The sequence below is a fragment of the Tiliqua scincoides genome, chromosome 13 (genome assembly GCF_035046505.1).
Source record: "Tiliqua scincoides isolate rTilSci1 chromosome 13, rTilSci1.hap2, whole genome shotgun sequence".
NCBI classification, from domain to species: Eukaryota; Metazoa; Chordata; class Lepidosauria; order Squamata; family Scincidae; genus Tiliqua; species Tiliqua scincoides.
This window is the reverse complement of record NC_089833.1, coordinates 7,654,441-7,726,529: the sequence shown is the minus strand read 5'-3', so window position 1 is coordinate 7,726,529 and position 72,089 is coordinate 7,654,441. Positions and strand designations below refer to the sequence as shown.

The following is a 72,089-nucleotide window of genomic DNA, read 5'->3' as shown; positions in this document are numbered from 1 at the left end:
GGGAGACCGCCTGGGAATACCAGGTGCTGTAGGCTTATACCATGATCTCGGAAGCTAAGCAGGGTCAGGCCTGGTTAGTACTTGGATGGGAGACCGCCTGGGAATACCGGGTGCTGTAGGCTTATACCATGATCTCTGAAGCTAAGCAAAGTCAGGCCTGGTTAGTAGTTGGATGGGAGACTGCCTGGGAATACCGGGTGCTGTAGGCTTATACCATGATCTCGGAAGCTAAGCAGGGTCAGGCCTGGTTAGTACTTGGATGGGAGACCGCCTGGGAATACCGGGTGCTGTAGGCTTATACCATGATCTCGGAAGCTAAGCAGGGTCAGGCCTGGTTAGTAGTTGGATGGGAGACCGCCTGGGAATACCAGGTGCTGTAGGCTTATACCATGATCTCGGAAGCTAAGCAGGGTCAGGCCTGGTTAGTACTTGGATGGGAGACCGCCTGGGAATACCGGGTGCTGTAGGCTTATACCATGATCTCGGAAGCTAAGCATGGTCAGGCCTGGTTAGTACTTGGATAGGAGACCGCCTGGGAATACCGGGTGCTGTAGGCTTATACCATAGTCTTTCGAGACTGAAGGTTGCCAACCATTTCCCTATTTCTTTTCTTTTTTAAAATCATGCTGTACATATTTTGCTTGTTAAAATCTTTTAAAATTTTTTTTAAAAAAACAAGAGTTAGAAAAAGATAAACCATTCTCAGTTTGTATTTGTTTTACAGAGCTGCACTGCAAGCAAGAGATTTAACGTTATTCAGCAGGAAAACTGTTTTTTTTGACGAACCACTGTTAAAAGTTAGCCTCTGAAGCAAAGAGTTAAACACGCAGTGAATCCAAACTGAAATAGAACTCGGTTTCTTAACACGTTAGCTTCCTGATCTCTAAAGAACTCGGCAATAGATCTTGCAGACATCACTGGGTATATTTGGTACAAGACTGACTCATAGGTTCTGTTGTATCTTGTTGCCCTATTCTGTGCCCATCGCAGAAAAAAGTGCAAAATTCAATTACAGGTTAAGTATCCTTTATCCAGACTTCTTGGGATGGGAAGGTGTCTGGATTTTGGAACAATTGCATAAATATAGTGAGAAATCCTTCCTCTTGCTCTTTTCACTGTTACCCATATGGGTGCCTATTGGCCTCTTTGATATTTTTTCAACCATGTCTGTACAGGTACACACCACAAAGCAGGGAATAGAACTTACAGCCTGTACTGCACTAGACATGGGAATGACCACATGACCTTCTAGTGTTCACACTACAAAAAGTTGTGGGTTTTTTTGGAAGTCTTGGGAAAGAAGTCTGGATTTCAGAATAGTTTGGATTTCAGATGCCTAGATAAGCGGTAATCTACCTGTATCAGGGCAGAATGCCAGCTTTTAAAAAACACCCTAAGATTATAGTCCTCATTGTCGCAATGGCAGGTTTGAAACACGTCTGTGGATAATGCTGGGCAAAATGGAAAAGGTAGCCAAATAGGATTTCCAGGAGTTCAGTGCACTATTGTAGTGTGTCTGTGCTGTTTCACCATCACCAGCAGGTGAATTACGCAACTATAAGCACAGTTGCTTAATTAGAGAGAGTGACCAGGTTCCTGGGCACCAAACAAACCACCATGCCAGAGAGATAGGGATTCAACCTGGTTCCCTTCCAGAAGTGACTCTTTCTGCAGCTCTTTCTTTCAACTCACAGCTTGCTTCCCTCCTATGAGTATTCACCTATATCCTTCAGCACATTAACCTTTGATCCTGTTTGACCCTGAATCCTGTCCACATTCTCCTTCTGTATATCTCCGGGAACCAGTGCAGTGTAGCTATTAGGAGTGCTTGACTTGGCTGTGGAAAGTCTTCATTCAAATTGTCTGGGCAAATGGGCAGGAGGTCTGGTCTAGAGGGTAGAGCCTCCGTCTGCCTGAAGATAACATCCACAAGGTTGCCAGTTCGAGGCCATCGGCACCGTGCGACCTTGGAGCAGCTGACAAGCTAAAGCCGAGCAATTCCATCTGCTCTGAGTGTGGGAGGACGGAGGCCAGAATGTGAAGCCAGATCAGAATGAAACACCTGAATGTAGTGGTTCTTAAAAGAAAGAACCTTCTTTCAATTGTAAAAATCCCTATTTAATAAAGGATTTAAACAAGCCTGCCTATGTAAACCGCCTTGAATAAAGTCCAAGAAAGGCGGTATATAAATACCTGTTGTTGTTGTTGTTATTATTATTATAATTGTTATTATTATTATTGTCACTTGTATAAAGTCCACCAGGTACCCCCTAGAACAGCCATACTCACTCAGACCAACCTTCTCTACAGGGTTGCTGTGAGGATAAAAGAGGATAATCCCACTCTATGGTATTTTTAAAAAGTTAGAATTTTAAAAGAGTGATCAATTCTGGTTCTGGTAAAGATGGACAATGGATTCTTTTTTATTTAACAGAAGTCAGATTCAAGGTTGGCTCAACTATGAGGCCAACTGAGGCAGTCACTTCAGACAGCAAGTTGTGTGAGGTATCTACGCACCTGCCCCCAAGGCTCTGTCTCCAACTCCTGCATTGGAAAAAGGGAAGCAGAGCAGAAGGGAAGTGTGCAGGAGAGGACAGGGATGGGCTAGAGCATCTCTGACACTCTAGCCTACCACTCTCCTTTCCACTTCCAGTCTTACACCTCTTCCTTTTCTAATTAAGAGAGTGAGAAGAGCAGAGGTTGGCCATCATCAGGTAAGGGAGGGAGACGGCATTCGGCACTTTGCCTCAAGCTCCAGGAGGTCTTGGGACCTGTCCTCCCACAAAGGCATCCAGATGGATAGCAAATGGGATGGAGTCCTTGTTGCCACTGGACCCTGGAACTGAAGGCTCAGTGGAAGATGGCAATGTAATCCTAGTAAGGACCGAGGATGAGCTGCCTGGGAAAGCCGTTTAAGCCTCTAAAGAGCTGTGATGGAAAAGTCTAACAGCAGGCACTGCATAAGAACAGTTGGTAGAGCTAAAATAAATCCCCACAAAGAATTGTGTGCCGTCTGTTGCTAGGAAGAACCATCGGCCAACAAAACAGGGCCGTGTACCTGCATCGTCTCGAAGTCAGGGAATCGGGGAAGCCCAAGAGAGCGCCTATGCAGCCTCGGTGCCATCAGTGATTGGGGAGCAGAAAAGACAGACCCTGTTTTGGAAACCTTTTATTTTTGCCATAAAGGTCATGCCAATACTTCCTCCAGTCCACCTTTTGTGACACCCCCCCCCCAAGAACAAAACAAGCATGTTTATACATGACATGCACCCCTCATACTCAAAGTCTCTGAAAAGCAATCAGTAACACAGGCCTTCACACATTTTACACACTCACTTTACACACACTCTTAAATGTTAGACCTATTTTTGGGTATTTTGGGGGTGCTGAATCAAAAAATGGCGTCAGTTCTTGAATCAGCTTATAAAGTGGCTATGCTGTACCCCCCAAACTAGAGCCAATTGGGCAAAACCAATGCCACTTTGGGATTCAGCACCCCCAAAATATCCTAAATTTGTTCAGACACCCTTGGCAACAAAAAAAGTGGGGTTTTTTTTTTGGGGGGGGGGTAGACCTATGTAATTCCTTCATCATAATACAGATCAATTCAGCGTACCAGCTAACAGATGAAGCTGCAAATCAGCCAGCAACTCACTAGGTGGGGTCCTAGGCAAGGCACTTCTCAGCCTCAGTTTTCCCTGCCTGCAATATGGGGATAATACTACTATGTACATGGTACTTTACATATCTAGACTGCAAGCCCCTCAGGGCAGAACCTGGCTTTTCACACTGTGTAAAGCACATAATTTTGGAACGCCACATTCCACCCCCCCCTCGAGTGGCACAAAAAAGCACCAAACAAAAGCAGATCTAGGCCACAATCCACCAGGTAGGCCTCTTGTGCAAACCGCGGTGAAACGAACAGGGCCTCTGCTGTCAAATAGTAGCTCACGTCAACACAGCATGTACAGGAGAACCTGCCAAGACATTGCATCCCTTTGGATCTTCAGCCCCAGGCACCAAAATGTCTAGGGCAAGCTCTAGCTATTTAGATGATGTCCTACACCGATTATATCTGGTTGCTCAGTGTCGAGCCTCCTCGGGACATTTCAGAGCTTTTTCTCATTGCCATTCCAACTGAAACAGCTGCTCCTTCAAGGTTCCTGTTTTTAAGAAGTGTTAAGAAGAGAGAGACTGCCAGGAGCAAGAGATCTCATGTTGGAAGCCACATCCATTTAAAACAATGCTTAAAAAAAATAATCAGACAACGCCGAGAATTTCTCCAGATAAAGGGCAACCTAGATTCTGGAGCAGTGGACACAGCCTGGATGAAGGCACAAGCCTTCAAATGCACAAGAATCAAAATCAGAAAAAAAAAATAAATCAAAAAGTTTCCCCTTCAGATATATGTTAACAAGCATTTTTTAAATGCACTACAAATACCAGAGGCTCCAGGAAGGACCAGAGGTGCTGAAAGGTTGCCCTGTTCAACCTTCTCCTAGAAATGTCAGCTGCTGTGCTGGAGAGGTGTGTATTTGGGCTAGGGAGGCAATTAACCCTTCCCACCCAGGCCATTTGCCCAATTTAAATCACACTCTCTGCACTATTTGTCACAGAGAAGGAACTTCCCAGGTATGATATCCAGTGTTGCAAGACTGAATCGCATGTAGCTCAGCCCTCACTTCAGTGGAAAGCTCATGTCTAGCCTGACAGTACTAGATTTGGAAGGACCTACACGATCACTGAGCCCAACCCATTGTCAATGCAGGCTTGAGAAGCCTTGCCCAAATGCAACTCCCCATAGAAGAAGATTCCCGGCCTGCACATAGAAGGCAAGCATGTCAGGGTGAAAGTGGTTTTGTTTTCCCCTTTCCCCTCACACACTAGCTCAGTGATTTTCAACCTTTTTCAACTCATGGCACACTGACAAGGCACTGAAATTGTCAAGGCACACCATCAGGTTTTTGACAATTGACAAGGCACCCCATGCGGCCAATTGGGGGGGAGGGGCTCACATCCCCCATTGGCCCTCCTAATAACTGACCTTCCCCCAAATTCCCGTGGCACACCAGTGTGCCATGGCACAGTAGTTGAAAATGGCTGCACGAGCTCTTTATGGGTCCTGGAGGAAGCATTCCATCACAAGAGCTGCCTTCAGACTGATGTGGTATAACCATATTCCTTCTATGAGAGTTCGGTCAAAGCAGTAACTGAGACTTACTCCAGTTTCTGCTAGGATATGGGGCATTGATCACTGGCATTGTCTGTTTCACGTACACCCCAGTGCTATGGGAGGCAGTTCTCACTAAGATCATGGCACGTAGGGGCAGGGGGAACACTTTCACAACCCAAAAACGACTATCTGCAATAAACAGCTTAGGTGGACGCTGCACAGACTTGGAGCCTTAGCGAGTGCGGACTTGCCTGATCCCAGGACAGAAGACCATCGGGTGACAACCATGCAGGAGCAAGAACATCATCAGTAAAAAAGGAGGAGGGGAGTTTCCATGGCAAAATGTGATTTGCATTGAGATCCATCACCCTGCCCAGCCCATCAAAATCTCCCCTGTGGTCTACAACCCCTTGAGCTCAAAATCCTTCATAAGAATGGAAACTGTGGCCAGAGAGAAGAGTCTCTTAGCAAAACGGCAGCCTCCCTCCCTGCTTGCTTGCGTCCCCCCCCCATGCATTTCACATGCAATCCTCAGATGCCTCACACCCATGCCACAGAGATCAAAAGCAAGAGCGCACGAACAAGGGGGCTGACAGCGACTTTTTTGTGTCGAAGGGCAGCAGACTGAGCTGGAAAAGGGAGGCCCACCAAACACAGGAAGTTATTGCCTCTGGTGTTTGATCCAAGAGCACACTGGTGACCTCTGCCATGACCCTTTGACCCAAGACTCAAGATGCTTGTCCTCCTAAGAGGAGCAACAGCACCACAACAAGAGGAGAGTCTTGCACACACGTAGGCTCCAGGCACAGGCTGGCTTTGGGATGGCCCAGTTCAAAAGACACAAACCGAGGAGGCCGCGGCCAGATGTGCAGGCTGCTCCCACATCTCCTTCTCCTCCTCTCTTCCCCACAAAACCCAGCAGTACAAAACACACAATGGGACGTCTTTGTGCTGCAGGATTCCCCACTCTGCTCTGCTCTGCTCTTCATTGGCTGCTGCTTGGAGGGGCAGGAACACTCCAAAATACAATGACCTTACGTCATGGGTATTGGCCCGTCATGCATATCATTGGGCACTACCCAGGGGAGTGGAAGAACCAAAACGCAGGGATGCTCTTTTCAGCATCCGTCATTCACCTGCTTCCATTTTGTGCTCCAACCTTTGGAAGCAAAAGCTTTTTTGTTGTTGTTTTTAACCAAGTTGCAAAGTACTTGGCAGGTCTGAACGAGTCTATGCCAATTCTTTCGGTTAGCCTGCTTCAGGTGGACTACAGCCTATCAGTTTTGGAAATGAACCAGGTCCACTCAAAAATAAGGTAGTGATTTTGCACACTTGGGAAGGTTCTCCACTTATGCAGAAGTGTACTGTATAGGTTTGCAAATTTTTTTTTTTAAATGTAAAGGCTAGAAGCCCAATTCTATGCCTGTTACTGGCTTTAGCCCCTGACAACCTAGCAGTTCGAAAGCATGTAAATGCAAGTAGATAAATAGGTACCACTTTGGTGGGAAGATAACAGCGTTTCCATGCGCTCCGGCGTTTAGTCATGCTGGCCACATGGCCACGGAAGATGTCTTCAAACAACGCTGGTTCCTTCGGCTTGGAGACAGAGATGAGCACCGCCCCCTAGAGTCGGCTATGACTGTGAAGGGGAAACCTTTACCTTTATTTTACCTTTATGTTCAATGCACACTACCCAACCTGCAATTCGTCAGCTCACGCCATCCATCGCCTGTTACCTAAATCCGTGTTAATTCATAAGTTCCGGCCCTAGGGAACCAAATTATTGTTTTGGTAGGTAAAGATACCATTTACAGAGCAAGCCAACACAAAAGAAAGCCCTGCTGCATTCAATGGGACTTGGGGAGGCCCACAACCCCCTCCATGGGCCTCCCCAGTGCTGAAAAATCACTTACTTACATGTGTGCATAGGATCGTAGCCTAAAAAAAAAGAATTAGTTGAAAAACAGCATATGTTTTCAATACTAATTGTCTTTGTATTTATAGCCTTCTAGACTTGTCTCTACCAATTCCAAGATACTCCCCATTGTAGATGCCACAAGACAGCAACAATAAGTTAAATTTGATACTGACCTTTACTGAAGGTCATATTCTGTCCACAGATCACATCCACTGTTGCAGAGGTTGCCCAACTTTCTGGCAAAGAGGCCACATTAGAGAATGCAAATTGTAGAGGGGGGACCATAATGCGGACTTGTTATAACAACCACCGTAACTTTGATTCCAGCTCTGCAAAAATACATATATATTTTGCATTCCATCCTAAAAGTGGTGCCTAGCTCTGACCCACTGCTGCTCTTAAAGTTCTCTTTAAGATGCATTGAAGCTTCAGAGAATAAGATAAGTACATCCAGGCAAAGCAAAATAAAAATGCAACAGCTTTTAAGCAGATTCCTTTCCACAATAATCAACCAAACCAGTGTTTCTCAAACTGTGGGTCGCAAGTCAATTTCAGGTGGGTCTCCATTTCAATATTTTATTTTTAATATATTAGACTTGATGCTACCATGGTATGCGACTACATTTGGGGAAATGTGACAGGCCTGTACTTTTAACAGACTACTTCTTGTTGGCATCCTTCAGTCTCGGAAGACTATGGTGTCACGCTCTGAATGGTGGTTCTGGAACAGAGTGTCCTCTCCAGTGCGCAAAGCCTGGGTAAAGTAGGTATGGAGGATAGGCTGTTACCCATGCAGCAAATCCCCCCTCTCCACGACGCTGAAATGGTCCAATGGAAAGGCAGAGGCCAATACGGTTGGTTCCAGCGGCATTGCAGGAGTTGCCAGAACATGACTGTGTTCAGCCATGAACTGCCTCAGGGACTCCGGCTCCGGATTTTGCCTCGAGGTTGACTCCTGAAGCCTTTTCCATAACTGGATGTAGCCCCAAGGCAGTGGAGGTTTGGGATCAGAGTTTTCCTTCTCTCAGATGAGCTGCCTTCACAGACTGACGAGTCCCATCTACCCGGTGGCTGTTTAGTCGCCTTTTACGACAAGTACAGCCAAACTGAGGGCCTATTCTTATCCCCAGCCCCCAGGTACTACTACAGACTACTATGTATATTCTTTTAACAGTGATAGTCAATGGGACTTACTGCTGGGTAAGTGTGGGTAGGATTGCTAAAAATTTCCCTGCTTGGTGATGTCACTTCCGGTCATGACATCACTTCTGGTGGGTCCTGACAGATTCTCATTCTAAAAAGTGGGTCCCAGTGCTAAATGTGTGAGAACCACTGCCCCAAACTGATAGGAGATGGGTGTTTACACACTTCCTAGAGATGCCGATTCTCCATTTGCCTGTTAATTTAGATAAAAACATTAAAAAACCTATTTACCAGATAGCCAAAGTCCGGTAGTGAATAGCACAGTGTCTTTGTGTTACATTTATTTACAATTGTTAACCATTGCCATGGTTAACAATTGTACAGTGGTGAGAATTAATGTCAGAATGAGGACTGAGCATGGCTGGATTTGACTGTTTCACTGCAACGTGGGAGAATGTTCTTTGAAGAACAACAGTGAAGTTTCGCCTCCAACCTCTGTTCCCCTCCCCTTACTACATGTAAGGACATCCTACATGGAAACAAAATGTGCTCTCAAGAGGTCATCTGCTCCCACTGTTTGTTTCCCAACCCCACCTGAAATCACACAGCTCCTTGGACTAGGCTCCTTGGTGACAGACTGTACTGGGCATTTCCTGAGCCAACCAGGGGAGCATTAATGCACTTGTTTTCTTACTCTTTCCCCTGTTTTAGGTTACATATGCAGGGCAGGAGGGCCCATCTATAAGACGTAACTCCTCCGAGTTTCCTCTGTGCTTTCTCACCACCTGCCACCTACACTGTGAAGAAAAGTCTGCTTGCTTTAAACAAGATGGAACTCAGCCCTATAGGAACCAGACAGGCAGAGTCTCTCTTGTCCACCCATGCTTTGGGGAAAGGAACTGCTCCTCCTTTCCAGAAACAAAAGTCCAATGCATGCAAACTTTGTTTTATCAGCAATTCTTGGATTCTTGCCACTTTTGAAACATCAGGCAGTACAGAGCAAGAGAGAACGGAATCTTTTCTGCATTATATGCTTCAAAAACAGGAGGAAAAATCTCAAGAAGCCGCACTATACTGAAGTCCTAGCCCACTGGTCCATATATCTGGGTGTGGATGGCCAACAGACGGACAGCAACATGCCAGGGTCTCAGATAGGAAGCTTTTTTTAAAACCTTCCCTTCAGGGAGATGGTAAACCTGGACTCTTCGGCAGGCAAAACACGCACCCATCTCTACCAAGCTCCTGCATACCTCAGGTACCCTACGTTTAGTGAGTTGTAACTAAATCCTATCCATTTCAGCGGGTGCCATGGCTCCAATGAACCCTAGGTATTTCATTGATTAGTTTAAGGGTTAACCAAGAGACACGCTATTCGGTTTTTATCTGTTTTAAAGAGGACACATAATAAAAATAGGAAATATTAGAAATTAGCAAAGAGGTACAGATTTGAAGACTACCTTCTGAAGAACTGGGGTCTCTGTTATGGACAACCTAGGCTGGATCCCACACTAGACACTTGGCACACACATATAGTGCTTTCTGCAGACAGTCCTGTTGGAGGGATAATGCCACTTAATGGTACTTTCAAGTGGTTAAAGATCTTCATATATTATTTTGTTTTAGTCCTTTCAACAGCTCTGTAAGGATGGTTACTCTCCATATGGAATGGTTGGCAACTTTCAGTCTCAAAAGACTATGGTAGAAGCCTGCTGCACCCAGTATTCCTAGGCGGTCTCCCATCCAATTACTAACCAGGCCTGACCCTGCTTAGCTTCTGAGATCAGGCATGTGCAGGGTAACAGTTGCTGCTAGAATGAGCCTCAAACGGTGAGGCTGCAAGACAGTGGCTTGCCACAAGTTACCAACCCTAGTCCATTCAGTGCAAAGCAAGAGCCAGACCAGAGATTTCCCATTAATCCTTTGTTCACCTCCCTTAGCCTCTTCACCAGCAATATAAACTTGGGTCTCCTTTCTAACCTAAAGACAGTGCATGCCTCTATCAGTACATATTAAGCACAGGAATGGTAGACATCTTTCAGTCTGGAAACAAGGTTCACAGACTCAATAGTGTCTCTCTCTGTTCTGGGCCCTCCTTGCCTTCCACTATTTTCCCATAGATATATAGAAGCACAACTCCTCTAATAAAAGTGTGGCTTAACAGATGAGCAAAGTCTTGGTATCTCCCGTTTTGTCTGTCTAGCTATAAAATAGTATACTATTACCTGGCAGGACAAAGTTCCAAACAACACAGTCCTGGAACGTGCTGGAATCCCTAGTATGTACACACTGCTGAAACAGAGATGCTTGCGTTGGCTCGGTCATGTCGTGAGAATGGATGATGGCCAGATCCCAAAGGATCTCCTCTATGGAGAACTAATGCAGGGAAAGCGCCCTACAGGTAGACCACAGCTGCGATACAAGGACATCTGCAAGAGGGATCTGGAGGCCTTAGGAGTGGACCTCAACAGGTGGGAAACCCTGGCCTCTGAGCGGCCCGCTTGGAGGCAGGCTGTGCAGCATGGCCTTTCCCAGTTTGAAGAGACACTTGGCCAACAGTCTGAGGCAAAGAAGGAAGGCCCATAGCCAGGGAGACAGACCAGGGACAGACTGCACTTGCTCCCAGTGTGGAAGGGATTGTCACTCCCGAATTGGCCTTTTCAGCCACACTAGACGCTGTGCCAGAACCACCTTTCAGAGCGCGATACCAGAGTCTTTCGAGACTGAAGGTCGCCAACACAATAAATAAAATAAATATATATAGACAGGTACCTTCCATTTTGAATGTTTATTGTGTCTCTATGCATGTTCAAGGGAAACCCCCAACAAAGACACAGAGCATGGTCTGGAGGGCCATGATGTGGAAAACTTGCTGGAGTTAAGTGAGAGAGCACCTGGGAACCCCCACTAATGACCTCCTTTTCCACCATGGATGAATGTGAAATAAGAATGTTTACAAAAAGATGTCAAAAGACATGTGCACTTGGCTCCCAGCTGTACGAAGCAGTTACCATTGTATTTATATGTGCGCATACAAACCCTCACACCCTGCCAATGTCACAGTCAACACTGAAGGCACAAACTCATGGCAGGGCCTTCTCTGTTGGGGCACTGGCTTATGGGACTCCCTTCAACACGAGCTTGAGGCTGCCCCCACTTTGTTGGGTATTCCAAAGCACTTGCGATTTTTTGCCATTAAGCTTTTCACCAAGCTAGTCCTTTGTCATCGACTCATTCATGCTTCCACTGGGTCTGTTTGATTTGGCTCTCTGCGGCCATTTTGGTTGGCATGGTGTCACTCTGTGTGCTGCTGATCAGTTTGTATCTGGTTATGACATTGGTCATTTGGACTTCATTGCTAGTTGTAAGCTGCCTTAGGCTTTCCATGAGGAAGTGAAAGGCAGGACACGTTTTCAGGAAAATATATATGCGTCTCAAAGCATTGTGTATTACTAATGGGTTCTTACTTGCTAACGTTTTAAATAAGTGTGTTTTAAAACCATGGGTCAGTGTTCAGATAGTGGTTCCCTTGGCAGAGAATGGAGATCTTCTCAATTCATGGGAGTGTGAAGAAAGCATTCCGCTCTGATCCAACCCTTTGGTTCATGGCCAAACCCAAATGAGACAGTTAGGAAGAGTGCTTCCCCGCACCCCTCCTGGGAATATCCCATCACTACAAGCCCCCTTAATCCCCTTAAATCCATCCTGCCACCCCCTTCTCCTCTGCCCTCCCACTGCCCTTCAGCAACCCCCTTCAACATACACCATTAAAGGGTTCATTCGCTTGTCACTGACAAACTCCCGCAGCCTGCAGACTAGTTTTAAAACAAGGAATTTTTTTTTTAATTTATATAAAAACCATCTCAGTTTAACAACATTTACTGTACAAATGAATTAAAAACCAGAGGAATGGTATGAGTGTTGGACAGCAGCTAATTTCTAGTGTTTGATAAACCGATCACATTCTTTTGAGTCGAGCGTTAAAAATATAAAACAAAAATTTAAAAAGGGTACGGGTTCAGCTGTGATTGGCAGACATTCCAGCGAATCCCGTTCTTAAACAGATTTGCCGTGATTAAAAAACAAAGCAAGAAACTAACACTGGCATTTATGTGAGGTTGACAGGTACACTGGTACGACTGAGAGGGCTGCAGGAGAGAAAAAGCGCAGGAAGTTGAAACTGGTTTAAAGAGGAGCAGCATCCCGCAAGAAAGTTTCCACGGTTGCTCCAATCCAACAAAGTATGTACAAGCCTATATCAGATGCTGGAGAGACAATAGAGAGGATTTACAGCCTGCCAAGCAGGACGGGGGGCTCCCTGTAATTCTTCAGCGAAAACAATACACATTCTATAGCTGTTTTGGGAAGCGGCTATTTTAGAACCCAGGGTGGAAAGATGGCTGTCCAGGCTGCCTCCGAGATCACCTGTTCGCTGCACATCCCCAGAATGCCAGGCTGTTGAGTCAGTGATTGTCTCCTGCTTCATGTTGAGCGAGTGGCAACAGGTGGCTGTGCGGACATGCCCTGTAAATCTCCAAGCTTCCACGCTACTGCCCGGGATTTGGTTCCGACTTTGTTCGCAGCCCGAAGAGATGCCGCTAAAGGCTTTCCCCTGCCCTTGACCTGTCCCCGCCACCCTCTTTGAGCTCGTGCCAGCGGCAGGGCTTGGCCCGCCCTTCGTGCCAAGCAATCTGGGAGCAGCGGTGGCTATGCCAGCCAGGCTGCTGTCAAAGGGCTCAAACGGAATGGGTGTTCAGCTGTGCAATAAGCATCCAGCAGCAGCATATAAGCATCCAGCATCATGCCACCCATTCCAATCTGCAAGGCGGTGGGCAGCCAATCCTGGCTAGAAGACTGGGATGCCACCTGGGTGAAGATGTGCACCAGGTCCAAAGAGGGGGGTAGAGCAGGAGTGCATGGGCAGAGAACACCACAAGGCCAAGTGCAGGCTATACCATTAGAAGCTGACCAGTCACCAAAGCTGTCAATTTTTGCTTCATTTTCTAGCAAGCTCGTATCCAGCACCTCTCCCTCTAACTTAAGACAATCTGCAAGATATTTCCCACTGCCACTGGGTGCTATTTACAACTCCAGGCCAAGCACAGTGCTTGTCCAAGTCACACAGCTTGAGCGACACTACTACTCTGAGAGCCTTCCGAACCCAGGCAAACAAGTGAGCAAGACTGTAACAGAGGAAAGAAGCTGCAACCAGACCTGTTAGAGGGAACAGCGCTCAACTGAACCAACAGGGCACTGAAGGGGGCATTGCAACTCAATGCTCAACAGAGCCTCTGGTTTACAACAGGGTTCAGGCTGCCTCAGTCCCGAGGTTCGGTGACCCACTCTGACCAATTCCTCCGCCACAGGACTGACTCCCAGACCTGTAGCCTCTCAGTCTTCCATAACAGCTTGCTTGCGCAGTGATGGATGGCTATGTGGACTCTTGGGAAAAAATGGGAGAGGGAAATGAAAAAGGAGGTGTACCCTGGATTTCTGAGACTGCTTTGGTTCCTTGAGTTCCTCTCCATTGCAAAACTGAGGGAAGCTGTAGGAACCAGACTGCTCAGCTGCTAACTGCCAAGCAACAGCACAGACCCAGGCGATTTACTCTGTCCAGTCAGAGAATGTGCTGCGGGAGTGGCTCAAACCAGGAGTCCCAGATCTTTCACTGCCTTGCAGAAACCAGTAAATTACGTCAAATCATTTTTTTTTAATCAGTACTTTCCAGCATAAGTGTTATCGCCTTCCCTGGCACAATCTTAGATATTTGGTAAAGATATATAACTTTTTGCCTTGAGGCTTCTGGAGGTGGGGATGCCTCTAGCGCAACCATTAATTTCAGATATGGTCAGAGCTGGGCCCCCTTGCCTCCCACAAAGCAAGATCATTCAAAACCCTGTCTTTCCTCCTGTCCATTTGAGCCTTGCATTGATCAGAAATCTCTGGGAAATGCAAGTTTGAGAAAACTTAGAAAGCAATCCCTCCTTCCTTTCACAAACAGATTTTTTTTTCCTCTTAAAGGGACTCAACAGCAACCCTGCACCTCTTGTACAATTCTCAGAGTGTTTGATCATTTTGCCCCTTTGACCCTTCCTGACCTCCTCCCACTTCAATTAGCTCCAGGATTCAAGGCTCAGTGCCTCTTTTTACAAGGCTGCATAAAAGTTTTCTCAGATGGCCATCTCTTAAAAAAAAAAAAAAAGGAACACACAAAAGAGCGAGCGAGCAAGAGAGAGAAAGTGGGAGGGAGGGTAGGACACCCTTCAAACAGTAGTGAGATATATCATTTCTCTATAAATAAGTGAAAATGTCAAGTGGCCCGCTTCCTGCAGAAATGCAGCCAGTCACAGTCTCTCCGTTGGGTAAAAGGTAGGAGTCCACCTGGGCAGAGTTGTTCGGATCTGGGCCTTCCTTCTTTGTTCCATTGCAAGAAAAAGAGTCCCACATTCACTGTAGCACCAGCAAACCACTTGGAAGTCCAAGGGTTAAAAGTTGCAGCACAGAGTTCCATCTAACCCCCACAAACATAAGGAAGAGAGCCATACCCTCCAGGCAGCCATCTCCCCCCCCCACCCCGGGGCAAGGCAAGGAGGGAGAACTTGCTGCATTCTGGGAAGGTTGGCTTGGCACAACCTTGCCTTTCCCCATGGGATCCCGACAGTCTAATGCTGGTCACAAACCCTTCACTAGTTCCGTAGGAATTGCCGTCAAGGGCGAGAGAGGAATATCAGGTCTGGCTGGAATGGATTACGTGTGTGTAAACATTTGTACATCAGTGAGCAGGCGGTAGGTGTGTGGGTGTGGGTGGGGTGGGGGGGGGGGAGAAACGCGCCCCAGAGCCCACTTGCTAAGAGATCTTGCAGTTGTTACGTGAGCAGTTCTGTGGTGGGCTCTGGGGTGGACGGATCGACTTGGACCGCTTCAGGCTGTTTCCTTTGCTGCTGCTCCCGCCCCCGCTGCTGGCCAAGGAGTACGAGCGGCCGTGCATCATCACTGCGTTCATGCCGTTGGCCATGGAGAAGGACTTCAAGTGGCTCTTGATGGTGACGGGAAGGGGTAGCTTGTCAATGAGGTGGACGGGTGTGCAAGAGACAATCGCGCGGCAGCAGAGGTCTTGCAGGCTGAACACTGCGGAGAGGCAGAAAAGGCAGAAGGACAAGTGAAGAGCTAGCTCTCTTTGACGATGGATTCCAGTAACGCAACCAACAAAGCAGCAATTGCCACTTCAAGATATCTACAGCCTAGCACCTAATTCCAAAGTGCCTGGAATTTTTCCCACTTTAGCAATCACCAAGGACTCATCAATGAGACTGTTTTATGCTCATATGTAAACTAAAAACACACTACAGACATTTCAAATGCACATGGACTCATTTTTGTGCAGGTTTCCACCAAGGAGAGCCTGAAGGATGGGTGGAAGCCCGCCCCTTACCCCATTTCTTGTCCCTTGGCAGTGCTCCTCTGAACACACCAATCCTCACAATGCAGCTGGGCAAAAGGCCTTGCAACATCCACCACTGCAGCCACAATTCTGCCCCTCCAATATAAAAACATGGCGCTTTACAGATTTTTAAAAAAGGAAGGCCTGTCACAACAAAACCCACATCCCTTCCTGAATCACAGTCTGGTGTTTTACTTGGGTTTCTTGTGCCACTGTCACCATAATTAATGTCTCCCCACAACTGGCTGGCGGAAAGGCCGGCTGGCTGGCTAAGTCATGTCTGCAGAAGACACCCTGCATATCAATTCCCTTCCAGACAAAGCCCTCAGGGAGGCAATTAAATGGGAAGAGGGCTTCCCTGCTTGAAAATTCAATGGGGGGGGGGCACGCCTGGTCTGGAGGTGAGCAGACACGCTGCAGGCCGTGGAATGGAGTGCATTCCAATTTGACAAGTGTACAAGCCCCAGCAACCTGAGGCAAATAGTCCTGAACTCTGACCCCTTCCCACAGCTGGACTGAGACCCTAGGAGTAGAGCTGGCTCACACCGATGAGAACCCGTGACCTTGTGCTCCTTTTCAGCAGAGTGCAGAACATATGCTCTATGAAGCAAAACAACTCCTTGGGAGAGACGCACATTCGTTGCGAGGAAGCCAAATTTGGAGGGACCGGGTGGAATCGCACACCCTACTTTAGTTGTTTCATAGGTTGAGACAACGAAGACCCGAAAGATAACCGATCTTTCACCTGAAGGCAGTCAACAGAGAGCTTCAGAAACTGATTATAATATTTTCCCCACTCTGCCTTTTTTTTTTGATCCCACCAGCCAGATCCCACATACAGAAAGGGTCAGGTTTCTCTCTCTCTCTCTCCTCAAACCAAGGCAGCTTGCTGTGACAGACTGGGAGAATCCTTCCTCTGCAGCAAGAATTCCAGCATCACCTTCTGGCAGCAGTGCTCAACTGCACCTCATGGAGAAAACAGAAGGCTAAAGTACGTAGTTTGACAGTTCTGGCTGCTACACTTGAGAAATCCTCTTTATGGCTCAGTAGAAAGGCATTTCCACGTGCTAGGAATCTCTTCATATCTTCAAGCTGCTGGAGGAGAAGGCTTATATCATATAGATAGGACCCTTCAACCAAGAGACCCCAGACGCGCTGTAAGGGGAAAGGCTGACTTCTGCGGCCTGAACTTATGAAGCACAGCTCTTTCTGATGAATTCTAGGGATGCGACATCTGCAGCAGTTCCTGCAAGGACCTCCAAGAAAGCATTTTTAGAAGCATTTCATGCTCCATATCGAAGGCCATCTAGAAAGGCAGAGCTGCAGTGTCTCAGTGTACAGATGAGAGGGTGTCAGGAGAAAAGCAAGTTGGGCACTGGGAAACATTCTGAGGCAAGACAGCCGGATGAGAGATAGACAGGCTTCGCTTGAGCTATGCTGGAACCAGACTGCTGCTGGCACCAAATTTTAAAATAAAGTTTGCAGAGCAGATTTCTGAGCAAAAACCAACTGAGGCCAGGGAGCAACCTCTTAGGGGCAGCTTGTCCCTTTGCATACAAAGAAGTGAGCAACAGACGTTTAAAAAAGATCCAATGCCATAAATAACAAAAAAAGAAGGCAGTGATTGATTTCCTACTGATTGGTGCAAAAGTCTTGAAGAATATGGACCTCTATTTTCACCTTCAATATTAATTGAAGATTGATCCATCAGCTCACTCAGTCACAGTAAACTTTCATATTATAATTGCAGCAAGTCTCTGTACCTGCATTTCATGGACTAAACAGCAGTCCTCCCAGTCATGTCCCACATGTTCCAGTGGAGATGCTGTGGGCCAGAATCGCTAAATCCTAGAAGCTGCCCTGCCAATGAAGCCGACTCAGGTGGTTCCCCAGATTTGGGAGTGAGGAGGGAAACTGAGCAGAAGAGGAAGCGTTGAGGAGAGAAGAATGGAGCACAAAACACACCACCAGGCTAGGTGGAAGGGCACTTGGTTTCAAGCCAAAGCATAGCATTTGGTACACTGTCAGGAAGTCCCTGCCTAGAAGAATCATTGGTGCATACACACACATGCATGCGCACAGAGACCTTGTGCTTGGTAGGAGTGAGGAGCGGGTGCTCACTTACCTCTGTTGGGCCTCCAGATCTTCTCCATGCCATGCCTCATCAACACAATGCGAGACAGCTCTGTGAAGGACTCCGTCACATTGAAGTTGCACAAGGGGCTGACCTCAAAGAACGTCATGCAGTTTTTCTCTGCGTAGGATCGGGCTTGCTCTGTTGGGACCTGCCGCTTGAAGGCCAAGTGAAGCCTGTTCCCAACCAAAATGCGGGGCACACCAGGAGCATGCTTGAAAAGAACATAGCACATTTTTTTAAGGACCCTTGCAACTCCATGCAAACCTGAACTTGTGTCATAACACTTAGCAGTTTGCAAGCAGAGTGTGCTGAATCATTTCTGAGACACACAGCCCCAAATCCTGGGTGCTTCTGTCTAGTTCTTCATTATTTCACATGGGATCAGTGCAAAACCAATGTGAGTAGGACTGTCTGCAGATATGGCCTTTCTGCAGGATGCCTCTTGCATAAGCTGGACAGATTCCAGCATAGGAAGTTGGCATCTAGGTGGAATTGAAGCCTAGCACACTGTAAGGAGAAGAGGAGACTGGTCTTAACGGCAAGCTAGGACAGCACTCATATCTGGGCATGGCTTCTATCCCCTTCTATACTCTCCTCTTAAGGGAACTACTAGCATAAGAACATAGGAAGAGCCTTGCTGGATCAGGTCAAAGGGCCATCTAGTCCAGCTTCCTGTATCTCATAGTGGCCCACCAAATGCCTCAGGGAGCACACAAGACAACAGAAGACTTGCATCCTGGTGCCACTCCCTTGGCACACGGCCTTCTGAGATGGCCTATGTCTAAAACCAGGAGGCTGCACAAACCCATCATGGCTTGTAACCTGTGAAGAACTTTTCTTCTAGAAATCTGTCCAATTCCCCTTTAAAGGCATCTAGGCCAGATGTGATCACCACATGCTTTGGCAAGGAGTTGGATAAGGCAAGGAGTAGCATCACTTCCTCACAATCAATTCTGACACATCCTTCCTGAATCTGTGAACTTTTTTTATAGCTAAGAGGAGTCCTACTGACCAGACCAAGGGCCAACCAGTCCAGTATCCCATTTCCTACAGCAGCTAGCCAGATGCCCACAAGGCAATGAAGGCAGACCTCTCTTCCGTTGCTGCCACCCCTGCAACCAGGTCTAGTTCCCACCAAGGTCACTTTGTGCCTGGGCTGTACTGTTTTAGAACTTGCACAACTGAAAGTTCCTCCATGTCACAGAAAAACCGGCACGTCAAGGAGAAGGACGCAAACCTTGATTTCACTCCAACATGCTTGCCTTCTTTGCGCAGCCTGTTTTTTAAATAGAGCTTTCAATCACATGAACCTTCACGCAGTCTGAAGTGGTACAATCCAAACACAGGCGTATAATCCAAGTGAGAACTATACCTGAAGTGACTAGAAACATTTTGTTTCCTGGCTAAAAATTAAACCCACCATCATAAAGTGGTTCTTGCCCATCCCTTTGGGTATACAAATCTTTCTTTAGAACCCCAAATTCTCACCATCATTAGATCCCTTTCTTTTTACTCTGATGTCTCTTTATCCTGGGCTACATGACAGATAGCTGGCAAAATTCATGTCAACAATAAAGATACATCAGGAAACCAAAACTTCAGCCACACAACAAGACAGATTTATAGTAGATGAACAGCCAATAGACTCAGGTTCACAGCAAGTAACACCAAAAGGGTTCAAGGTGACCACAGGTGGGTCTCTGCCATTCTTACCTCATCAATTTCCTTGATCCATCGGTCTATGCCATCAAAGGACCAGCGATTGGTGATGTCATATACCAAAAGGATTCCCTGTGTGGAAGAGAACACAGAGCAAATGACCTCCATCCTAGACAGAACCATGAGGGCTCTCATACTTGTAAAAACATCCTTCCAGAGTGCCCCGGGCACTTTAGGTCAGTGTTTCTCAAGGTTTGTCCTCCATAGTACCACTCCACACGGTCCATCTATTTGAATTACCACTAGATGTAACTGGCAATGACATCATTCCCAGTTACTTCTGAGTTGGAAGTCCAGATGTGACGTGACAAATAGCAGTAAGACTCTGGGTGGATGGGAGGCTTTTTCAAGCGTAGAAAAGCATGCTTTCAAGCCTCCTTTGAAGCTGTTTGTTGCGTCACATTCCTGGTCTTGCTGCTGGGCAGTAGGTGTCCAAGGGTCCCCCGAGTACCACCAGACACCACCTCAATAATAATAATAATAATAATAATAATAATAATAATAATAATAATAAACTTTATTTATATCCCGCCCTTCTCCCCAAAGGGACTCAGGGCGGCTATTGTGGTATCTGGTACCACTGGTTGAGAAACACTGCTTTAGGACAAGGGCCAAAGCAGCTTGCAATGCTTCAGTGGCAACACATAGGCAGTCAGAGGACCCCCTGTGTAGACACTTTTGGGGAGTGGCAGGATTACCTCTCATGCCAAAGCAGAGCGAGACAAATCCCCTGCTGGGCTAAGAGGCACTTTTAAAGTGTTGTCATATTTAGCTGGGGGAGAGCAATTCTTCCTTTTTATCCCAGCTGGTGTCTCTTCTGCATCTCTTTAGAATGCCAAGGGAGGGCACCAGGATGAGGTCTCTTGTTATCTGGTGTGCTCCCTGGGGCATTTGGTGGGCCGCTGTGAGATACAGGAAGCTGGACTAGATGGGCCTATGGCCTGAGCCAGTGGGGCTGTTCTTATGTTCTTAACTATAATTCCCAGGAGGCCTTGCAGGTCTCTTGTTGTCTGGTGTGCTCCCTGGGGCATTTGGTGGGCCGCTGTGAGATACAGGAAGCTGGACTAGATGGGCCTATGGCCTGAGCCAGTGGGGCTGTTCTTATGTTCTTAACTACAATTCCCAGGAGGCCTTGCAGGTCTCTTGTTGTCTGGTGTGCTCCCTGGGGCATTTGGTGGGCCGCTGTGAGATACAGGAAGCTGGACTAGATGGGCCTATGGCCTGATCCAGTGGGGCTGTTCTTATGTTTCAGGCTATGAGTCCTTCGGGGACTGGGAACCATTTATTTTGTTTTGTAAACAAAAATTAATTTAATTACGGGATCCAAGCTTTATTGTTTTTAAATGTCTTATTTTTATACATATTCATATATTTTATGTTTTTAATATGATTTTGTGAACCGCCTTGAGTGTCCTTTACTGGGATAGAAAGGCAGCATATAAATTCTATAAATAAACTGCTTTGGGAACTACTTTCTGTTGAAAAGCAGTATGTGAATATTCATAAACATCTAATACCAGGCATGTACTGCACAGGAGAAATCCTTTTACCAATTTGTCATGAGTGGACCTGCCATGGGATCCACCAAATCCTGCTCAGTTCAAACAACCATGGTACGAGCACATCAGGTTAACTGCAACAGTTTCTCCCAAGAGTCCAAGGCAAAGTTTCATCCCTTTGAGGGGACTCATTTCTGCCTGCTTAGGTACCACATGGCTGTGACATTGCCATGTGGCTGTGGTCTGACTTTGACATAAAAGCAGGCTTGCAGAGTTACCGGGTTTAGGCGGCCATCTTGCAATGCAAAGGGAGTGTGGTATTCATTTACTTTGGGTCTGTTACCAATCACACTTGCCAAAAAGGTTCACCATCGCCAGTCTAGTGTTTTGTGAGTTTAGAAGGGCTCTCAGTTGGCTCCCTAAGCTCTTGCTGGTTAGCAGGAATGTAAGCAACAGAAATTGGGAGCAAGAAACCTGCCCTTGTACTACTGTGTTTCACATTGCTCCCAAATGCTGTGAGCTGTGCATCCATCATCGCCCATTAGTGAGAGTGAACGGGAATGTTCACAGGAAAAGACGGACAAAGCTGTGGAGAAGCAGCCTCAGAATTCAGAATGCTGGACTTTCAAGTACAAGGCTGAACTCCACAAGGGCAGAGTCATTTCTGCACAGCATTTTACCTACAAGCTGGCTGGCTGCACTACACTAATCTCTAGACGATAAGAGCATAAGGTTAGACATTGATTTAACCAGAGAGTTTTGTCTAAGGCTAGCCATGAACTTTTAACCAAAGGAAAAAGCAAGCCCAGTTTTCAAAGTAGCAAATGTCACTGTGAGAAGTCAAGAGTCACAGACAATAAGAAAAATTATCTTAGGCCAAGGGATTATGCAAGAACCGCTGGCCAGCCATCACTGCAGAACCTTGGACCATGCAACATGCAACATGCAGTCACTTTTCTCTTTCCTGAATGTTATTGTTTTTTGTTTGTTTTGTTTTTAATCAGAACAGGACAAACACAGGGCCCTCTTCTCAAACTCCCAGCCTTCAGAGGTTACTCACTATACTCCAAGTTGGGTAAGGTATACCCAACTGCAGCTGCAGGTCCCATCTACTCTGCCCTTTAGTTTTAAGCCTGGCTGGAGAGCTCTTGGATACCCTGCTTCATCCTTTGGTCCTATGATAGCTCAGCCACTCTGGTCTTCTCCAGAGATGTGCATTTGCCTTCTAGAGTAAACTCAACCTGAAAACTTATTTTACAAAGTCTTATTCTACAAAGTCTGAATGCATAGCCTGAATGCAGGAAATTGCCATTTAAAATAATCTTGCTCCCTCACCCAAGGGGAATGATACATGGAAGAACATCTTGCACCCTTGCCCAAAAGAGAATGATATATGAAAGAATGTGACCTTATCTAAGGCAGTGGCTCCCAAAGTCCTACTCGGAGTTTGGACCACAGGTGAATGTTTTCAGGGGCAGGGCCTGGGGTTGGGGGGTGTTCCAACGGTGCTGCAGTGATTGCAGCGCCATGGGAACACAGGAGCTTTCCCCCTTACCTGGGGGGTCCAGAAAGGAATCTCTCTCTGCCTTACTTGGCGATGCCAAGGCATCGCTTTGGAACGCAAGGCATGCACTTAGCCCTTCTTTACTAAACCTTAGCAAATCTTTTTAGGGTGGGATGGAATATGTAAGCGTTCCATATTGCCATTGATCAATATGAAGGCAACACCGTATTTGTTCTTATGATTGAAAATGAAGGTTCAGAACTCAGGACGTTTTAGCCACAAGCTTCAAATCAGATAAGCCACAAACTGTATCTAAAATTAAAGACAGGATGTGACAGTAACAATTCACACAGGACTTCAAAGATTAAAATTGAGTTTTGCATGTTTCTTTGGGACATCTATACAGGCCATCCTATTTTACAGGATCAGGCTGGAAGTGGAAGGAGTCATCTGAGAAAAGTAGAAATGCTTATTATGGCAAGACTCTAGCCTCTGTGCGGCCGACATTGTACACCGCAGCCTATGCTGACACAGACACAGTGTTACTGCAAGTTACACAGTGTAACTTCAAAAATACTGATGATTGTATTCACCTGGGCTCCTCTGGAGTAGGATCGAAAGATGGTACAGAACCTCCCTTGGCCAGATGTATCCCTGGAACAGGAAAAAAAAAAAACAAGCATTGGAGACTTTCAGACACCGGAACATTCTAACCGCACCCCAAATGTGCCCTGAAGTAGTGACTGATGATGCCACAGGGTTACTTGCTACAATAGTGTTACTCTGAATGTCTGCTTGTGCAGACTTCCATGGGAAAGCTGCAAAGTTGTATTTCTCACTAATGGTGCTTCGTACAAATCACCCTATTTATGCCAACTCCTCAAAGACTTCTGTACGGCATGCTCTACTATCCCTTGCCAAGAAGCCTGCTCTAGTTTCTCTCCATTTTTGTCCCAAATATGTTCACCTTACCACAGTCTTAGAACCGAAACCTTTTCAGAGAATACTAGGTTGGCAAAGTACTTTTCAATGTATGCAAGTGTTAAATGATCATCATTCTAATATACAGATAACCACCTGGAAGTATGCACAAAGAATGTCTGAAATGTTTGGTTGCCAAGATGAGAGATTTTATACCAGCACTCGAGAATTTGAAATAATCTTCCAGTCCAGTGTTTTTCAAACTGTGGGTTGGGACCCACTAGGTGGGTCGTGAGCCAATTTCAGGTGGGTCCCCATTCATTTCAATGCTTTATTTTTAATATATAAGACTTGATGCTACCATGGGATATGACTGTGTTTGGGGAAATGTGGCAGACCTGTAGTTTTAACAAGCTGCTATGTATATTCTTTTAACAATGATAGTCAATGGGGCTTACTCCTGGGTAAGTGTTGGCAGGATTACAGCCTAGAATTGTTAACAATTTTCCTGCTTGATAATGTCACTTCCGGTGGATCCTGATGGATTCTCATTCTAACAAGTGGGTCCTGGTTCTAAATGTGTGAGAACCACTGTTCTAGTCTTATTACCAATCTAAAATACCAACTCAATCCTCACTCTGTTATGTGATGCAAATCACTTTATGGCTTGCATCAGCCTCTGGGAGAAACTGCTGTAACTTAGAGAAATCACAGTATCTTGCCAGCAGCAGACATATCTGGACACACTTTCTCGCCTTGACATTTCAAAGGAAACAATAAATCTGTGTGTAAAATCCTGCTTGTAACTCCTTAGCTGGGACGTGTAAATGAGTGAAGGTATATACACAGAATATTTATTTATTTATATACTGCCTTTCTCTGATGCATCTTCTGCATTTCTGCTAATGGAATCAGGGTTTGACTTGGTTTCACTTTGTGGCCACAAGTATGGCACAGCAGAAAGATGGACGTGGGGGACCAAAGCTGCTGCCCCATTGGTTGGCAACCTTCAGTCTCAAAAGACTATGGTATAAGCCTACAGCACCTGGTATTCCCATGTGGTCTCCCATCCAAGTACTAACCAGACCTGACCCTGCTTAGCTTCGGAGATCAGACGAGATTGGGCATGCGCAGGGTAACAGTTGCTCTGCTACAAATTCACTAGATGGCTTGGTCACTAGCTCACAGACCCATTTCCTCATCAAACAACAACAGCTTCCAAGGTAACATGATCGTTGTGAAGACTAACACGGACTGCCATTGTCTTTTAGTATGCAGTAAATCAGGAGACAGTATCTGCAAGCAGTGGTTACTTCTCACAGAAAGGGTAATACATGTATTCCTCTTAGTTGTATGTGCAAGCTTGTGTGAGATCCGTATGCATCAGACTTGCAAGTAGCCATGCACTTTCTCACCTATGGCAAATAAAAACTGCTTCCTGGTGTGCAATGAGGAAAGTTCTTGATAATTGAAGATTCCCCACCCCCACCCCAAAAGGTGTAGATGGTGGGTAAGCATGGGCACATAGGCTAATAAAATTGCCCACAAAAAGACAGACTTATTTGCAAGGGTATCTTCATGCATAGTTCTTAAGCAGCTGGCCTTCTTCTCTCCACATTAAGAAAAAAAAACTAAAACAAAACAAAAAACCCAAAAGAAATGTTGGCAACAGTGCTTTATTATTGCCCAGTAGTACAAAGAGTTCTTAGTTCATCTTAGTTCTCTTCATTTTAAAAGCTGCTACAAAACACATCATCTGCTTCTGGCCGGAGAAGGCACGTTTGGGTCCAGTGCTCAATGGCTACTCCAGAGGCCAACAGCACACCATGCAATATTTAAAACTGTGTTTGGGAGTACAACATGTTCTGTAGTAAACAGACACAGGGTGTGCTAAGGACACCAGCTGCCTCAGAGCCAGTGTGTAGGTCTAAGCCATGCCTCTGAATCTATTTAAACAATACAGCACACCGAGGGGCATCACTGGACATCTGTGCTGCTACGAGGGGGTCTGTGCTGACCTATGCAAAGTGCCTACTGAAGTGCAGGCTGTGGTCAGGTTAGCCACAGAACGTGCTGTGATGCCTTCAGCCCTGCTGTGTTTGATGACCTGGGAGGGGTGCATTACAAGCAGCTGGGAGCCTCATCACCCTCGCTGCCCTATAGCAGATTTCCCAGAGAGATCACCAGACTATCTGCGCAATGGAGCCAGAGGAACCATGAGTTTCTAAACATTACACACACACACAAACACATTTCTCATTACTCATTCCATTCTCATCCACCCTCTCTTCTTGGAAACCCTTCTATTATCTATAGAGTAGTCTACTTGCATAAGCAATGGAAAGCACAGGTTCATTACGGGGTACAAGCCATGATGTGTGTGCGCAACCTCCTGATTTTAGAAGTGGGCTATGTCAGAATGCCAGATGCAAGGGAGGGCACCAGGATGAGGTCTCTTGTTATCTGGTGTGCTCCCTGGGGCATTTGGCAGGCCGCTGTGAGATACAGGAAGCTGGACTAGATGGGCCTATGGCCTGATCCAGTGGGGCTGTCCTTATGTCCAGAACTCATTCTCCTGCAGCAACTTTGGTGACCTGGAAATCTTGCCATATCCGATGGAGAGGAAGCCGTTACGGCAGAGAGCGCATGACTGCAAATCCACCTATCACCCTGCTTATGCAAATGGCCATTAAGAAGTGGCCAAAAAAATCATGCACATAGAATAGAATGAACTCCAGATCTTTGTCTGAATAACCAAAAGGCCAGGAAAAGAATCAACCATATACAGTAGTTATATGCATGGCAATCAATAAAACTTGCTCCAAGATAATCTAGTCTAACAAGGGAACAAGGGAGTTTTTTGCCTCTCTCCATTTGCTGTTAGCATTTCTCTTCCTTTACTGGGTTGGTCTGAACATCGCAGAGCATTGGGCATGCACGTTCCTCCCCTCCACACATGAGGGGATGAAGGAATCTACTCCCAACTCAAATTCTGAACAAGCTGTGGCATTTCACTGCTCAACTGTGCCTTGTTCTAGAATTCCAAAATAAACCAGGATATGATCCTGGCTTTGCACGACATCTGAACTGGCCCCTAGTCCTTGACCAACTTTCGTCCTTTTCCTCATATTGTCAGATCATTTAGATTGAGGGTCTGTGGGCAGAGTGCTAATTCTGTGCTTTGTTCTGTACGGAGCCTTGTCCTTTTAATGCAGTTAATTAGTACGTAGTCATATTGAGATACCACTTGTGAAGCCAGACCATGGAAGGCAGGGCAATTAAGAAACTTAATTATACTATGTGGATTATCTTCCTTCTGTGAGAAATACAACCAACTGATGTGTAATAATCTGCAGGTAGTTTAAGAATAATTAACACCTCACCTCCATTACCTAAGTTCTCTCAACTCATATAAGCATTGTGAATGCATTGTGAGGTTTAAGCCACACACACTTACCAGAGCTCCAGTTTGACCCGTCTGCCATCCAACAGGATTGTTGTGGTCTTATAGTCAATTCCTGCAACAAAAATGACAGAACAGTGATCATACCACAAGACAAGCACACGGGCATATCGACCATATACAGAAGACTTGTTGCAACACCAAGTGTTTCAGAGAACATCACTTGAGATGTTCATATTAAGAGGTCTCTCAAAAACAAGCAATTTGGAAGTAAATACAAACAACTTCCTGTCAGATACAGGAAGTTGGACTAGATGGGCCTATGGCCTGATCCAGCAGGGCTCTTCTTAACAATATTCTGTTAACAGATCTCAGCCTAGTTTGATCTGAATGCGCTGGAGACTATTTAGAACTGAGATTCACTGATGGCCAAGACATAGGTGGCCAATCTGTTGCACATGTGCCACTTAGTGGCAGGTGGAGGTGTGCCAAGTGGCAGAGAGGATAGCTGCTCAGTGAAGCTAGGCGCCACCTGGGGGACCAGCGGTGTGGGCTGCCTGCCTGGGCTGCTGCTCACTGCGGTGCCCAGCTGGACACAGACCAGGCAGAGGTCTCATGAAACCTCAGCGCAGCAGTGCAACCAGCACATCCACACATGGCTTGGGGCTGCGTGCGGCCTTCCTGTTGCCCTGGCATAGTGCTGAGGGAGCGCCCACAGGACAAGGTGCTGGCCAGGGGACCAGTGACACAGTCTGCCTGCTCAGGCAGCCACTCGCTGTGTTGCCCAACTGGGATGTGGCCCAGGTTAGGCTCTTGCAAGACCTCAGTCTAGCCATGCAACTGGAAGGAGTGGAGCCTGAAGGACCGGCAGTCAGGCTCATAAGGAGCTGGGTCACTGGGGGAAAGGGCTGCTTCTCCTCTGGCAACTGCAGCAAATGGAGAACAACCCAGGGAAGCCCCAGTTCCCTACTTACCTAACCTTGGAGGCCAAGGTAAGGCCAAGACTCCTTGGCCAGCACCCTGTCCCATAGGCAGGCCTATCCCCTGCCCTGAAGGGGTAACCCAAGTCCTGAGGGAGCAGACTCCATTCCAGAAAGACTGGGAACCAGCTACAAGCCAGCAGTAGTCCTTCCCATCCAAGAGGGACATCACTAGGGGATCTGGCCTGTGCTGGATCACCCAGCTACCCATCTACACACCAGCTGAGACCTCCCAAATAGGAGCCCTCTGTCAAAGAAAGGTGGCTAATTCAGTACCCAACACCCATTCAAGACCAGGGACCCCAAAGGGCAAGCTTCTCGGATCAAATTTAAACGACACAGTGCAGAAACACCTCTTCACCACATTTAGGTAATAATTAAAAAATTATAATTGATAGCATTAGAACAGGGGTGTCCAGACTTTTTGGCAGGAGGGCCACATCATCTCTCTGACACTGTGTTGGGGGCAGGGGAAAAATAATTAATTCACATTTCAAATTTGAATAAATTTACATAAATGAATTTATTAGAGATGGAACTTTTATGAATGAGTGACGGTCTTGCAATAACTCAAGGCCTATAAAAGGCCTTGCGCAAAGCAAGACTGGCCTTTCCTTCTCTGCCACTGCTGCATCAGAGACGTAAACAGCAAGCAGTGGAGGGAGCCCTCGTCCAACAGCTCACACAAGAGGTTGAACAGTTGGCCGTCATGTTGGGAGCAGTTGTGTTGGGCCAGCGTGGGCTCCAGCAAGTCTCCAGAGGGCCACAGGGTTATTGGAGACTGCGGGCCCCTGCGTGCCAGATTGGGAGTCCTCGAGGGCCGCAAGTGGCCCCAGGGCTTGAGTGGCACACCCAAGATATAAAAGCCAAAAGTGGCACATGCCATAAAAAGGTTGGCCACCACTGGGCTAAGATACGCACATCAACATTTTGCAGCACGTTTTTGTGTCTAAAAAAATTCACACAACTACTGCCTGCCATATCTACAAAAAGCAGTATCAACAGTCACAAAAACCAGACTTGTGCCTCTGCTGTATATTAATGTTGGAGCTCAACTGTAAGGGACACTCATATTCACATGTCAAAAGTGAATCAGATCAAGGGTTTTGCAATTGGTGAGTAAACCAAAAACACTTATGGTGTCCCTGCCATCTGCATCAATATTCTTGAGGACTTGGGTATTATATGTTAATAAGGCCTCATCCTCAGGAAGGTCTCTTCCCTTCCTGCCCCTCCCAAATCTGCATATCAGTTAGTCCATTGTTTAAAAATCCATCAGGAAGCAGTGCTAGCAACTAGTTCTACCCAACATGGGAGCCAAAGTTATTTCCTTTAATAATCTTACTCTGCAAATTAAATATTTTCACCAACACATGCTATATACACACACAATCATGTCTTGATTGCCATGGCACATTAAGTACTGAATATTTTTATTCAATTCAAGTATAAACAACTTAACTATGGCAAGCCTCTTTCACAAAACAATGTGGTTCAAAACAGAACAAAATATATTTGTAATACCTTCAAATTAAATCCATAACCTTATCACAATATCCTATACGCAGTTAGAAACCAGGTGCTATGTAAAAGATAAACCATGGGAAAGAATTATTATAAACACATTATGTACCATATACCCATTGCAACAGACACTGGGAACTAGTCTCCTACACTTGATATTGAACCTCACCGGAATAAATTTCATAGTGTGCTTTGCATGGCAATACATATATGTGTGATGCCCTCCGCGTACTACAGGTTGATAGTACTACTGTAGTATGCACTACTACATACTATCCCCCCCACCCCCAGATGTATTTCAAGCCTTAGAAGGCATTGGGCCTTCCCTGGGTCTCTTAATGCCTTATTGTTGGCATCCTTCAGTCTCGGAAGACTATGGTGTCACGCTCTGAATGGTGGTTCTGGAACAGAGTGTCCTCTCCAGTGCGCGAAGCCTGGGGAAAGCAGGTATGGAGGATAGGCTGTTACCCATGCAGCAAATCCCCCCTCTCCACGTCGCTGAAGTGGTCCAATGGAAAGGCAGAGGCCAATACGGTTGGTTCCAGCGGCATCGCAGGAGTTGCCAGAATGTGACTGTGTTCAGCCACGAACTGCCTCAGGGACTCTGGCTCCAGATTTTTCCTCGAGGTTGACTCCTGAAGCCTTTTCCATAACTGGATGTAGCCACAAGGCAGTGGAGGTTTGGGATCAGAGTTTTCCTTCTCTCAGATGAGCTGCCTTCCCAGGCTGACGAGTCCCATCTACCCGGTGGCTGTTTAGTCGCCTCTTACGACAAGTACAGCCAAACTGAGGGGCTATTCTTATCCCCAGCTCCCAGGGGTTATAAGGCATTGAAAACATTTCTGGGTTTTTTTTGTTTATTTTAAAAGTCGCACCTTTTTCACTCTGTCTCATTCTAAGCCCAGCAGAGACCAAGGACAGACGTGCGTGGCCTTTGCTGGGCTCAAACGACCCTCTGGAGGTGAGAGAAGCAGAGCTCCCCTTGCTTCTGGAGGGGGTGTGCAGGGGGTCCCACAGACTCAATCCGCAGATAAGTGAACCTGTGGATGCAGGACCTGCAAATACAGGGCCCCCCATATTTGCATAAACATAATGAGGTACCTTGGGGATGAGACCCCATTTCTAAAAACGAAATTCATTTATGTTTCATATACTCCTCATACACATAGCTTCAATGTAATTTTATAGAATATTTTAAACAATTTTGTGCATGAAACTGTTTGTGTACATTGTACCACAATTTCTTGTTCTGTTAGAAATGCATGCTGATCGGCGCCCAAGGTCACATTATGTCATGTCAGTGCTAGGAAAGTTATGGATTTTGGAGCACCCTATTTTTCAGATAAGGGTTAGTCATCTTGTATAGGTTTACCAATCAATTATGAACATTTTTTATCTCATGGAACACCATTGTTCAGCTGAAAAAAATCAAGAACTCTGCACTGCAATTTGTCTATTTTAAATAGAGTTCAAAAGAAACATTTAACAACTGCTCTCCCTCACAGAAAATATCAAACACTAGTCTTTAAGAGTTGGTACTCTTCATGTGCTTTTCTAATCTATGAAATATGAAAAAATGATGAATTTAAAAACATATATTCACAGGAAAGAAAACACATTAGGTGTGGATCAGTAGATCAAGAGAGAGCTAACTCTGCTCAGCAAACAAAATTAAGAAAGCCCTTGGTTTTAGAGGCAAGCTGCCTCCGATTACCAGATGCAGGTGAGGGCACCAGGATACAGGTTGCGTCTGTTGTCTTGGGTGCTCCCTGGAGCATTTGGTGGGCCATTGCGAGATACAGAAAGCTGGACTAGATGGGCCTTTTGCCTGATCCAGCAGGGCTTTTCTTACGTACTTAAGAAATCCCTGAAGCAGAGTCATGTGTTTGTACCAGGAAACAGGCAAACATAGTAAGAGACGCACTTTGCCACTGCTGCCCACATGATACCCAACTGGAGGCAGAAACTGCCACAAACTCTGTCTAGATTTTGCAACCCAGGGAAATTTTTTAGCATGGTAATTTATCCAGGCAGAGTTCAAAGAGCCCACACCAATTAACAGGCAGCAGCCCAGCACAGTGTCAAATATTTCAAATTCATAAGAACTGGCACCAAACTTTAGGTGTGCAGACTGTCAGACTTTTTGAATTCACAGGATTTCATTCATCACCTGGGCAAGCCAGAAATCATACAATGGAAACCCTCAAGACAACTATGCACATTGCACTGTTATAGAAATATTTCAGTGCAATGGAAGTTGCACCTTACATGTCACTTTAGGGAAATATTTGCAAGTACAGTACTGTTATGAAAGTGAGCACTCGCTAATTTAATCTTTCAGTGAAATGCGATTTAAACTGGCAAAGAGATATATCACTTTCTAGGAAGCTTTTCAAGCCCTTGGAGCCACTTCTCCCCCCACCCCAACTACATCAAGCCAATGCAGGCAGTAGCACCCAACATTCTCACAAGGCCTTCTGCTTTTATAAACAGTGAACAGTTGAAATGCTAATTATATGATTACATATAGTGTTCTACATTTTAATCCTACTTTCATCACAGCTACCAGGAGCTCATGTCTGAAAGCATCAGGCTAGTCTGGACAAGTTTGCAAGGTGGAACACAGCTGCAAGTATGCCTTACTAAGGAGAGTCAACATCCAGAATAAACCACAAAGCAGAATTAGCACAACTCTGCCACAAGGTGGCATCATGGCACTGAAGCTTTGCCTATTTTAGGCTTATTCAGAAACACAGTACTAAAAAAACTCAGCTGTCTTGGAACACCTCCACTCACTATGGAGAACTCTGATGTTCACATGAGGACATAATATATGCACATCTTTTAAACATCCATGAGCTTGGAAATCCTGACTGCACCACACATTAGGCATTTGCTGACCGATTAAGATGGGAAATTAAAAACAAATGTTTAGAAACTAAGCTTAAGCATTCAGTATCCTGGATATTCTCCGAGTCAGCAGGCATTTATATTCAGACATTCTTACAGCAGGTTGGACCAACTCACCAGTCACAAGGTGTCATTTGCCAGGTGACTGACCTCTTGCAGTCTCAGACCTTACCCATCCCCTAGGCGGCTGTTTGAAACATCTGCCACACAACTAATAAGCTATGAAGTATGTGTGTCTGGCTTAGACCAGCATTAAGAACATAACACAAGAACATAAGAACAGCCCCACTGGATCATGCCATAGGCCCATCTAGTCCAGCTTCCCGTATCTCACAGCAGCCCACCAAATGCCCCAGGGAGCACATCAGAAAACAAGAGACCTGCATCCTGGTGCTATCTCTTGCATCTGGCATTCTGACACAGTCCATTTCTAAAATCAGGAGGTTGCGCATACACGTCATGGTTTGTAACCCGTAATGGATTTTTCCTCCAGAAACTTGTCCAATCCCCTTTTAAAGGCGTCCAGGCCAGATGCCATCACCACATCCTGTGGCAAGGAGTTCCACAGACCGACCACACGCTGAGTAAAGAAATATTTTCTTTTGTCTGTCCTAACCCGCCCAACACTCAATTTTAGTGGATGTCCCCTGGTTCTGGTGTTATGTGAGAGTGTAAAGAGCATCTCCCTATCCACTCTGTCCATCCCCTGCATTATTTTGTATGTCTCAATCATGTTCCCCCTCAGGTGCTTCTTTTCTAGGCTGAAGAGGCCCCAATGCCGTAGCCTTTCCTCATAAGGAAGGTGCCCCAGCCCAAACCGAGGACACAACTGGACCATGCCCACATCTAATATGGGTCGTAGAGCAGAGTGACCACCCTTGAAAGATTTCATTTAATTATATAAAGGATTAAGAGTAAAAGAGATGAGAATCTAGAAAAAAAAGCAACTCAGTAGAAAATTAAACTGCACTGAAGCAGGTGGTCATTGGCTAGTTCAGACCTAGGTTGCAGGTTCATTTGTGTCCTAAGAATCATTTTTAATCACATCTGTAAATATTAGAACTGGTAATTATAATCTGCAGTCACTGCAATGAAAATCACATATTTTTATTTTCAATTATGAGCAAAGGTATTATTACTGTATTTTTAAGAAGTGTCCAGATCAACCGTCACAACCTCAGAATGGTTTCAAACACACTGTGTAATTCTGAGTTTTTGGAGACTAACAGAACTGTAACAGACTGAGATACTGTCTAGCCCAGCATCCAATTGGTTGCCACAACAGAGTAAGTAGGCAGGCAAGAGTCCTTTCCCATTGTCTGCCCCCCAGCAACTGGGATTAAAGTAACATAATGCCCCGACACAAATTTCACTTAGTAGTCAGGACCATTAGCCATAAGAACATAAGAACAGCCCCACTGGATCAGGCCACAGGCCCATCTAGTCCAGCTTCCTGTATCTCACAGCAGTCCACCAAATGCCCCAGGGAGCACACCAGATAACAAGAGACCTCATCCTGGTGCCGTCCCCTGCATCTGGCATTCTGACATAACCCATTTCTAAAATCAGGAGGTTCCGCATACACAGCCATTGAGCAACCCTCTTCCATGACGTGTTTAAACCTTTTTAACACAATAAAAGCTAGTGGCATATACTGCAGAAGAGAATTCCAGTAACTAGATGCACTGAGTGAAACAGAACCTCCTAAGTTGTTCACTCCCATGAATCTTGGACCACAAGATTCAGAATGAACCAAAGGACAAAGTGGGCTTATGGCCACTTTCCATTCCCCTTCATGTGGCTTCAAGATACCACTAAAAAGGAAATCAGCCCTTGGTTATCCGAAGAAATACTGTATCTGCTTGCTAGAAAGCCCTGCTTTGGCAATTACATATCTAGAAAACATGGTTGGAAGGCTGGCATTGCACTGAACACCAAAGAGGTTGCCCACATCCTGCTGTAACTGCTGCATTGGCAAAGCCTAGGAAACCGGTCGGAGCTGTTTTCAGCTCAGAGCACATTCCAACTCTGTCCCTCCAGCCAAGTTAAGTTTACAATTAAAGAGGAATTATTTTTCTCAAAACACTGACTCCTTAGAAGTTGTTCACACATTGTTCGTCACAAACATCCAGCCCAAGCTAAGCAGAAGTTACGGGAATACTATTATTGCACACAAACCCCAGAAACTCTGGATGTCATTGTATCTACCAGTCGTACATGAATACCTTCATGGCCTGGCCTTCTCAAAGTAACAGTTTCTTGGCAGGCTGTTTCCACTTAATAGGCCTTGTTACTGTGTTACCGGGGCTGTGCTTGGACAATACCCGTCCAAACTGTTGGGCAATGGAAAAGCAAATTCTCCCAGATCTATTACACAAGGTTCCATGAGGGGGAACACTGTCACTGAAAGTGCATTAATATCTATATGAAGTCACAGGGAGAGACAGGCTGGAGCTTTGGATCAGAGTATGAGCATGGTTTTTTCCAGTAATGGTCTTGAGATTGCGGAATGGCCTCCTGAATCAACTACCAAAAGTACATCCCTGATGACCCTTCAGAAAGGGCAGCAAGTTTTTTCATCTAGAAAAGCATTTGGAACCAAGATCAGTTTGGCTAGTTTTTATATGTTTTCACTTGTTTATAATCTTGTTTTGAACTAGAGACATCGCAATTTTAATTTTGCTGGTAAGCTGCCTTAAGCGCAGGGGAAAGTGGGATGAAAATACGTATTTTAAAATCAATAATAACTTTTGAAAAGCCAGTACAGCATTTTACATAAAAAGAAGGTATCTTCTTTGTAACACAGCAATATGTACTGATCCCTTCCAAATGTTTAAGAGTCCCTATAATTTGATATACTACTGAGAATAATAAAATAAAATTTAAATGACTAGAATAAGCTTCTTTAGAATGAATCCTAGAGAGCATTCAAAATCAAGGATATTTACTAGATTTTTATTAAAGCCACTATGAACTGGCTGTTAAAACTGGCAGATTGCTATTCAAAATACCAGACATAATTAGTCCAGAAGGTACCTTGTTCCAGGACCCTGGAGGCAGATCTGGGATTGGATATGGAGCTTTCTAATGACAGAGAACAATAAACCCAACAGAGGCTCATCCACAAGAGCCCCCAGAGAACAGCACTAATGCACTGGGATTCTTGCCTCACAATCCATCTAGTTGTCACAGGGACATCAGTGGCAGCTTCTACTTTGTACATTGTTTTGTTCCGAGGGAGGGAAGAAAGAACAAACAGTTGATGTTTGCACAAAACAGCAGTTATATAGTCAGAAAAAAGGCTGTAGTCAGAAGTACAGTTCATTGAAGGGTCTGCAGCAGAATATTGGTGAATGTGAACTCTTAAAAGGTCAACAAGCTCGAGACTTTCACTTAAATACCAGAGGAGAAACAGCAGCAAGTACTTGATAGAGATTACTGAACTTTGCCAATGTTTCTAAAGTGGCTGAAGTTAAATACAGAACACTAAAAGAATAGGTCCCGGAAACAGTCAAGTAAGTAAGTCACGTCTAGTTTCTCGGACTGTCACACTGCCCCAAATTCTAATTTTGTAAGTAGAACAAGCTAGCACAGCACCACAACACACAAACAAAAAAAGCATGTTCTTTTGAATGCAGAGTTCTTCGGGGAAGAAAAGATAAATCACCTTGTATTTCAAAACACATCATAGCCAAGCCACTGGAAGCCTTGTGTAACAGAATCGAAGGATTAATAAACAGCTAGACATTTTAATCTGATATCAGAATGACTACCATATCAAGACTAGCACACATCTGGTTTAGGTTTAATCATATGCTGAAACAGTTATAGATTAGCAGTTCTTATCAAGTACTTTGGTTTATATACAGCTTCCAAACATGCAACACACTTTAGTCAAAACTATTTGCCATGATATTTATGAAGAGCAACACATTTTCATCATTTTTATGCTGTTTATGCAATAATGATGTCTCCTAAGGACCTAAAGGTTGACAGAAGGCAGAGGGTCATTCATTCCCAAATGACACCGAACACAGCTGCTGAGAGGAAGAGAAAATTGTTGGTTAGGAAAGAGAATTAGAAGGAAAGGCTGAACCTGGCTGCTTGGGCAATGGGTGGTGACCTCTGAAACTTAGCACAACTTGGATGATCCCTATCCCTTCCCTAGCCCCAAGCTAGAGAAGAGGGCTGGGGCCCAGTTGTCACCCTCTCTATGGCAAAGGTGGCAAGTAGAATTGTGGACAGCCAGACAAGATTAAAACTGAAGCATTCAACAATATTATCAGACAACAAACCATATTTTGGACAATAGCCATTTGGGACACATTCACCTACATAAAGACTAGATTCTACAAGGCAATGAATGCTGCAACATATGGATTGTGAAAGGATGTTTGCTCCCTGCGGAACCCGACACAGGATTTACTTAGAACAACAGGAAGCAGCAACACAAACTCAGACATGAGGATATTTGCCGCTTCATTAGAGAAATGGTTCAAGGATGCTTTTTTGGCTTCTAATTGCAACACTCGCAAAGACGGTTTAGTCATTTTCTCTTTGTAGTTCACTTTTCTCTTTGTGAGGTCCTACAGATTGCGAAATGGAACCTGGAATGAGAATCGGTTGCCTGTTTATTCACGCTTACAAACACACACACAAAACGCCCAACTGGAACAATGAATGCACACTGAAACACTGGGTAGACATCTGAATGTAAAAACAATTTTTTTGACCAATTAAATTAAATACTAAGTCAATCTATATCTGTTCAGAATTTAAAGCTGTTGTGTAAAAAACAGTAATTTGGGAATGGCTCAAATGACACATAGCTACAGTACCCAGGAACTGCTCACACTGAAGCATCAGATTCTTGGGAAAACCACTTAGTGATTCTTTGAAGTTTTATCATCTATCAAGCACTTAAGAGATGTCAGTTGTAAAAGTTATAGTATTTTCTGAATGCTGATCCTCAAACAAGCAGGAGTGCCTTTAGCCCTAAACAACATGAAATCTCACTAACTTCTCCACCAACAGACATGTCGGTCAGCTACTTCTAGATCTTCCACTTCAGCTACCTTGAAAGTGACCATATGGACCCAGTGAATGTACGGCAGAAATGTGGTATGGGGGAGGGAGAAAGTTTTTAAAATGTTTCCCCCTCCATCCACAGACCCCATTCAAGAAGGTCAGGCTGCAAAAGAACACCCGAACTTCCTTCTCCATAGAGTTGAATGATTGGGGCAGACATTACTCACCCTCCTGCTAGGTGCCAATCCCAATAGAGCTATTTACAAAGAATGCACCTGCTTGAGAGTTTCTTGGATCCCCATCAGTACTGTATGTTCATTAGAGGGATCTTTAGTTATTCCCTTCACAGAAAAAAATGAACCCAATGATGAACCTGCTAGCTTCTGCATGGCACATGACTGCAAAGGAGAAAGGGGTTAAAAAAGCTCCATCTGGGGTGCTTCCTTACAGAATATTCCCTGAAACCTGAGCAGCAACTGCATGCCCCATAGAAATGCCTTTCCATATGTGGCTCATGATTGCATGGGACAATGGGCATGATTTATAGCCCTAATTCTTTGCCTTCACTATGAGGTGATCAGGACCAGGTGGGCAATTTAAACCTTTCTTCCCTAACAGCTACGTACTGTCTGTGGGAGCTCAGTGACCAGACCTCCTCAGACAACAGAGGGACTTTGCAAAGGGAAGTCTTTGCAGTGCCTCTTCAAACTACTTTCCCCACAGCACAGGTTGGGCCAGGAGGAGCCCCCTAAAGAGTTCCATTATAGGAGTACGCAGCTGCTGGGGGGGGGTAGATAGATTGTCCTTTTGGGTATCTACGTTTGCTTTTGCAAGCTACAAGCATTTCATAATGATGTGAAAACCTTCTGCCAGTGGAATTTCCCCCTAAATAAAGAGAACAAAAATTAAAAATAAAGGACAGATGCATAAAAAAGAACTATGCAAACCTGAAGCCAGCAGTAAACATCTACAACCGTGAACAAAAGAGATTTAAACGGCAGTCCTAAAAAACCCATCATTTAAAAGTTAGTGACTCATTAAACCTGTCACATTAGCACAATGATTCTTCCTTTGATTAGTTGCCCTCTTCAAGAACAGAATTTATTTTAATTTTGACATGTACACCATCACTTTGACAGATAGGCCAGCGCATCCTGGAAGCCTCCAGTTTTAAGGACTACAAAGAGGTGAAAGACATGAAGCCGATATACCTGGTATTTGGATACTGCAATAAAGTACACAAATGTTGAGGTGACTAAGAAGAGGAAAGACAGAGTTGCTCTAACTAGAACATCTGATGCCTTTGGGACCAGGGTGGTTAATCTTTAAAAGTTATCACCTCATTTTCTTATTTCCCCCCTAATTGTCAGTGATAATTTTAGGTCTTCAGGGTTCTATAAATCTTTTAGATTGTGACCATTTTGGGACAGGGAATTTTGTTTCTTTCATTTGTTTCTGCAATTTAATACCTAATACCTCTGCTTAAAAGCAGTTATTGATACACTGAAGACACATTTTTAAATCCTCAAAGAATTAAGTTCCTTTTACATTTCTGGCAGGGGACCACAAACTTTGGCAAGCTTTGATAGCAAGTCAAAATTTGTACTTGGAGGTCCTCCAAGTGCATCCTAAGCCAGATGTAGCTATGGGGCAAACTGAAGTGGGGGATCTTATCCCTGTTACACTGAGCTTCAAAAAGTAGTTAATTTGCCATGAGGTCTGGGAGATTTTCCTACCCTTTCCCATGCTCACCAGAATTCAGAAGGAAAAATGTTTGTGCCATTGGCAAGGATACTTGTAAATCCCTGGTGATTTACATTGTTTACACCTCTGCTTTTCTAACCCTAGAAGGAAACCCAAAGCAAGTAAGGGTGCAATCCTGTCCAACTTTCTAGTGCCAAGGAAGCTGCAATGCAGCCTCAAGATAAGGGAAAAAATGTTCCCCGACCTTGAGGAGGGCTCCATGACTGCTGCTCCACCACAGGATGTAATGCATGCCTTGTTGGCACGGCTGCATCTACACTGGAAAATTGGATAGGATTGGGCCCTTAAAAGACCAGTATAAAACTATTTCATAAAACCAACACAATTCAACAGTGTTTAAGCCAAAACCAGTGAGCAATTCATAAAAGCCCCTTGAAACAAGCTTTTATTTTCTGAGTGTTTAGGTTTCCCTCAGAAGGGAGCTCTAGGAGCCACAACAGAGAAGACTCTGCACTCTTTCACAATTCTCACATTCAGAGATGGCATGTACATTTTTAAGCAACTTTCCATAGCTTTAGAACAGGGGTGCCCAAACCCTGGTCCGGGGGCCACTTGCGGCCCGCGAAGTCTCCCAATCCGGCCTACAGGGAGCCCACAGTCTCCAATGAGCCTCTGGCCCGCCAGACACTTGCTGGAGCCCACACTGGCCTGACACAACTGCTCTCATACTGTTTGAAATCTCACATGAACTGTGGGATGAGAGCTTCCTCTACTGCTTGCTCTTTTCATGTCTGTAATGTAGCAGCAGCAACAGCAAAGGAAAGGCTGGCCTTTTATAGCCCTTGAGCTATTGCAACACCTTCATTCATTCATATAAGTTCCACCTCTAATATATTCATTTAGGTAAATTTATTCAAATTTGAAATGTAAATTAATTCTTTTTTTCTTGGCCCCTACACAGTCAGAGAGATGATGTGGCCCTCCTGCCAAAAAGTTTGGACACCCCTGCTTTAGAAAACTTGCTTAAACACTCAAGATAGCAGAGTGGTTTTAGGTTTTGTTTTTTTTTGGGGGGGGGGGAGGAGGCAACACAGTTTTGCAATAGCTATTCAATTTTGTACTTTGGGCTTGTGCAGAATAAAGGACAAACCACAACACTATCCTGTGCAATTGCTAAAAGTTGGCAGTGCTCTGCATCTGCTTTGATAATTTATTTTTATTTTTATTTATTCACATTTTTATACCGCCCTTCCTCCAAAGAGCTCAGAGCGGTTTACACAGCTGCTCCTCCCCTCCTTCTTGTCCTCACAACAACCCTGTGAGGTAGGTGAGGCTGAGAGAAAGTGACTGGCCCAAGGTCACCCAGGAAGCTTTGTGGCTGAGGGGAGATTTGAACCTGGATCATCCAGGTCTAAGTCCACCTCCCAAACCACTTACTGGAACAAACAGCACAGTTAGTGTCAACACAGAACTTAACGTACTTCCAAATCCTTTCCAAGCTCAACCTGCTTAAGGGCCCAAGGCTTGAATCCCTCTGGAAATTCTAAGTGTTTAAGAGCGCACAAAGAGTTACAATAGTTGGGGGAAAGTTGCAAAAGTGGTCTAGAATGAAGTGCACCAGCCACAACAGAGTGCTGGCTTTCACAAGGTTACTACCAATGCCAGAGTTTGCAAGAATACAGCTCTGTATAAACAAATAAGCAGCTGTTAATGGCACTTAGCTAGGGAGGGGAAATAGATATTTCATTCTCTGTCTTGTAAACACTGTTATTACAGTGATAAACTCCATATCCAGTTCAAGCATACAACATTATCTCCTGTGGCACTGTTCAGTGTTTTAAGATATCTACAGACATCTCTTGATCTAGGCAACATTCTTATGACGACTTTCCAAATGTCTGACAAGAAAAACTTGTTACTACTGTTATCTTTGAAATCAGACTCTCAACGCAGGCAGTATTTTCACTTGTTAATTGTTGACTTGATCCTCTAAGAGCAAAAAGATGACAGAGAAAGAAGCACAAACCTTCAACGAGGGTTAGGAAAAACCTGTGAAATTGGAGCTACTGTGTGTACCAGAGAGTCTAGATGTAAGAGATGACAACAAGGAGGCATTTGTCACTAGGGTCAACTGATTCTACATGCTATTCCCAAGTCTCATGAAATGACATCCATGCCAATCTTCACCTTTTGACATGACATAAAAAACAAGCAGCCCAAAGCCAAATACTCACTGGTTGGAAAATCAAGGACACTGACCCAGAGAGTATGTGGCACAGGTAATGCTTGCCTTTTAAGAAACTACCACAGGAGAGCTAACAGGACAAAGGCCAACACTGCGTTTTTCTCTAGGTGAAAAGCACATAAAAACCAGTTCCTCCCAGCTCAGATGTGAACTGTTGGCCCAACCCCACTGATGGAGGCATCACAACCAGATTCCCCTCATGCCACTGTGGTTCACTCCAAGCATTACGTTGCTTTATTTAACTGGACAAATGACACACAGTTGTACACTGAGGCAGAGGCCTTACAAGGACTGTAAAACTTGCCGAGGTAAACTACTCATCTTTGACTAGAGATAAAGTCCTGAAACAGAATCAATGAACTGCTCCTCAAACTAACATTGGAAGATCACTCAAGAATTAAGCCAAATTCTCTTTACAGTGGTAGCCTAGAAGAATTAGGGTTAGCATGAGCTTTCTACACCTAGATGAATAAAATGGAGAATTAGGTAGGAATGATGTCAAAAGTAATGCTGTTTCTGCACATGAGGCCTTGAAGACATATACAGAAAATACAAGGAAGACAAGAGAAGCAAGTCACAGAACTTGGGTCCAAGGTCTAGATTCTTTTGCTATTATGTCAGACATCTAAGCTAGGCTAGAGATAAACATTTCCTTGAAGGGACTGTCATGAGGAGAGACTGCCTTCAGGTCACTCTTCTCTTGGAGAAGATTCTCAGGCTCTATAGTGTTTCTCCAGAAACATTCTCTGCTGATTCATTCTACAGCTGCTGGAGAATCTAGACAGCAAGGCTTAATTTACAATCTTTTGTCTCCATCACACACTAAAATGCTAGAACATCCTCGACATTAGCTTACACACAAGCGACTCTTAGCTTAGACAAAGGGACACATTTTCAAAGTACAATATTAATACACCTACTCTTGTCTGAGTTTAAAAAACAAACTTAGCAACCCTGTTAACTGAGCCAAGAGGCACCTTTTAAATGGGTCCCATCTCATATTTAATAAAGGAAAGAGCAACTGTCCCTTTTTACCCCAGCATGGCATCTTTTCCAGTGGCAGTTACTGGTATCTCTTCTGCATCTTTTTAGGCTGCGAGCTCTCTGGGGAAAGGGAACCATTTATTGATTTATTTTGCTATGTATTCTAGTTTGTGAACTACTTTGTATTGAAAAGAGGTATACAAGTATTCTTAACAACCACCACCAAAATACTGATAGACCTCTGTGCAGCTTGGAAGCTTAAATAAGCAGAAAATTCCCTCTATTCCAAAATAACCATTTCACACAGTTTCAGAAAAACAGTACTGAGCCAACCCTGCACAAGGCTGAATAAATAGTTCCATTTCCTAGGCCCCTGGCATCACAATTTAGATGTCCAGATAACCTGGATTTATCCCAGTCCTGTACTTACATGAAAAGTTATGAATTTACAAATAAAATAAATTTCAATAAAACAGATCTGGCAACATATGCACAGGAAAAAGGAGCCTATGTCCATTTTAAGAGCCAATGAGAGGTGAAAACAAGAACATATATATACACACAGGTCTCATGTTTATTGGCTTCTATTCCTGTTAAATGGCAAGTTTATCACAAAGCCTGCATTTTGACATTATGAAAACTGCTCAGAACTGAAAGACTGTCTTGCAGAGTCTGGCTCATATATGTCCTGCCAAACATTTTCTTTTGCACAAGGCAGAATACAGTTAAAGTCTCAGCTTTCACCTCCATGTAGCAACTTTAAAGGCTAGTAAGGTGCAGAGGATTTAAAAAAAACAACACACCAGGTTTGGGGGAGGGAAGAGTTCTAAAGAGCCAAGGATAAGGGAGGAAGCAAAATTAGTAAATATTTGTGGTTCCCACATTGCTGTTGTAGATTATGAGGGCTAAATCACATTTTCACAACTGTGGATAAAACTTCCATGATGAAACATGTTCATGCAGCATGAAAGTTAGCTACATTCTACAGTTTGTTGCCCAAATGTGGTCTTTAATTACTAATAAACTGTCTTTTGCTTTACAGTATCCTCAGACCCACTAACACAGCATTCTCACCTAAGGTTTCTAGCAGTGATCTCTAGTAACTATGTCTAATCGAGAACGTTTGAGTAGATGGAAGAGCATATTACGAATCCAGCCCAGTGTTAATGCCTTGCAGATGCTGAAGCCCTTGTCACATGGCTGCAAGTCACTTGTGCCTATTGTCAAGTAGACCAGAGAAGAGAAGGACAACTTCACATGAGTCATCACTGTGCAGAGAATAGAACACTAATGCAAAAAGAACAAGCTGGGCATGATTATTTCAGCAGCTCATTTAAACAAGAGGACTGGAATTTGTGACACATCGACTTGACATGCTATTCTTTCCCACAAGCAAACGGACTTTCAACTAAAAATCACACACATTTTGACTTGCCAGCAAAGTTGGGTGTGCTCAACAGCAGCAGGAAGACCATCAGGGAGGGACTGTTCGTGGAATGAGGTCCAACTATGGATCCTTTGTTTGGTCCACATTTTGTGAGCATGATCACAAAAGGGGGAGGGAGAAGAGAGTGAGGAGAGGATTTTAAATTTTAAAGACCACTCTACAATCATTTTCCAGGCCTTCACAAAATATAGGCACTCACTACCACATGCTCGAAAACAAGGGTGGCCAACCTACAGCACACTGTGTGCCACTTTTTATGCAGAGAAACTTGAACGTGCCACTTCACCTTAACAGCACTTTTAGCGATTACCACAACAGCTACACAAAGCCTCCATGTTCAAGGCAGCATATCTCCAAGTGCCAGAAGGCACATGGCAAGAAACATGGCAGTGCTGTTGCCTATTTGAGGCTTTACAAAGATACCTGGCTGACTGTCAATGTGGTCAGAAAGGTGGCCTGCATGGACCTTTAGTCCAGACCAGCAGGACTTGTTCTGAGGTCCATATAAGGTGCATTCATTCTGCACAGCCCAGCCTGCCCACCTTCTTGACCTCAAAGATGATCTTAGCCAGGATTTCTTTGAGGATTATTTTCCTAAAGATGGTATCCTTGCCGAGCAGGGCCACCTGGGCTTTGCTGAACTCATCAGCCATCTTTGTGCTGCCCCACTCAGCCCCCACTGCCTTTTACAGGCCGCCCATCGCCTCTTCAGTGCTCTACCAATCTGGCCTTCTTGGGGAAGTGAGTGATCTGCCAGTTAGTGAAAGGCATCACACTACCATTCGCCTTACTGGCTCTCTCTCCCGTTCATGATTCTTGTCCTGCCATTCCTCCCCATTTTCCATTCCTCCCCATTTTCCAAATCAAGCAGAGTAGGCATGGTACCCGAGTGCACCCGTTGCAGCATTAGAAACTTGGGAACGTGCTGTGTAAGCAGTAATAAAGAAATCAAGCAAACTAAACCGCTGCACTGCTTTTTTTTTATTATTATTTTTCCCCCCAAAAGTATATGGTGACTTTGCATGTGCCACTTAGGAAGTGTCCATGTGGCACTACGGCCACATGTGCTATGGGTTGGTTGCCCCTGCTCTAAAACAAAGTGATGCAAGTCAACTATTGCAATTTTTGTGGAGTCACACCAACACTTGCAAAAGAGCCAGAAGAAAAACTGTAATGCAAGTTTTGAGATGACAGCGAAGGTCACAAACCAAGCCCAAGGAATCAAGCACTATGTTAGCAGTATATATGGGTGTAACCCCTGGGGATATCCCCTGGGGGCTGGGGACAAGAATAGGCCCTCAGTTTGGCTATACTTGTCGAACAAGGCAACTAAACAGCCACCAGGTAGATGAGACTCGTCAGCCCAGGAAGGCAGCTCATCTGAGAGAAGGAAAACTCTGATCTCAAACCTCCACTGCCTTGTGACTACATCCAGTTATGGAAAAGGTTTCAGGAGTCAACCTCGAGGCAAAATCCAGAGCCAGAGTCCCTGAGGCAGTTCATGGCTGAACACAGTCACGTTCTGGCAACTTCTACGACGCCGCTGGAACCAACCATATTGGCTTTTATCTTTCCATTGGACCATTTCAGTGACGTTGCTGCATGGGTAACGTCTATCCACCATATCTATATTACCCAGGTTTCGCACACTGGAGAGGTCACTCTGTTCCAGAACCACCATTCAGAGCGCGATCCCATAGTCTTCCGAGACTAAAGGATGCCAACAGATATGGGTGTAGAGAGATTAAGGAGGAAACCTGCCAGAATAATTCTTTGTTCAACAACGCACTGAAATAGGTGGCAGAAATGAGTTGTGTATGAAGAGAAATTATAGTTCCGAGTCTCAAAAACCCCATCTTTCCTTACAATTAGTCATTAGCACCAGCATCTTTCTGCTTCTGGTCTACAAATCAGGCTAAAAAATACAGAACAGGGAAGAGGAGAGAGAAAAATTGAAGTGATCTTCAAGATTCATCCTATACCCCTTTATTATTTTCCTAATATACCAGTAACGAAAAACAACACAGAGATTTTTAGCGCTTTTAATGGCTCATACTCAGAATTCTAAGTGTGGAAGAGATATTCCACGTTTTTCTCAACCATCTACAGCTTTTTTTCCTTCCTTCCCCCTCCTGGAAAGTTTGACAAGTGCCAGAAACCTCTTGCAAACTAAAGTTTTATTGCTTTTCCAGAACTGATGGTATCAATATTGTCAAGAGCAGTTTCCATGCACTTCACCCCAAGTGATTCTTCAAAAACACCCAGAGATTGGAGTGATTTAATGCTGAAAGCGAGCTGCATTAAAGATGAGAACTGGATGGCACAAGGCAACATCTGCTTAAATGGGAAAGAGGATGTGTTTAGTAGTCTCTAGGCTTTGCACAAGAGCCTCAACATAACGTTCCGATTTTGTGGTTTTGAGACAGTATTACAAGACCGCCAAGCTTAAGACAGAAAGGAAAAATGAGCGTTTTACTGCCAGGTTGCTAGTTCAGACTGAAGGTGAGCAGCAAACAGATAAACAGCAGCTAATAAATAGAGTACCCCAATACCAAACCCAAATGCACATCTCAGTTTCAGCTGAGGAAAAGAATAAAAGCTTGCATTGTCACCAGCTTCACCCTGACTTTTTTCTAGAAAGCTTGAGGTTCTGCAGAAGGCTTGACAATCTGCAGTTCAGAGGCCAAAGTCTGAAGAATGAACCGAACAGGCAGTTTGACCACAAGTACACGTGCCCATTCAGTTTCTAACAGATATTTTTAGCAGATAATATTATCTTTCCACCGTGTACTGGGCAAAAAAAAAAATAATACACAAAACAAGACAGGCTTACACGCTAGAACAGCAGCAATATAGATAAGCCAGTCAGGAAGAGATAAGAAACTTTAGCCATGTTTGTGTGTTAGAAGATCTGACACAAACAAGGATCCGCGTGTAGGATCAGACAAGCACAAAAAGTTAAATCTATCACACATTTGTGGAGTCAACACCTCCTACTGACATTCAAAGGAGATGCAAGTGACCAGCGTTTTTCAGAAGCAGGTTACTTGTTCCTCCATTTTTAGGAGATGCCTACAACTGGTTTGTTTCAGAGGACCTCACCTTCCAGGACATTAGATAGCTGCTAACATTAGGGAATGTTCTTGATCAAATACGTCTCTGAAAGACATATTCCCCCCCCCCTTTTCTTTTTGCTTTACAACTATAAAATTGGCACAAATTATTATTAACTGCCCTGGAACCTTTGTTGAAAGTCAGTCTACAGGACTGAGAAATTACACAAGCCACCAAAACACTGACATGCCTTTTACGGCATTAGCACCGAATGTATGTTCCTGTTCCTGGGTTCACTACTGAAAACAATTCTGTCTTCTTTCTTCACATCACTACCCTCAACAAGAAAGTGCACAAGCTGCTCCTGTAGCTTTCCATAGCAGACATCAGTAACATGAGGTCACAAGTCAAACTACTATCAGATTCTCAGGCTCAGACTACACGAGACAACTGCAGAATGATTTGCTAAAATCTAAGTCCACCCCAATCATATCTGAAGTAGGGAGTCCAATTTTTAAAGCAGAAGGGATGTTTCTAAGCACTTCCACCACCTACCTACCTTACTTGTCCTCCCAGGTGCCTTTCCTCTCAGGCAAGTTCCTAGTACCAAACATAACCTTTGCCTTGGTTATGGATAATAAGCTGGGGCAGGAAGGGAACAGGGAATGAGGAAGGAGGGCTGCAAGGATGTAAGCAACAAACAGTGAAGGATTTAGCATATTGCCTTGAAAGTCAGAGCCCCATCTTCTGCTGTATAAACAATTGGAAGCCCTTAGTTTAAACAATTCTGCTTCTATCATATGCTGTTTGAACCTCACAGGCTCTGTTCAAACTATATATGATGGAAGCTCTCAGAGAAGGTGTCAGATGCCAAGTGTTAAAGCCTCAGGACCAGCACTGGTGCAGAAACTTGCTTTCTGCTGTCAAGCCCCTGGGGTCATCATATGAAATTTAAGATGGCTCGAGCTATGACAGATTGCAAATTGCCACAGGACACGGACCCTGCCAGGAAGAGTTACATTTTAACTACCACAGAAAGATGCGGGGGAAAGTGTTGTGCTGCATCTTGGCTCTTAATTATAGTCTTGTGACACAACAGTTAATGGTCTGTCAGGCTTTTCAGAGCCTTTATCTAAGCAGAAAAGAGCCTGATTTAGCTCTGCACTCCTTGTGCCCAAAATCAGAAATGCTGTACATGCGAGCTTGTCTAGAAGCTCTCTGAGTACACAACTTCAAACTCTACCTTTAAATGTAATCAAGTTCTGAATTACACCCTCAACCAAAGTCCTACAAAATAGGATTTCATTCTCACCACGTAAAATCTGAAGAGTGCAAAGTGCCACGCTTCTGAGTCACCTTAACAACACTGCAGGATCTGCTATTCTAAGCAAGCACTTCAAAGTGCGCTACCATGCTCATTCAATCATTTCTCCAACACAACAACAGGAGGGGGCTCTTCAAATAGGTTTGGGGAACTAAGAGCACAACCTTTATGTTCACTCAAACGTGACTCCATAGGGCTGAACTAAGTTTTGCCCCCTTAAACAGAATACCAAGCCAAAACCAGAGAACAGACATCATAAAAGATGCATTTAGTTATCACTGTCATTATCTTTGAGAACAAATACTTGTTCTCAAAGCATGCAAAGCTGAGGATATGCTATGAATTTACACCCTATAAGTGAGGGACTCCCACTCCCTCCATTCGTGCAGAATACTGACTCGTGTGCTTTGATCCAAAATGCTTACCATTGCTGTAGGCGTAAGGAGATTCTGATGCCCCATCTTGAAGGCTCTCCAGGATTTCTCCCTTTCCCACATCACTGTCTCCCACCAACAGGAACTTGAGCAGATAATCATAGCTCTTCACAGGGCTGCCCTGGGTTCCCATTCTCCCTCTCATTAGTGAAGAGGTACAATCCGCATGCTAAACACCCAGCCAGACTGAAAGGTGCACAAGAGACCAAACTTCCGGAGGAAATCTTGGGAGAATTAGTACAGTTGTGTCCCTCTGAAGGCTGGCAGAAAGCAGAGGAAAATGAATCTTCTTACACCAGGCTCTCCATCCTTTACAAACGATCTTCTGTCAAATTACGCTGGGTTCCTGAAGGAGAGGAAAAAAATAGTAACGGATAACCTACTTGCTTTCCTTGCATTTTGCACCTTCTAGACAATCAAGCAGAAAATTCATCGTTTAAATTCTTTGAGCGACCAAATGCTCACATCGAGAGAGTATTAAATACAGTATATACACATACATGCATTCCCTTCTCTCACCATTACCCACGGCAGGCAGCCAATGACTGCAGAAACACTGGTACTGAATAAGCCTACTCATTACCTTCGAGATTCACCGAGCCTGAACGGGTTTGCCTACAACATGAACCTGTAGGCAAAGACGCCTGCTCAAATACAGCTACTCCCAGGTAAAGGAAGAGATTGTTCCTTAATCAAACCAATTTGAGTTCCACCTGCCCCACAACTGCAGTTTGTTTACAAAGAAACACACACAAATTGCTAACTTTCTCCAATCCACATGCTCACATCTCTTGAGGGCCGCTCCCTGACCAGAGCATGTATGTTAAGAGAGAGAAATTAGCTCCTTTAGGCTTTATTGATCTCGGATGTTAAATCCAATTAGAATTCATAAGACACTTGCAATATTGATATTCCATTCCACTGTCCATTTCCCCACTCAACCACACTCTCCTAGAGACAGCGATCTCCCTTCCTCCACCTTCTATTCAAAGTCCCCACTCAAGTTACAGCAGGACAATCACAGAAGTATTTCAAGGGGTAACTAATTCACATTCATCAATTCATCCACCCCTTAGTACTTATAAACAGGCCCGTTTCAGTGGTAAAAGGGTGAATTGTTTTGACCCCTTCAGCACAGTTTCACTGAGAGTTGCAAGATTATAACCCATGTTGATCACTGTAAGCAGAGAACCATGGGGTGTTTTAGAATTAACAAGGAGCAGAAGGGTGTGATCATGTGTGTATCATGCACGGAGAGGTGCCCGAAACAAGAAAAGGAGGAAGGTGGGGCACACATACACAAAGGTGTGGACAAAAGTGCAAAGTCATAGTTACTGGAAAGAGCAAGGGAGGTGGAGGTGTGTCACACCAAAACAAGATCTTAGACCAGCCATTTTCAACCACTGTGCCGTGGCACACTGGTGTGTTGCGAGTGGTCCACAAGTGTGCCACAGGAATTTGGGAGATACTCATTTATTAATAGGGCCAATGGGAGATGTGAGCCCCCACTGGCAGCATGGTGTGCCTTGTCAATTGTCAAAAACCTGGTGGTGTGCCTTGATCATTTTAGTGCCTTATCAGTGTGACGTGAGATGGAAAAGGTTGACAATCACAGTCTTAGACTACAGAAGTGAGGACACATCAGATCCAATATTCAGAAACTGGGGGGGGGGGGGAAGATGAAACATGGGGTGCCTGGGGAAGCAGGAATGGAAGAGAAGATAGAAGTGATGTGTCAAGAGATTAGTTGCTTTCTTTGCACATTTCAACCACCCTTAACTAATCAGTAACAGGAAGGTTCAAGGATGGATTTCCACACACCCATGTTCATATTACTTATGGGTGGAGGTGAGGATTCTGATCTGCACTGCTATTGTCAGTTTGAATCCAGGGCGCAACCTAGTGTCACGGACAGAGTCAAGAGTGACAGCCCATAGACAGGGAGGGCATAAATCAGATAAGGTCTAAAGAAATCATGCCAGGGATATCATTATAAAAATTAAAGTTAAGCAATGTCTGACTAAGAAAGGTGTCAAAAAGAAAAACCCTTCAGGTTAAAGGACGACTAAGATCCCTTTAACCATCCCAAATAGATTAAAAAAAATTTGGGGGGGGGAATGGGATACATGAACAAGGCAAAGGAAGGGAGGCTAAATTTAGAAGGGTTGGAGGAAAAGGTTTAAGGTCAGCATCTTAGGGCAAGTTCACATAGGCAGATCCAACAACACATCCCTACATCTGAACCAGACATCCCAGTTCACACATCAGAAGACAGCACTTTCCCCCCCCCCCAACACAATCCTTCTCAAGAGAAAAATAAAACACAAATCATGTCTCCTCTAGCACCTAATATTGCTGTGGCATAGAATGAGCCAGTCTATTTCCACACAGGGACAGGGCAATCCGCACAGTCAAGCTATCCAGCAATATTTTAATAACACAGAAGAAATAAAGCAATCCTAAGCGTGTTTACTTGCAAGTTGTTTCACTGCGTCTGTGAGGCACTCACTAATATGGGTGTTCAGGACTGCATTATTATTAATGGATGATGATGATGATGATAAAAATAGCCATTATTATCAACATATGCATATTAACTTAATTGCATTACATATAAACATATGTTACATGAATCTATGCATTAAGATATCAGTATGACATTTTTGTCATGCAACACAATATATGCAATAATCTATCACTGACGTCACACTCATATTACACAATACCTACATTACTAATATGCTACATTAGTGTAACATTAATGTTTATTGTTAACACATTACTACTACTACATACAATACACAAGTTTCCTTCAAAGTAAACCCCATTCTGTTCAATGTGGCTTACTCCCAAGAAAACATGAATAGGATTAGAGCTTTTATACAGTCAGTTCTCATTATCTGCTGGGGTTAGATTTCTGGAAAACCCAGCAGGTACCAAATTAGCAGATACTAAATCATTAAGCCTATGGGGAAAATGGGGTTAAGTTCAAGGGGACCCTCCTTCACTATACATTATATTAACTTTAAGAACCTGAATCTGAATTTGAGGTCTGCAGGTCTGGGTGACAGCAAGGGCTCATCATAAGAACATAAGAACAGCCCCACTGGATCAGGCCATAGGCCCATCTAGTCCAGCTTCCTGTATCTCACAGTGGCCCACCAAATGCCCCAGGGAGCACACCAGATAACAGGAGACCTGCATCCTGGTGCCCTCCCTTGCATCTGGCATTCTGACATAGCCCATTTCTAAAATCAGGAGGTTGCACATACACATCATGGCCTGTAACCCGTAATGGACTTTTCCTCCAGAAACTTGTCCAATGCCCTTTTAAAAGCGATCTGATCAACATCTGATCCTTGATATCCTCAGTGCTGGATATCCTTCAAAGATTGTGGCAACGGCAATTTCTCTGTGCTGGCTACCCCTTGACTTTTTGAAGCTTGCTGGCTCAACAACAAGGCCTCAGAATTCAGCAGTGGGGAGGGGGTTGCTTCACCCATCCTCCTTCGCCACCTGTCTAATGCTTTCCTTGGCTCGCCCCAGTTCCAGAGCAGCCCTCAGGTACCCTTCCAGTGACCTCTCACCATCAGCCTCTGATCATCACCAGGGTTGTGAAGGTTCAGATGAAGTCCCGGAGATGGTGGGGCATGTCTGGAAGTGGACACAAACATGTCCAACAATTCTCCACAGGCCAATGCCAATTTGATGCGGCACCAGCACAAGAGGCAACAGAGTCACAGGAGGCAGGTGGCAATTCTGCCCCTCACAAGCAAGCAAATCTGCAGATAACAAATTCACATACAAAGAGAACTGAATTAATTTTTCAACTAATTGTTGAAAAGCGGTATATAAATACTGCTGTTGTTGTTGACGGTATATGCAATATTAAACATGACTGTGATGCAACACACACTGTTAACAAGAGTTCAACATTAACATTTAGTGTTTAATTATTGCTTCATCACACTGCATTAATAGATGCAACCTTTATTATTACGTCAATAGGTGCACAGGTTAATAATCAATATAACCAGTGTTCTTCAACCCTGGGGTTGGTACCCCAATAGGGTCGTGGCAACTCACAGGAATGAAAAAGGCTGAAGACCACTGGACTAGAGCACCACCAGTTAAAGGGGGGGCAACATCAGGTGTTCCCCTTCAGGGACCAGGAGATGGTGTCCCAGCCCTGCTCAGGTCCTTAGCAATGGTGCTAAAATAGCTCTCACTAGTGCCAGGCTTCATGGTAATGTTACATTTTATTATAGTGAACAGTGCTGGGTGGGCATTATGGAAGCAAGGAGTGGGTGGCGATAGGGGTGGAAGGATAGGGTCCTGGCAGTGGGTGGAAGGGACAGTGGGGTCCCCACTGTCTTTGTGCATCTATTTATATATTGCATATGTATCCATTTCTATATTGGGGCTTACGTATTTGTGTATTGGGGGTTTAGAGAGCCAGGATGGTGTAGTAGAGTCCCCACAAGAAGGGGGGGCGGAGGGTATCCATGGGGTGTTAAAAGGGGTCCTTATAAGAAGGGGGGGCAGAGGGGTACCGTGGGGTGGCAGTGGGGAGGTCAAGGGTGCAGAAGGGGCTCCATGGGGTGGCAGTGGGGAGGTCCCACAAGGAGGGGGGTGGAGGGGGATGGGGTGAGGTGTCAAAGGGGTCCCCAGGAGGAGGGGGCAGAGGGGGCTCTGTGGGGTGGTGGGTGCTAAAAGGGGTTCCCCACGAGGAGGGGGTAGAGGAGGCTCTGTGGGGCGGGGGAGGGACTAAAGGGGGTCCCCACGGAGGGGGTGAGGTGTCAAGGGGGTCCCCACGAGGAGGGGGTGGAGGAGGCTCGGTGGGGTGGGGAGGGGCCAAGGGGGGTCCCCAGGGGAAGGGGCGGAGGGGCGTCCCCACGAAGAGGGGGGCGTCGCTTTCCGCCCTCGGGGGCGCCTCGGAAGCCCGCTCGTGAGACGGGGGGAAGGAGCACCGCCGGGACCGCCTCAGACTCACCGCCTTCCGCCGGCTGCGCCCGCGAGGAACCCTCCGAGCTCCACACAGGACGTCGCGCGACGCACCGGCCAGGACAAGGAGGCGCGAGCACCACAGGCCTCCCCCCGCCCCTCGCGGGCAGCCCGGCCCCGCCCAGCAACGCCGCAGCCGCGCCATTGGCAGCTCACCCGCGTCCATCACCCGAAAGCCCGCCTCCGCCTCTCCCTGCCTAGCGCTCTTCTCCCTGCTCTTCCCGCCCCTCCCCGCCCCGCCCCTCCCGCAGCCAATCAGGAGCCGAATCGGAGAAGGGCTTTAGAGGAAAAGGAGTCCTTCGTTTCACAACTGCAAGACTACACAACCCAGCATGCATTGCGTTGGACCTGTCGGCCTACTGTTGGCGCAAAGCATGGTGGGACTTGTAGTATACACACTCATTACAAATATATACACACACTTATGATATATATATATTCACACACACACACACGTGTGTATATATATCCATGCATACAAACAAAAGTATATAGATATATGTATATATATATATACACACACACTTATCTATATACTTATGTATACACATATACATATCCAAAGTCCAGCTGAAATGTCTGCGTGACTTCCTCTTTGCCGACGATGCAGCTGTCACTACCCACTCTGCCAAAGATCTCCAGCAGCTCATGGATCGTTTTAGCAAGGCCTGCCAAGATTTTGGACTGACAATCAGCCTGAAGAAAACACAGGTCATGGTTCAGGATGTGGACTCACCTCCCTGCATTACAATCTCTGAGCATGAACTGGAGGTTGTCCATGACTTTGTGTACCTTGGCTCAACGATCTCCGACACTCTTTCTCTCGATACCGAGCTAAACAAGCGCATCGGTAAAGCAGCTACCACGTTTTCCAGACTCACAAAGAGAGTCTGGTCCAACAAGAAGCTGACGGAACATACCAAGATCCAGGTCTACAGAGCTTGCGTCCTGAGTACACTTCTGTACTGCAGCAAGTCATGGACTCTTCGCTCACAACAGGAGAGGAAACTGAGCGCTTTCCACATGCGCTGCCTCCGACGCAACCTCGGCATCACCTGGCAGGACAAAGTTCCAAACAACACAGTCCTGGAACGTGCTGGAAGCCCTAGCATGTATTCACTGCTGAAACAGAGACGCCTGCGTTGGCTTGGTCATGTCGTGAGAATGGATGATGGCCGGATCCCAAAGGATCTCCTCTATGGAGAACTCGTGCAAGGAAAGCGCCCTACAGGTAGACCACAGCTGCGACACAAGGACATCTGCAAGAGGGATCTGAAGGCCTTAGGGATGGACCTCAACAAGTGGGAAACCCTGGCCTCTGAGCGGCCCGCTTGGAGGCAGGCTGTGCAGCATGGCCTCTCCCAGCTTGAAGAGACACTTGGCCAACAGTCTGAGGCTAAGAGGCAAAGAAGGAAGGCCCATAGCCAGGGAGACAGACCAGGGACAGACTGCACTTGCTCCCGGTGTGGAAGGGATTGTCACTCCCGGATTGGCCTTTTCAGCCACACTAGACGCTGTGCCAGAACCACCTTTCAGAGCGCGATACCATAGTCTTTCGAGACTGAAGGTTGCCAATATACACATATAAGTGTGTGTATACATATAGTATATATACATACATATGTGTGTATATACTATACGTATACACACACTTATATGTGTGTATATAAGTGTATACATACACATATAAGTGTGTGTATACGTATAGTATATATACATACATATGTGTGTGTATACATATAATAAACGTGTATATATATATATATATATATATATATATATACACATATATAATAAGTGTGTGTATGTGTGTGTATATATATATATATACACACTATATATATATATATAGTGTATATATAGTGTATATATAAAGTATGTGTGTGGCTAATCTCTTGATTCATCTATCCAGGCTGGCCGCTTTTTAGCACTGGGACCCACTTTTCAGAATGACAATGTATCGGACCTGCTGGCAGTGATGTCATTAACCTGGAAGTGATGTCATGGCCAGCAGTGACATCATCAGACAGGAAAATTGTTAACACCTCTCTGATAAGGCAAAACCAAATAAAATCAATTAATTAAATAAATTAAAAGTTCAAGTTTCAAAATTTATTTAAAATAAAGAGTCCTCCTTACCCTCCTAAGTCATGCTTATCTGTTTGTGTTTTTTTTAATTCTCCAAACATCCCAAAGGCTGCAATCCTGTTGACACTTACCTGGAACTAAGCCCTATTGACTATCACAGAGGTCTCCAAACTTTTCAGCCAGAGGGTTGCATCAAATATATATATATATGTGTGTGGGAAAATTGTGTGGGGAAAATATATATATATATATATATATGCGTGGTGTGGAGGGCCAGAAAAAAATTTAAATATAAAATTTAAATAAATTTGAGATGGAACTTAGATGTGTGGATAAATGAATGAATGCGCTCATTCATTCAACTCTCTGGCCCTCAGAACACCCTCCAGACACAATCAGAGCACAGTTCTGGTCATGTTCAGTTGAGTGGGTCAGAGGCTTTCAGGGGACAAGATGTTGGCCACGGGCCAGAAAGAGGCTTGCTGCGGGCCACATCTGGCTCCCGGGCTGGGATTTGAAGATCCCTGGACTATCATATACATAGTACCCTGTTAAAAGTACAGGTCTGTAACATTTCCCAAAATGCAGTCTCATACCATGCTAGCATCAGGTTCAAAACATTAAATATAAAATACAGATTTAAATGAATGGGGACCCACCTGAAGTTGGTTTGCGACCCACCTAGTGAGTCCTGACCCACAGTTTGAGAAACACTGGGGTAGAGCATTTGCATCCACTGCCTTCTGATGCAAGGAGTGTGTTAGTACTGTATAGTTTTAGTACATCTGATGGGAGAAAGCACCAGCTGTGATTCTATACATACTTATCTACTAAACTCAGAGGGACCTACCTCCAAGCATAGGTATAGAATTTATTTATTTGATTTGTATTCTGCTTTCCTCCTCAAAGACCATTCAAGGTGGCTAACAATTAAAATACACAAAAGATAAAATACATCAAAAGTGATAAAATACAAATAAAACTATAAAATATAGACAATAAAAGCAAAGAAGCAGCAATGAATCAATCAAAACATTAAATAAATTACTAAAATAGCATCCATCATACCCTCTCACAGGACATCAAAGGCTAGAATGGGTTGGGCTGCACTACACACCTGTTCTTAAAGGATAGTTTGGCAGCATGCATAGAACTACAACCTTAGAATCACAATTAGGGCTGTGATCCTAAACTCACTTACCTGGGAATAAATACCATTGTACGCAGTGGGGCTTATTTCTGAGTAGACATGCAGCAGTTTGCGCTGTAAGAGACTGTCAACGTGCACTGGTGCTTTTCTGAAGCTTCAAGTCTATGCATGATGCCACAATACTCAGAAGTTTAAGCTCCATTAAGTTCAATGAGAGTTACTCCCACATAATCGTACATAGAAGTGCAGATGACTCGTTGAACGTTCACAACATGAACCCAGTCCTGTAAGCATTCACATGCAAGGGTCAGCAGTCACTCGTCCCCTAGTGAGTATGTGAGCTTATATATCTAGATGTATAGGGCATATACATTTACCATTAGTGATGCTATTTATTTATAGAATGCTTTACAAATGAGAATTCAGGTCTCTGCCCCAGGTGATCACACTCTAGATCAGGGGTCTCCAAACCCCAGCCAGGGGGCCAGATGCGGCCTGTGGCCAGCCTCTATCTGGCCCACAACCAGCCTCTGATCCCCCGAGAGCCTCTGGCCCAGTTGACCAAATGCAACCAGAGTTGTGGGATGGGGGAATGGGGATCCATTTAAGTATGCTTTATTTCTTGGGCTGTGTAGGTGGTTGGAGAAATCCTTGACATTTGAGTCCATTCATTTATTTACTCATCTAAGTTCTACCTCTAATGTATTTATTTAAATTTTATATTTAATTTTTTTTTCTGGCCCTCGACACCATGCCAGATATTTGATGCGGCCCTTTGGCCAAAAAGTTTAGAGACCCCTGCTCTAGAGCAGCAATTTTCAACCACTGTGCCATGGCACACTGGTGTGCCACAGGAGTTTGGGAACGGTCATTTATTAGTAGGGCCACTGGGGTTATTCGAGCTTCTGTTGCTCTAGATCAATATTAATTATATTATTATTATACAGTTATGTCATTTATACATGGGACTGAAAATTCTTCATTCGTTTATCTATATATGTAAACTGGTTTGTGCCATTTTGTTGGTCTTGACAAGCACCATATGCATTGTACATTGATAACACAAATAATAATTAGGCATACCTAATTGACTTGTAAGCCTCCTTCAGTATTTGTTCCGGCATAGGAAAGGCAGGATATAAATCCTTTAAATAAATAATAAAATACCCAAACACTATTCTCAAGAAGGTGTAAGAGACAGTCATATCCGACTTGGAGCCCAATCCTACGTCTATCTACTCAGTAGCAAGTCTCATTATAGTTAATGGAGCTTACTCCCAAGGAAGTGTGGATTGAATTGCAGCCTGATTCTTCTAATTTCAAGGGGATAGGGTTGATTACATAATATAATCCCTTACAAAAACGTAACTATATTGTCTCTTAAGTGTGGTGGAACTGAGTGGGATATGAAACATGGGTCTCCCAGCCCTCCTCCCCACCCAGAGATGATCTGGAATAGAAGACAACCCTTTCACACACCCATGCCAATTTTTTTTGAATCAAAGCCATCTAGCAGCCCTACTCCCCAGCTGAAATCATCATATTTTGCCAGCCAGTGTGTTGCACAGCCAGATTTTTGAAAGAGAAGCCTGGGTCTCTGGTCCAGATAATCAGATATTGCTGCATGCAATATTTCAAAGGTTTACTTTACCTGCAACCTTCCCCCCATTTCACTTTTTTCCCCCTAAAAGACCCATCCATTTCTTTTAGAGTTTGATGCATCCTCTGCATGAGCAGAAAGCAAAGCAAAACAGATCAAGGTGATTGATCTAGTGAGACCTAATAATCCTGCAGTACAACCAATTAACCAGCAGGGGCGCTGCTCCAATTAGAGTTTTCCCCAAGCAGAAGCCAAGTTAACCCATAGGTGTACACATTTGATTGCTGTGGTTCTCACACACTTAGCACCAGGAACCACTTTTTAGAATGAGAATCTGTCAGGACCCACCGGAAGTGATGTCATGACCGGAAGTGACATCATCAAGCAGAATTTTTTTTTTTAACAATCCTAGGCTGCAATCCTACCCACACTTACCCAGCAGTAAGTCCCATTTACTATCATTGTTAAAAGAATATACATAGCAGCTTGTTAAAAGTATAGGTCTGTAACACTTCCCCAAATGCAGTCGCATACCATGGTAGCATCAAGTCTAACATATTAAAAATAAAATATGGGGATGAATGGGGACCCACCTGAAATTGGCTTGCGACCCACCTAGTGGGTCCCGACCCACAGTTTGAGAAACACTGGTATAAGCAACATTGGGCAGAAATATTAATTAAGGCTGCAAGTCTTCATAAGCATGTCTACTCAGAAGTAAGTTGAATCACTCCCATGTGAGCATGTGTAGGAGTTCAGCCTCAGTCTGTTGTAATAAATGCAACTGATAAGGGGAATTCTATGCATGTTTACTTGGAAGTAAATTTCCACTGTCCTCCACACCACAGGGAGAGGAGAGGGTGCATAACACTGTCATAAGAATGGAGAGGTCTAATGCACAATTGCCGTCACTTTCTTTGTATCAAGAATCACCAAAGGCTACCATGAGCCTAAATAAGAGGCAGTATGTTGTAATGGCTAGAGTGCTGAACTTTCAGAAGCCAGGTTAAAATTCCCTGCACAGTCCTGAAGTTGAGAACCCAACCCTGAGCCGTGATGGCTCTGGGGACAGCGCGAGGACTGGATGTGCAGCCATGAGTTGGTCATATGGTGCTGTGGCTACTCCATTACCAGGGTTGTATTGGGACAGCTGGAGTCCCCGAGACAGTGGGGCGAGTTCAGAAGCAGACATCCACTTGGTCAGAGAGATGACTGGCTCAAAAACTGGTCAGTGGGTGACTGGTTTGGGGACTGCGCATGCAAGCCTTAACTGACCTTGGTCCCCAAACCAATCATGGGGTGGGGTGCAAAGAAGCCATGTGGTGAGCTCAGAACTACCTGCTGTCAGATGTGATATGTGGTGTGATATGAATTCAGTGCGCACAGTCTTGGTGCTCCATAGTTTTCAATTGAGGGAGGGCATTTTGACACCCTAATCTTTTCCTGCACGTGTGGAGAATCTCTGCAGTTGAGAGAGACCATCTCTGACCCTCCCCCCCCATTTTTAATGCCTTCTGCATCTCCACAAAGACACAAAATGTCATAAATAGATTGATGTGGCTTTTAAAAAACATTACCTTGAACTCATTCCAATATTTATGCATTTACACTCTGATAAATGCCACACTTCAGATTCCACAGTTCCGGGATATCTTGCTGTTGATTTAACTCTTTTTGCATGAAATCCCAGTTCCAGGCTATCAGGGATAGGCAGTCCTATAATCATGTCTGGAGTTTTTATAAAAACGCTAATATATTTAAAATCCACTAACTAGGACAAAGTTCTAAACAACACAGTCCTGGAACGAACTGGAATCCCTAGCATGTATGCACTGCTGAAACAGAGACGCTTGCGTTGGCTAGGTCATGTCGTGAGAATAGATGATGGCCGGATCCCAAAGGATCTCCTCTATGGAGAACTCGTGCAAGGAAAGCGCCCTACAGGTAGACCACAGCTGCGATACAAGGACATCTGCAAGAGGGATCTGAAGGCCTTAGGAGCGGACCTCAACAGGTGGGAAACCCTGGCCTCTGAGCGGCCCGCTTGGAGGCAGGCTGTGCAGCATGGCCTTTCCCAGTATGAAGAGACACTTGGCCAACAGTCTGAGGCTAAGAGGCAAAGAAGGAAGGCCCATAGCCAGGGGGACAGACCAGGGACAGACTGCACTTGCTCCTGGTGTGGAAGGGATTGTCACTCCCGAATGGGCCTTTTCAGCCACACTAGACGCTGTACCAGAACCACCATTCAGAGCGCGATACCAGAGTCTTTCGAGACTGAAGGTTGCCAACAACAACTAACTGGGGAAAGGACCAAGGGGCTATTCCCCCCTTTAGAATTCTGAATCTTAATGCTACCCTTCTCTCTGCCACCATGAAGGGGGAGGGGATCGGCCAGGCTGTTCATCTGGGCAGATCAATTTCTGAACCAGTGGCACTGGTAGCCGCCAATGGAAGTAGATGTAGGGGGCAGAGTGCATGACCTTGTCCCAGGCCCCCTGGTGATGAGGAGGCTTAGTGGGAGGCAGTGGGCAGCAGGCTACAGCAGCAGACCATCCTTTTTCTCTCAGTAGTATTTAATACATTCCAGCTGCCCCAGGCCCCAACACAGTTTTGGGCCAGGTGACAAGACATTGTAGAATGGCATTGTGGAAAGAAATGGAACTTTGCTTCCATCACCCAGTTAGCACTCCTGTGGGCCCTGGCTTGCCAGATAGTAGGGATGAGATGTGGTAGCCTGGGCTGGCTCATTCACGAGGTCAACTGAACTCGTTGCCTCAGGCAGCAGATGGGGGCACCCACCTTTTTCCTTCCTCTTGCCTCCACTGGTCCTCCTTCTCCTTGCACTGCCTGGATTGGAAAAGGAAGGCAGAGAGGAAGAAGTGTCACGTGAATACAAGCATACAAGTGGGATTTGTTTTTATAGGAGATAAACTGCTCACACCAAGTAAAGTTTTAAGGTATGAAATCTGGGCAAGGTGGACAACAAAGGAAGGGGTTGGGGGGCGGGGCCAGACGAAGTTGAAAGTACTGCTGAAACTTTCAACTTGCCGCAGGATGTGGTGACGTCATCTGGCCTGGATGCTTTTAAAAGGGGATTGGACAAGTTTCTGGAGGAAAAATCCATTACGGGTTACAAGCCATGATGTATATGTGCAGCCTCCTGATTTTAGAAAGGGGCTATGTCAGAATGCCAATGCAAGGGAGGGCACCAGGATGCAGGTCTCTTGTTATCTGGTGTGCTCCCTGGGGCATTTGGTGGGCCGCTGTGAGATACGGGAAGCTGGACTAGATGGGCCTATGGCCTGATCCAGTGGGGCTGTTCTTATGTTCTTAACTATAATTCCCAGGAAGCCTTGCAGGTCTCTTGTTATCTGGTGTGCTCCCTGGGGCATTTGGTGGGCCGCTGTGAGATACAGGAAGCTGGACTAGATGGGCCTATGGCCTGATCCAGGGGAGCTGCTCTTATGTTCTTATGAAAAGCCTTATTCTTCCATCCAAATGCCAATTGACAGCGTAAGGGCATTATTTAACGATTAGTGTTCATCAGAGTGCCGCACTGCCAGTTTCCTGAACAACAGCACCCTAGAATTGTACTGAGAGGTCATGGGTAATTAAGAGTATTGGGGTTTTCTCATTGGGTTTCTACATATCTGTACATTCCACATTGCATTTTATTTTGGGGGGCCTGGATCTCGAATGAATAAGAGTGGATCTAGGGCTGGGGTAAGCCTTCCTGTTGCCTGAAGCAGTATGCCAAATACTCCCCCTCCTACCTGCTCATGGGGCACTCTCCCTGGCAAAGGGGGGGGGCAAAGAGGAAGCACCTCCAACACTCTAACCCAACTATTTTCAACCTTTTTCCTCTCAAGGCACTAAAGTTGTCAAGGCACACTATCAGGTTTTTGACAACTGACAAGGCACACCATGCTGCTAGTGGGGGGAGGGGCTCACTTCTCTCATTGGGCCTACTAATAAATGATCTTGCCCCAAATTCCTGTGGCACACCTGTGGACCACTCGCGGCACACCAATGTGCCATGGCACAGTGCTTGAAAATGACCGCTCTAGCCAGCCACTCTGCTCTCCACACTTCCTGTTCCCTTCCATTGCCCTCTTACTTTTCCAATCCAGGGAGTGGGAGGAGAGGAGCAGCGGAGATGAGAGGGAAGACAAAGGTGAGCACCCCCTGCCGATTTGGGACCCGAGGAAGCATGCATGGGCTTGCATCCTCTGAACCCGATTTCGTGGCTTATATCCATTGCAGCAGCCCCAGAAGTGAATTATACCTTTGAAACTGGAGTGGAATTTCCCCCAGCGTAATTCAGCTTGATGTATGACACCGGAGAGCAGCCTTGCAAGCACCGGCTGCTACCGTGACCCAGCAGGAAAGCGGCTAATGAGAATTTCAGAGGGTGGATGAAAGAGCAGTCTCTGCTGCTGGTCTCACGCTAATGGCAAATCAATGCTGTACTGTACACAGAATGAGGAAAGTGAATTCTGGCCCGTACCGCTTTGGACAGCATGTGCTTGTTGTGTTTCGGGGAGGCTGCTTGGCCAATGAGAAGCTGAGAAAAGCTTTGAGCACCTGCTCAAGAGCTCTAGCTCTTCATTTGCATGGTGAACCTGCTGGGGCAGTACGTTCATTGCACCTCCCCTATTCTCCCACCCCCTGGACCAATCTGCCACCTGAGGCAACCATTTCAGTTGGCCTCATGGATGCGCCGTCCCTGCCTGAAATGCATATGCAAGACCAGGCTTATTTTGAAAGCTTGCTTTCATTTCACTGTAGAACATCATGGGACATTGACACTTTCTTCGAGAAGCCATTTACTACTGCAATAAATGGATCCGGCTGACAGAGCAGAGCCGTCAGCTGTGGGGCAGCTCAGGTCTTTACGCCAATTGCAGGGACGGTGGAAACACAATTCTTCTTCTTGCCTATCAGATGTTCATGGGCTTGCATGCAACTTGACTGAAGGGGGTTCCATGGCGTGCCTCTCTGTCACCCATAATTGTCTTACAAAATCTTCCTAATCTGTGTATGACCTTAAATGCTCAGTGGTGCAGCTGCCAGGTTTCCCAATGCTTTTTTCTCTCTCGTTTTTCATATCACCATTAAGTTAATGACTGGTCTGAAGCCCAGCTATGCCTGCCTTGCCATTGCTGCTGCCATCTTGCCACTGACAGGGCAGATTGCAAGATTTCATTCTGTGGCAAAAAACGGGCAAAAAACATCTGTGCCTCCAATTGCACTCCTGGGTAGACTCACCAGGAAGTGAGCCCCATTGAAATAAGTGGTGCTTACCTCCAAGTAAGCCTTCCCAGGATTGGGCTGTAAAGCAGGTTTAGCCTGCCGCTTGCTCATGCCAACTCAGGTGGCAGATTGGCAGGGCCGTAGCTAGGGGGGGCCGGGGGGGGCTTTGCCCCACCTGAGCCAGCAGTTTGGCCCCCGCCCCCGCATTTTTTCCAAACCTGTCCTCTTATCGAATCTGGCGTCAGTTGGCGGTGATTTGAAGCCCTTTTCGCAACATTTTTTTGTGCACAGGAAGGTGCTTCTGGCAGGGATTGGGGAGGAGAGAGAGTACAAGTGTGTAGAGTGAGTAGAACAGGGTCCTGGGGGTCACCTTGGAAGTTCTGACCTCTGGTCACCTTGCCCCATCCAGAGCACATGGAGAGCAGGGCTGGTCAAGAGCAGCTACAAGAAGGTTGGGAGAGATTTCTACCTGTACTGGCTGGGGGAAGGGAGGTGCTATTTCTTCTACTGTGGAACATGCTAATTACTATAATGGTACTGCTGTGGGGGGCAGGGAGAAATGTTTGTGTTTGGAGAAATCCTGAGGGCAGGTTCTTGCCTTTCAGATATACTTTTAAAATTAATGGCTGCTGCTTGGGGGCTGGGGAGACCCTTTTTCTGGTGGGAGAAAACATGGGAAGCATTTGAGCTAAAGAGAATCAAGAACTCGAGTGTGGGAAAGGTTCTAAGCAGGGGCGGATCCAGGGGAGGCCATGGGTGCAGACCCCCCCAACTGTCCTGCCAGCAGGGAAGGGCGCCCGCCAGGATGGAGAGCAAAATCAGGTGTCAGGGGAACACCCACTGGGCAGGTGTCAAGGAGATTGGCTGGAATGGGAGCCCAGGTCTACCAACCCAGCAAACAGCCACAGAGGCTTTAAGCTCAATCAGGAGCCCAGGTCTACCCAGCTGGTAGACCTGGGCTCCACGTCAAGAACCCAGGTCCACCTGCCTGGTTGACCTGGGCTCTGAAGGTAGTGCTCCCAAATACAGACCCTGGATCCACCCCTGGTTCTAAGGAGATTCAACTCTCAGAAAGCTGGGAGAATTTAACTCAACCAGGTAGATTCCATACATTTGAAACTTTTGTACTTTGCTTTTTAAAAATAATGAATATTTTTTTAAAAACTAGTGTTCCAATGACGTTACCGTATTTGACTAGCATATCTTTCCTCTTGCTTTGATCTAAAGTAAATAAATTTTATTTTAATATGTATCAATGCATCAGCAATGTGTCATCGACAAATGTTATATAGGTGCTAGACAGGTGCTAGATATGCGTTATAAAGCTGATTGATAGGAGCTAGACAGGCGCTATATAGGTGTTAAATAGGCACTATATAGGTGCTAGATAGGTGTTATATAGGCACTAGATAGGTGTTAGGCACTATATAGGTGTTAAATAGGCACTAGATAGGCACTAGATAGGTGTTAGATAGGTGCTATATAGGTGCTAGATAGGCATATAGGTGTTAGGCCCTATATAGGTGCCAGAGAGGTGTTGCATAGGTGCTAGATAGGCATTATATAGCTGTTAGATACGTGCTCGATAGGCACTGTATAGGTGTGAAATAGGTGTTAAATAGGCACTTTCAATCCAAGTAAATACTACCTGCATCCCAGTGATATGTTTTACTTTTGCAGGGTTGCAGGCCTGTGTATTGCACTGGTGTGTGAATGAAAGGATCTGTTGCATGTCATTTCTATGTAGGCAATACATTTGACATTACATGCAGAGATGCATGTATTCTATGCAAATGATTGTTACATTGCTTTACAGCTAATGAATGCATCTTTCAAAAAAAAACAACCACCAAATTATTTTCTCTTCATGAAATTTGGGGTCCCCTCCCTGCTCCTATTCTGCTCACCTGTCACCACCACCACCACCACCCCACTCCGTTTCAACCTTCCCTCTTTGCAAAGGGGCCCCAAAGAAATTTTGTACCCTCTGATAAAATTCCTCTAAGAGGTCCTGGTCCTGTGCACACTTATCGGTACATGGGAGTAAGTCCCATTGAAAATAGGACTTCTGAGTAGATATGTGCTGGATTGTGCCGTAACTGGCCAGTGATTTACTAGTGGTAGATTTCAGAAAATGGTGACCATGCTTTAAAAAAAAACAAAAAAACTTGTGCATAAATGTCTTTGGACATCTAAATATGATTTCTACTCATTTTGTTATACAGGCTGAGGGCCATTTACTGCTGGAATAACAATCAGCAGAAAGAAACTGGGTGAGGGGGAGGAAAGTCAGTTGAGTTTTGAACTAGTCCTTAATGAAGAGTTCACATTTAACCCCATCACAGTCAGATTATGGCAGAACTTATGCACACAGGTTACCTGATCTGCAACAAAGTGCTTTTGGGGCGCATGCAAAGTACTAATTTCCATGCCTCATCATAGCTGCAAAATCATGCACCAGGAGAGGTCTGCTGGGGTCTCCAGGAATCAGCACCAATCTCGTGTGGACTCCTGGAAGCAACCCTGGAGAGCTTAACAGGGCCTCCTGGCTTGAGGGCACAATCCTAACCGGGTCTACTCAGAAGTAAATCCTATTTTGTTCAATGGGGCTTACTCTCAGGAAAGCACAGTTCGGATTGACCTTACATGATGTTAGAACACAAAAGATACCCAGGAATATTTTCAGGCAAAGTTGGCAACCCTGTTGAGCAGTGACACAGGAAGAGGCAACAGTCCGGTTCTAGTAGGGCATTCCTCTCCCCCCCCCCCCCAATTACTTCCTGGTAAAGAAGCACCATCATTTCTCAGCCTGTGTTTTGGCTCCCCATTCACATCTCAGTATCCAGAACATTCTTGTGGCATCCAACCATGGATGGCTGTTGTGCAGAGCTGGAACTGGGGGAGCTGGCAGGCATATTCCATCTTGTTCCATTTTGATGCTGCACAGAGATGGACCAGAGAGGGGGAGACCAGCCCAGAGGCGTCACACTGGCTGACAGGTGGCCACGCAGTTTGACAACCTGCTGTGTTTTTAAAGTGGCCAAACTCGTTCCAAGCCCATTTATTGTGGATCAAATTCCACAATCAACTTCAAGTTTATTAGCACATAAGCCATACACCTAAAATTCCACAATCAGTTAAACCCTTGATGAACACTACCTGCTTTTCAGGTGTATTTTTATACAGTTATACTAGAGCTGCCAGCCCATACTCAGAGTTCCTTTCTTATTTCTTGGTAGCACCTGGTAGCAGGACAGATTACCTGATCATTCCAGGGAGGGCTCAAGCCCCCCCCCCCCCCCACTTTTAGGTCCTATCATTCCAAACCTCCTACCGGTGCCAATTTGTGTGCAACAAGACAGAAATTCAGGCCCAAAGACTCCATGTGTTGAAGAAGTTGTCCGATGCATCCCAGCATGAGTTTGCTGCCCTGGTTTTGTTCTCTTCCAACCAGTGGCGTAGCTAAGGGGGTGCAGGCGGTAGCAGTTGCACCGGGCATCAAGCTTTAGGTGGGCAACAAGCTGACCTTGACGCTAGTGACCAAAATTGTGAAAATCTTGGTATAACCATCATGTTATACATCTTTGGAAAGGTAATTTAATGCAGAATGCAATGCAACAAACTGCACTGGAATATCTGTATTCCCTCAAAAGTTATGGCCAATTAACCAAAAAATGAAAACACAACTGCCTTGTGGAACAAAAAGTGGATTTGCTTAACTCCAAACTGACATATGAGACTGATTGTTCTGAGTACCAATGAGATGTTATGATACAGCATGGAACCAATAACTTTTTATTTATTTACTTAGTTAAATTTGATTTTTGTCATGCAGGTGGGCTACAAAATCTTCTTTGACCCCAGGTAGCTGATATATGCCTTAGCTATGCCACTGACTGGGGGGGGGAGATAGCAGAGCAAGTGGGTGGTGAGCTGCTGGGGGGGAGGAGGAGGTGGGTTCCTACCAATTTACACTTTTTTAAAAGCCCGGACGTGATGTCAATTCCGGTTGTGACATCACTTGCGAGGCAACACTTTGAACTTGGCACCGGGCTACACGATCGTTAGCGACGCCACTGCTTCCAACCCCTGTGTTGATAGCTGGGAAGTGCGCTAAGTCCATGCATTGCATGTGACCGGATTAAAATATCTCAGTGCAGAGAGACAGCCTCCAAGAGAGACTAGCCAAAGAGTGGATAGGGAGATGCTCTTTACACTCTCACATAAAACCAGAACCAGGGGACATCCACTCAAATTGAGTGTTGGGAGAGTTAGAACAGACAAGAGAAAATATTTCTTTACTCAGCGTGTGGTTGGTCTGTGGAACTCCTTGCCACAGGATGTGGTGACGGCATCTGCCCTGGACGCCTTTAAAAGGGGATTGGACAAGTTTCTGGAGGAAAAATCCATTACGGGGTACAAGCCATGATGTGTATGCGCAACCTCCTGATTTCAGAAATGGGCTATGTCAGAAGGCCAGATGCAAGGGAGGGCACCAGGATGAGGTCTCTTGTTATCTGGTGTGCTCCCTGGGGCATTTGGTGGGCCGCTGTGAGATACAGGAAGCTGGACTAGATGGGCCTATGGCCTGATCCAGTGGGGCTGTTCTTATGTTCTTAACTACAATTCCCAGGAGGCCTTGCAGGTCTCTTGTTATCTGGTGTGCTCCCTGGGGCATTTGGTGGGCCGCTGTGAGATACAGGAAACTGGACTAGATGGGCCTATGGCCTGATCCAGTGGGGCTGTTCTTATGTTCTTAACTACAATTCCCAGGAGGACTTGCAGGTCTCTTGTTATCTGGTGTGCTCCCTGGGGCATTTGGTGGGCTGCTGTGAGATACAGGAAGCTGGACTAGATGGGCCTATGGCCTGATCCAGTGGGGCTGTTCTTATGTTCTTAACTACAATTCCCAGGAGGACTTGCAGGTCTCTTGTTATCTGGTGTGCTCCCTGGGGCATTTGGTGGGCTGCTGTGAGATACAGGAAACTGGACTAGATGGGCCTATGGCCTGATCCAGTGGGGCTGTTCTTATGTTCTTAACTACAATTCCCAGGAGGACTTGCAGGTCTCTTTTTATCTGGTGTGCTCCCTGGGGCATTTGGTGGGCCGCTGTGAGATACGGGGAAGCTGGACTAGATGGGCCTATGGCCTGATCCAGTGGGGCTGTTCTTATGTTCTTATGCTAATTTGCCTGGGCTCAATTTCTCCCATTCAGGAATTAGGAGTGCACAGCAGATGAAGCCTTCGACTGTGAATTCAGGTGTCAAAATCATTTGCAGCAGCTTGTCACTCAGAAGTTTGAAGGCCCCTGGACTAGGCAGGAGGGGAAGGTGCAAATGAGACAGAAGCCTCCTCATTACATTCATGCAGTTATCAAGCTGTGATCAGGGCAAGGGATTGGCAGGAAAGCAAGAAGAGGGAACTTGCTCTCAATGCTACAGAAAAGCTCCCCACAGCCCCCCCTCCCACTTCCCCACATAACCACTGAATCTGCAGCCAGTCGCCAGGAGCCCAACATGACAGCAATCGTGCGATGGACCTGTGCAATGTGTTTCATGAGCTCTGCCCCAGGAAGCTGGATGGGTCTGAGCCCTCCATGTTAATGCTCATTAAATGCAGCGGCTACCTCCGCACTTCCCCTCTCCTTTACGGGAACACGCCAGCCTGCCTCTGGAAACCAGAAGCTGAAGCAGACGTCCTAATCTAATGCCCACATCCCAGAGCCAAGATGACAAGTGGATCTGAATTGCATACTGATGAGGACAAGGAGAAACTGCTCCCTGAGTTCCACAGCCTACTTGTCTTCCTGGCAAAGGAAGCTTTTTAGAACAGCGCTGATTAAATGTGGCAAAGAAGCCTGGCCTTGGAGCTTAATGAGGGGTTTGCACAGCTATAAGAGGATTAGCCAGAATCCATTGTCTGTGGGGCGGATTTGTCAGCGATACTGGCTGAGCAGAACGGAATCTTGGCTTCTAGGCATAGTCTTGCTTCGGCAAAGGGAGATTTCACAGAGTGGTTCTGGAAATTGACACCCACAGTGAAATTAAAAGTTTTACCCTGCTTTTTTTTTTCCTCCCGACATCAGCAATAAAGCAGCTTACAATGAAAAATGATATATAAATCAAGAGACACATTGGCAACAAGGCACGATGTTCAAAGACAGCATATGCCAAGCTGATTTCTCCACCGAAAGACCTCTCATCCGAAAAGCCTCACAAAATAGTCAAGGTGGGATTATAAGAACATAAGAACAGCCCCACTGGATCAGGCTATAGGCCCATCTAGTCCAGCTTCCTGTATCTCACAGCGGCCCACCAAATGCCCCAGGGAGCACACCAGATAACAAGAGACCTCATTCTGGTGCCCTCCCCTGCATCTGACAGACCCCATTTCTAAAATCAGGAGGTTGCAAATATGCATTATGGCTTGTAACCCGTAATGGATTTTTCCTCCAGAAACTTGTCCAATCCCCTTTTAAAGGCATCCAGGCCAGATGCCGTCACCACATCCTGTGGCAAGGAGTTCCACAGACCAACCACACGCTGAGTAAAGAAATTTTTTCTTTTGTCTGTTCTAATTGGTTGGTTGGTTTGTGACCTGCCTTTCTCCCCGAAGGTCACCCAAGGCAGCTAACAACAATTAAAATACGTAAAAGATATACATAAAAAAACCTATAAAATACAATTTATTTTATTTATTTAAGAGATTTATACCCCGCCTTTCTGTCCAACGAAGGACACTCAAGGCGGCTTACAATTAAAAACATATAAAACATAAAATATACATATATAGAAAGACATTAAGAATAATAAAACACAATAAAAACCTGGATCCCAAATTAAAATACATTTAAAAACTCCATGCCCCTGGTGTCAATAAAACTATAAAATAGAAAATAAAAACAAAACCGTATCAGCAATAAAAACCATCAGTTAAAAACATTAATTACTAAAAAAGCAGCCATCATACCCTCTCCTGGGCATCAAAATAAATGTATTTAGACCTCGCCGGGATTAACAATGAAGGAGCTGTACTCAACTCAAAGGAAAGGGAATTCTATAGTACCGGCACCACCACTGAGAAGGCCCTATTCCTGGCCCCCATCCCCTTAACCTCTCATGGTGGTGACACAACCAGCAGGGCCCTCTCCGGTGACCAAATGGAATGGACCGGACTGTACAGAAGAAGGCGGTCTCTCGATTTGAGACCTGAAGATGAATGAAGCAGAGAAAAGGTTTTTTTACCCTGCACATGCCGGATCTTATCTGATTTCAGAAGCTAAGCAGGGTCAGGCCTGGTTAGTACTTGGATGGGAGACCGCCTGGGAATACCGGGTGCTTTCCATGCCCGATCTCGTCTGATCTCGGAAGCTAAGCAGGGTCAGGCCTGATTAGTACTTGGATGGGAGACCGCCTGGGAATACCGGGTGCTATAGGGCTATACCATAGTCTTTCGAGAACGAAGGTTGCCAACCAATGAAAATGGAAAAGAGAGAGGAACCAGACAGGTCTCCTGCAGCAGGGGATTCCACTGGTGGTGCAATGAAAGAGGCCCTCCTTCCCGACTGCCCCTAAAAAGGAGACGCATAGAAGGGCCTCATGTGGATGGTTGGTGAGTAGGGGAGAAGGGGAAAAGATGCTCCTTGAAGTGTCTTGATCATGAGCCGTTTATGGGTAAAGGTGATAACAGGCCCTTCCAAACAGCACCTGGTGCCAACAGCTGGGCAAACAGTGAAGAGAGTACTGTGGTGGCATCGTGCCCCCCCCCCCAAATTGGGAGCTGGTCAGAAGTCTTGCCGCTGCATCTTGTGCCAGGAAAAAGTTGCCAGATGGTCTTCAAAGGCAGCCCCATGCCGAGTGCATTGCTGTGGTTTACACACAACTTGCTCTCTTTCCCCCTCCCCCTAAACTAAAAGTCCCAAATGCTTTCGGACATGTTGTTAGCCTGAACCTCAGGCTTTGGTCGCTTCCTTGGAGAGTGGCCAACTGAACAGAAAACAAATGATCCAGCCTTTCTGCCTCGCTCTCCCCCTCGCCTCTCAGCACTTGTGTGTGTTTGTGTGTTTCTTGTCTGGTTATCCCCCTGGGGGCTGGGGATAAGAATAGGCCCTCAGTTTGGCTGTACTTGTCGTAAGAGGGTAGATGGGACTCGTCAGCCTGGGAAGGCAGCTCATCTGAGAGAAGGAAAACTCTGATCTCAAACCTCCATTGCCTTGTGGCTACATCCAGTTATGGAAAAGGCTTCAGGAGTCAACCTGAGGCCGGAGTCCCTGAGGCAGTTCATGGCTGAACACAGTCACGTTCTGGCAACTCCTGCGACGCCCCTGGAACCAACCGTATTGGCTTCTGCCTTTCCATTGGACCATTTCAGCGACGTGGAGAGGGGGGATTTGCTGCATGGGTAACAGTCTATCCTCCATATCTACCTTACCCAGGCTTTGCACACTGGAGAGGACACTCTGTTGCAGAACACTATTCAGAGCGCGATACCATAGTCTTCCGAGAC

The 72,089-nt window shown here is 45.4% G+C and overlaps 1 protein-coding gene across 1 annotated transcript; it reads right to left on the bottom strand.

Annotated features, from left to right (window-relative positions):
* Nucleotides 1-12,050: 12,050 nt before the first annotated feature.
* RAB40C (RAB40C, member RAS oncogene family) lies at nucleotides 12,051-53,581 on the bottom strand. The gene is made up of 7 exons (XM_066609442.1): nucleotides 53,483-53,581; nucleotides 48,481-48,835; nucleotides 26,910-26,970; nucleotides 23,125-23,185; nucleotides 19,523-19,600; nucleotides 17,798-18,020; nucleotides 12,051-15,359 (listed from the first exon to the last, which is right to left on the bottom strand). The coding sequence occupies exons 2-7, from the start codon at nucleotides 48,632-48,634 to the stop codon at nucleotides 15,079-15,081; spliced, it is 858 nt and encodes a 285-aa protein (XP_066465539.1). The 5' UTR covers nucleotides 48,635-48,835; nucleotides 53,483-53,581; the 3' UTR covers nucleotides 12,051-15,078.
* Nucleotides 53,582-72,089: the final 18,508 nt, after the last annotated feature.

What these genes read in the sequence shown, in the direction of transcription:
- RAB40C (XM_066609442.1), bottom strand. Translation starts at nt 48,634, where the DNA reads ATGAGAGGGAGAATGGGAACCCAGGGCAGCCCTGTGAAGAGCTATGAT. An exon ending in TCCTTACGCCTACAGCAATG is followed by an intron (nt 26,971 to 48,480) that starts GTAAGCATTTTG and finishes TTTTTGTTGCAG; the next exon opens with GAATTGACTATAAGACCACA. An exon ending in CGGGTCAAACTGGAGCTCTG is followed by an intron (nt 23,186 to 26,909) that starts GTAAGTGTGTGT and finishes TTCCTGTTCCAG; the next exon opens with GGATACATCTGGCCAAGGGA.